Source organism: Vitis vinifera, chromosome 19, assembly GCF_030704535.1.
Source record: "Vitis vinifera cultivar Pinot Noir 40024 chromosome 19, ASM3070453v1".
Lineage (NCBI taxonomy): Eukaryota > Viridiplantae > Streptophyta > Magnoliopsida > Vitales > Vitaceae > Vitis > Vitis vinifera.
Genome location: NC_081823.1, coordinates 20856006 through 20928094, shown reverse-complemented (window position 1 = coordinate 20928094; position 72089 = coordinate 20856006). Strand labels below are relative to the sequence as shown.

The 72089-nt window shown below is 34.9% G+C and overlaps 4 protein-coding genes and 2 long non-coding RNA genes across 8 annotated transcripts; 3 read left to right on the top strand and 3 right to left on the bottom strand.

The window, feature by feature from the left end:
• Positions 1 to 17981: 17981 nt before the first annotated feature.
• Positions 17982 to 18479, bottom strand: LOC104877722 (ATP-dependent Clp protease proteolytic subunit-related protein 1, chloroplastic-like). The gene has a single exon (XM_010646517.1). It carries the CDS (start codon positions 18477 to 18479, stop codon positions 17982 to 17984), a length of 498 nt encoding a protein of 165 aa, XP_010644819.1.
• Positions 18480 to 18593: 114 nt separating this feature from the next.
• Positions 18594 to 19160, bottom strand: LOC104877723 (protein GRAVITROPIC IN THE LIGHT 1-like). The gene has a single exon (XM_010646518.1). It carries the CDS (start codon positions 19158 to 19160, stop codon positions 18594 to 18596), a length of 567 nt encoding a protein of 188 aa, XP_010644820.1.
• Positions 19161 to 28332: 9172 nt separating this feature from the next.
• Positions 28333 to 70467, top strand: LOC100245600 (probable glutathione S-transferase). Of its 3 annotated transcripts, none has more exons than XM_003634728.4 (2): positions 28333 to 28816; positions 29104 to 29629. In XM_003634728.4, exons 1-2 carry the CDS (start codon positions 28502 to 28504, stop codon positions 29446 to 29448), a joined length of 660 nt encoding a protein of 219 aa, XP_003634776.1. In that variant the 5' UTR covers positions 28333 to 28501; the 3' UTR covers positions 29449 to 29629. The 3 variants fall into 3 exon arrangements, with proteins under 3 accessions (XP_003634776.1, XP_059591646.1, XP_002262767.1); XM_059735663.1 differs by lacking the exon at positions 29104 to 29629 and adding an exon at positions 69964 to 70467 and having other exon boundaries at positions 28365 to 28816; XM_002262731.5 differs by lacking the exons at positions 28333 to 28816; positions 29104 to 29629 and adding exons at positions 68766 to 69280; positions 69964 to 70467.
• Positions 39112 to 40681, top strand: LOC104877724 (uncharacterized). The gene is made up of 5 exons (XM_059735471.1): positions 39112 to 39480; positions 39568 to 39714; positions 39808 to 39933; positions 40024 to 40347; positions 40538 to 40681. The coding sequence occupies exons 1-5, from the start codon at positions 39112 to 39114 to the stop codon at positions 40679 to 40681; spliced, it is 1110 nt and encodes a 369-aa protein (XP_059591454.1).
• LOC109121840 (uncharacterized) lies at positions 41740 to 42146 on the top strand. Its single transcript, XR_002029104.2, has 2 exons — positions 41740 to 41835; positions 41934 to 42146. It is a non-coding gene; the product is annotated as an uncharacterized LOC109121840 (long non-coding RNA).
• Positions 54221 to 55206, bottom strand: LOC104877717 (uncharacterized). The gene is made up of 3 exons (XR_784706.3): positions 55146 to 55206; positions 54690 to 54797; positions 54221 to 54290 (listed from the first exon to the last, which is right to left on the bottom strand). It is a non-coding gene; the product is annotated as an uncharacterized LOC104877717 (long non-coding RNA).
• Positions 70468 to 72089: the final 1622 nt, after the last annotated feature.

The following is a 72089-nucleotide window of genomic DNA, read 5'->3' as shown; positions in this document are numbered from 1 at the left end:
CAACATTTCAAAGATGTATGTTGAGTATTTTCAGTGATATGGTGAAGCGAATTATGGAGGTTTTCATGGATGACATCACCGTATATGGAGGTACATTCGAGGAATGCTTAGTCAATTTGGAAGCGGTTCTTCACAGATGCATTGAAAAAGACCTGGTGCTCAACTGGGAGAAATGTCATTTTATGGTACGTCAAGGAATTGTCCTTGGCCATATCATCTCTAAAAAAGGCATTGAAGTTGATAAAGCAAAGGTGGAGTTTATTGTCAAATTACCATCCCCAACAAATGTAAAAGGAGTAAGGCAGTTCCTTGGCCATGCAGGGTTCTATAGGAGGTTTATAAAAGGTTTTTCAAGTCTTTCAAAACCTCTTTGTGAGCTGTTAGCTAAGGATGCTAAGTTTATATGGGATGAAAGATGTCAAAACAGCTTTGATCAGCTGAAGAAATTTTTAACAACAACTCCAATAGTGAGGGCCCCTAACTGGCAACTACCCTTTGAACTGATGTGTGACGCCGGTGACTTTGTTATAGGAGCTGTGCTTGGCCAAAGAGAAGATGGGAAGCCCTATGTGATCTACTATGCAAGCAAAACACTAAACGAAGCTCAAAGGAACTACACAACTATAGAGAAAGAATTGTTAGCTGTGGTATTTGCTTTGGACAAATTTTGTGCTTATTTAGTGGGGTCTTTCATCATTGTCTTCACTGACCATTCAGCTTTGAAGTATTTATTGACAAAGCAAGATGCAAAAGCAAGGTTGATTAGATGGATTCTTTTGTTACAAGAATTCGATCTCCGAATCAAAGATAAGAAAGGAGTGGAGAATGTGGTAGCTGACCACCTTTCAAGGTTAGTTATAACACATAATTCCCATCCCTTGCCTATTAATGATGATTTTCCTGAAGAATCACTTATGTTCCTAGTGAAAACTCCTTGGTATGCTCATATTGCTAATTATTTAGTAACTGGTGAAATTCCAAGTGAGTGGAATGCACAGGACAGGAAGCACTTATTTGCAAAAATTCATGCTTATTATTGGGAAGAGCCCTTTCTTTTTAAGTATTGTGCAGATCAGATCATAAGGAAGTGTGTCCCTGAAGATGAGCAGCAAGGGATTCTATCTCATTGTCATGAGAATGCATGTGAAAGCCACTTTGCCTCTCAGAAAACAGCCATGAAGGTATTGCAATCAGGGTTTACTTGGCCATCTCTTTTCAAAGATGCTCACATCATGTGTAGGAGTTGTGATAGATGCCAAAGGCTTGGAAAGCTAACAAAAAGAAATCAAATGCCTATGAACCCCATTCTAATAGTTGAGTTATTTGATGTATGGGGCATTGACTTCATGGGACCTTTCCCAATGTCTTTTGGTAATTCTTATATCTTGGTGGGGGTGGATTATGTTTCTAAATGGGTTGAGGCAATCCCCTGTAAACAAAATGATCACAGGGTGGTTCTCAAGTTTCTTAAAGAGAACATTTTCTCGAGATTTGGGGTGCCCAAAGCCATAATCAGTGATGGAGGTGCTCATTTTTGCAACAAACCTTTTGAAGCTCTATTATCCAAGTATGAAGTGAAGCATAAGGTAGCCACACCTTATCATCCTCAGACTTCCGGGCAAGTTGAGCTAGCTAACAGGGAAATAAAGAACATATTGATGAAAGTGGTGAATTCCAGCAGAAAAGATTGGTCTATTAGGCTTCATGATTCATTGTGGGCATATAGAACAGCTTATAAGACTATTCTTGGCATGTCTCCCTATCGTCTTGTCTATGGCAAAGCATGCCATCTCCCTGTGGAAGTTGAATACAAAGCTTGGTGGGCAATAAAGAAGCTGAACATGGACTTGATCAGAGCCGGAGAAAAGAGATATCTAGACCTTAATGAGATGGAGGAATTGAGAAATAATGCTTATATCAATTCCAAATTTGCAAAACAGAGGATGAAGAAGTGGCATGATCAACTAATCTCCAACAAGGAATTTCAGAAAGGACAAATAGTTTTCCTGGAAAGCTCAAGTCAAGGTGGATAGGCCCGTTCATTATTCACCAAGTATATGCCAATGGAGTGGTGGAATTATTGAATTCCAGTGGCAAAGACACCTTTAAAGTCAATGGATATCGTCTCAAGCCATTCTTGGAGCCATTCAAACCAGAAAAGGCAGAAATCAACCTCCTTGAGCCACAAAAAGCCTAAGCAAATAAGGGTTTGGTGGACGTGGTTTTACCACAGTCCAAAATTTTTGTAAATTTTGTAAATTTCAAAGTTTTTTCCATACTTTTGATTTTAGTTTTGATCTTAAAATTATGTTTTTATATGTGATTTAATCTTATTGAATGATCGCAGGTGGAAGAAAATCCATAGAAATTGAAAGGAAGTCAATCGGAGCGAAATCGGCGCAAAAACAGAGAAAACAGAGCAAAAACAGAGCAAAAACAAGGCTCTGCGAGATTTCGCAGCCTCTGCGAAATCAGCACTTTGCTGCGAAATCGTTTCGCAGCCTAAACGAAGTTGCTGCGAAATCAACATGTCTCTGCGGAAGCGGCCATCCGTTGCAAAATCATTTCGCAGCTCCATTTTCTCCTCTACGAAAATTTTCGAAGTTGCGAACCCAAGTTTGGCACACGAGTGCCACTTCACAGCATAGGAGCCCCCAATTCGCAGCTGCGAAACGGCTGTGAAGCGATAAAGCGTGAAAATCCCTGATTTCACAACCAAAGTTCCATTCTGCAGGGTATTTCGCAATTGCGAAAGCGATTTTGGCACACGTGTGCCACTTTGCAGCACAGTGACACTCAATTCGTAGCTGCGAAACGGATTGCGAAGTGGCTGCGAAAATGACTTTTTGCTGCGAAATTGGCCTTTTCTGCGAAACTCAAAATGACCCTTAATCTTTCCTTATTTTTATATATACCGGTCATTTGAGCTGCGAAAGGGTTTCAAAAATAGAGCGCTCCATTCTCGCAGACTGTTCATCTCCTTCCTCGAGCCCGACACCGCACAAACCTCCGTTCATCTTCTCCGGTCATCAATTCCGACCAAATTTCGGCAATCCGAAATGGCACGAACCAGAGGGGCCAAGTCTTCCTCTCCTTCAACCCGCAAGAAAGTCCAGCGAGAGGAGCCCATTCCAGGTCCCATTTCTGAGCCTCCGCGGCCAAAAGCAGTTTCTCCTCCGGTGAAGCCCGCGCCGCCAAAGCCTCCGGCGAGGCGTTATCTCACCAGGTCAGGGGGTCGGCCACTGCAAAAGAGATCCAGGATTGAAAGCTTAGAGCCCATTGATTTAACGGAGCAGTCCCCAGAACCCTCGCCGGTTCCATCTCCAGTTCCATCTCCGGTGCCATCTCCGGCGCCGCCAGCAGAGCCTGAGGAGCCTCAGCCGCCAATTCCCGAGCCCCAAAATCCATCTGAGATAGCCCCTGAAGCAGTAATCAGGCGGCCGATGTTGACTCAGCCTCCAATTGAGGGGAATTTGGACTGTAGAGCTCGGCCATTCCACTCCGAGCTGTGCTTTGACATAGCTACATTCCAATTGCGGCCGGAGCTTGCGGATTCTTACCACCTGCTGCGAAGATACCACATAGAGCACTTGCTGACTCCAAGAGACTTTTTCTACCCTAGGGTAGCCATGGATTTTTATCAGTCCATGACTACTAAACAAGTCAGGGATCCAACTCTAATTCATTTTACTATTGATGGGAGGCATGGCATTTTAGGAGCTCGCCATATAGCTGAGGCCTTGCAAATCCCCTATGAGCCGACTCATTTTGAGGATTTTAGAGTGTGGACCAGTCCCACTGAGCTGGAAATGGTGCATATCCTATCCAGAGGAGCCTCCACACGACCACATCTGTTGAGGGGGGAGCTTCCTCCAATCATGTTTCTTATTGATGCATTTTTGTGTCATAATCTCTACCCACTGCAGCATTGGACTCAAAGGAGAGGAGTTCTTTTGGAGGCTCTTTTCAAAATTTCTGAGGGTTATTTCTTTGGCCCTCACCATCTGATTATGGCTGCCCTTCTCTATTTCGAAGAGCAGGTGCATAAAAAGAAGTTACAGAGAGTGGATGCCATTCCTCTTCTCTTTCCAAGGCTGCTGTGCCAAATTCTGGAGCACCTGGGGTATCCTTCTGATCCTCAGTTGGAGCGCAAGCGCATTTTCCGAGAGCTATTTACTCTCGACAAATGGAACAACATGACAGCCTATAGAGTTGACCAGCCAGAGCGCCCACAGCCAGCTGCTAGGAGAGCATCCCCACGACACATACCTGAGGGTATACCTATTGCTGCTCCTACCATTCCCAAAGCTCCACCAGTTACTCCAGCTTCATCTCAGCCATCCACCTCAGCTGAACCAAGGATGGCCATTCCTATTTCTGAATACAGAGAGTTATGCCGTTCATTGGAGACCCTCACAGCATCTCAGAGCAGCCTTGCTCATGAGATGGCAGCCATTCGAGCATGCCAAGACTAGATGTTGGCCACCCAGGCTCAGCACACTACCATCTTAAGGCAGCTCCAGCATCATTTTGATCTGCCACCAGCTGCTGAACCCTCCACCTCTACCACAGCAGTGCCACACTCTCATCCCACAGAGCCTCAGGCTCCATCTGGAGCAGCTACTGAAGAGGCAGACCCATCTGCCTAGCCCCAGCACCACCCACTCATCAGATCATTATATATATATCTATTGCATATGTCTTTTATGTATTTCGTTTTTTAGTTTTTAAGAATTCCCATTATTTTGGTACCATATATGAGATTGCTTGTATTGCCTTCTTTTTCATTGTACTCAAATGGATTCAAAGTAATACAAGTCAATATTTTTTGTTTAACCTTTAGCATTAATTTATTCTTATTTCCTTTTCTCACAGCTTTTATTCTTTTTGAAACATGTGGTTTCTCCAATCAGTATTCGAAATTGATATCACTCAGGAGGTACCACTTCCTCCCTTTAATTGCAATCACCCATGTCACATTGAGGACAATGCTCAGTTCGGTTGGGGGGGAGAAATGAGAAAGGAAGGAAGTATGATAAGTTGAAGGAAGTATGCTAAATCTTTTTGGTAATGCAATTAGGTTGGTAATCAGTTGTAGTTTTTGCTTTTTACTCTTTTTATTCTATTCTCCGTGGATTTTGAGGAAAAATTTTCAAATTAAAACAGGAGAAATTGAATTGTTGCTTTTCACTTGACTTAGAGTATGGATTATGCTTACTAAAGTGGTTCAATTGTTGAAGCTTCTATTGAAATCAAATTTAGTTCTTCCACTTTAACCTATTCACACACTGTGCACAATAGATTCCGATTATAAGATGAAAAACTATTTCCCTCTTGACTTAGAAAAATTTTGGGACTTGGTACCTTTGACCTCAATTGATAAAGTTGAGACACCTTATGAAAGGCCAATGAGCCTTTGAAATAAATAAAAAAAAAATGTTTGCTTGCCTTGAAACCCGAGCAAGGTCTGAGGGGTATATGGTGAAAATCTTTAAAGCCTAGTGCCCTAAGCCTTAATTGGTTGGGAGTCACCGACCTCAATGCTCGTTACAAGGGTGGATAGGTGGAGTTAGCATATGGTAGGTGCATGGGTATTAAAAATTCATTCTCAAAAGTCCGGGGAAAAATCCGAGGAGTTAGTGGTTGAAAGATCCTTAAAGCTTGATGCCCTAAACTTTAATTGGTTGGGAGTCATCGATGGACCCCCGTTATATGGACAATTCAGAAAGAATACCCCATTAAGCCTCCTTAAAAAAAAAAAAAAAAAAAAAAATATGTGTTCTTTTCTTTTTTATTTTGGTCAGTTTGCTAAGTGTTGAAAAGAGATAGGTTGGGGGGAGAGATTAGTTTAACATATTATTTTTGGAAGCTAAGGAACCAATACACATAGATTTTTGAGGAAGAATAAAGTTTGGTTCTTTGAAAGTGGAAATGATTTTAAAACTTCAGTTTGCATAATGCATTCCCTTAATTGATAGTGTTTAGCATAGTTTGTTATAACTCTTGTTGAAATTTGGGTTTGTATTTCTTTAATGTTCCATGTGAGAGTTAGATCATCATGCCACTTGAAAATTGTTTTTTTTTTATCAGCATGATGTTGTAAATTATAGTACTTTTTATTTTTATTTTTCTCTCCTTTATTGCTAAGGGACTAGCAATATGTCGGTTGGGGGGAGTGATTACTACTCAAAAAGTGCTATTTGATAGCTTGTAATTAATCCTTTTAAACACTTTTGAGTAGTAGTTTTGGTCTTTTAACTCAATTGGCATGATAAGGACCCTTGCAATCAATTTTAATCACTTTGTGTAAGTTTTGGTGTTTTTGTTAGTAATTTGATCACCAAAGCAATCCAAGATTGAGGAGAGTTCTTTGGAATCTTGGGCAAAGCAATTGGAAGCTCAGAAACGTGAAGAACTAAAGCTTTGAAGCCCTTTTCCAAGAGTTGATCCGGAATGCAAGGAGAAAAAGTAAAGAGAATCTGCCATGAAGCATATTCTTGATGACAGTCGTGGCAGCCACTTTTGGAGCACTTTCTGAAGTCCAATTGATGCATTCTATATACCATTTCAAAGCTCATGAAGTCAACAATCCAATGCTTCAAACGGTGTGCAATTCAGAGTTGAAACGAAGAAGTTACAGCCATTGCAAGTCAATCACTCTAAGCTGAAGGAAGCATTTTGCAAAGTGTTGCGAAATCACCCTTTTGTTGCGAAGTGATTTCGCAGCCTTTTTGTACAGTGTGGTGGATTTCCTCCTGAAGTTGCCCGATATATGCGACAAGATGGAAGCTGAGAACCTCAAGATGGAAGCCAACTTCGCAGCCCTGCGAGAATAGCCTTTTGTTGCGAAGTGATTTCGCAGCCCTTTTTGAATGTCTGCGAAATCTCGCAGACATCATTTTCTCTTGCGAAATGGTTCGTAGTGCTACCCGATGTTTGCTACCGACATTGGGAGATATTTTCCATCAGATTTTTGTTGTCTAAATCCCAAAATACTCCTTGTAAGCCACCAATTACAAGTTTCCTTAGCTTTTAAGTTAGTAAAAAGAGAAAATATCCATGTAATAATTAGTTTTATATTATGTTCATATAAATACCTCTCGGGAGCCTGTTCTCAGGGAGGAACCTTTTTGTAAAAGTTTGAAAGCAAGTAAAGTTCAGGCCCTTTGTTTTGCCTTACCTTCTCACTTTGTATTTTTCATCTTTTTCTAAGTTATGAACTCTCTGAGGAATTTTCCCCAGAGAATGAATAACTAAATCTTTAGTTCCTTGGAGCTAAGGTTGCCGAGGAAGGTTCCAAGTGCAAGAATGCAAAGCTTTGTGGTTTCAGTCATTAATGAAGAGTAAGTGAAATCCTTTAGTGATTTCTATGTTTTTAGTTAACTTAAAACACCTTAGAGTCACCTGGGCCAACACTTGGTAAGGCAAGTGATTTCCAACCATGGAAATGCACTAGTTTACCCCTTGCGAGCCTCTGGGAGGTGACTTTAGGGTAGGATTTTCTGGAATTGCCAACACTTGGTAAGCTTTTGGACTCCAAGGAGACATCCATTAGTTATCTCTTGTGAGCTTGAGAAGGGAAGTCCAAGGTTAAAGATCACCTTGAATGGTTAAGGCTTAGTGAGAGGCTTGAACCATTGCAAGTTGCATCAGTGAGAGAATTAAAGTTGAAATCTAATCAAAGGATGTATCTGTACAATATCGGTTAGAGAATTGACTATATGTTGAATCTCTAACGCGAGGAAATGAACCATCTGACCGGAGCTATGTCTTTTGCATGAGGAACCACCCCAGTGAACCTGACTCTCCAAGGAATGTTTTTCTTCCTAAGTTATTCCCATTACTTGTTTTGTTAGTTAGTTTAAATCTAAATCTTTACCAATCAAAGTTTGTGTTTTATTTCTTAAGCTAACCTTGAAATGAAACAAGACCAATTCTCTTTGAATTGGTATTGATAACTTGCTAATCCTTCCCAGTGAACGATCCTAGAGCCGCTATACTATAGTAGCTTTTTCTTTGCTACCCTAGTATATGGTGTAATAGGTTATAAATTTTGTTGATTACTCCCTCATCCAAGGAGCACCAGCTAGACGTGAATCAGCTGAGACACCAATTGGGCATGAATCACGAAGCTCAATGGGTTAGCAACGGTCTGTATGTCAAAATGGAATAACAAGGCATATGGTTAGCCGAAATGATTGCCACTCATCCTACGACCATGGTCTCAAACATAATATTTCTTCAAGTGATCTACATTAGTTGGCTCCAAGAATCGGTTTCCATCTAGATTCATCAACCATGCAACGCCCTTTGGGGTCAGCTCCCTAATGAAATAAGATCTGCTCCAATTGGGTCTGAACTTCCCTCTGGGATCTCTAATCAATCATCTGATGACCTTTAAAACCAAGTCACCTCTCTATAGCGGTCTAAGCTTGACCCGACTTTTGAATGCACGAGCCATCTTTCTCTGATAGGCACAAACATGGTCTACTACCCTTAATCTCCTCTCATCTAGGAGATTAAGTTGGTTCAATCGAGTCTAGGCTCAATCCGCCTCTAAAATCTACTGCTCTAATGCTACCCTTAATGAACCCATCTCTATCTCAACTGGTAGTACTGCCTCCATACCATACACCAAGGAGTAAAGTGTGGCTCCTATAGAGGTGCGAAAAGAAGTCCAATAAGCCCATAATGCAAATGGAGGCTTCTATGACCAATCCTGAGAAGTCTCAATCATCCTCTGTAAGATCCTCTTAATATTCTTATTCGCAACCTCTATCGTTCCGTTAATCTACGGCCTATACGTAGACGATCTATGATGCTGGATACTGTATCTCTGTAATAAAGTGTCAACATTTGCTCTGAAATGTACTCCTACGTTCGAAATCAGCTCATGAGAGACTCCATAGCGACAAATAATGTGTGATCTAATGAAACTAGCGACCCCAAATGATATCAATCTAGCATATGAAGTAGCCTCCACCCACTTGGTGAAGTAATCAATGGCGACCAAGATGAACTCATGACCATTGGAAGACTTTAGCGACATCTCCCCAATAATGGCTATACCCCATACTGAAAACGGTCATGGTGAAGTCAGTGCATGTAACTCTGAAAGGGGTACGTGAATAAGGTCTCCATGAATCTGGCACTCTAGACATCTTTGAACAAACTAACAATAATCTGTCTCCATAGTCAACCAAAAATACCCGGTCCTCATGATCTTATAAGCTAACATATGTCCTCCCTTATGTGGTCCACAAACTCCCGCATGAACCTCTCTTACCACTCGATCGGCAGAGGTGCGATCTAAGCACAATAGTAACATCCCATCAGTTGATCATCTGTATAGTGTCTCCCCACAGATCACAAATCGGGTGGCTAACTGTCTCAATGTTCTCTGATTCTTGGTTGTGGCGACCTCAGGATATATGTCAAGTCTCAAAAACTGATATATGTCATGGTACCAAGGCAAACCATCATCCAACTCTGCCTCATCAATCAAGCAACAATAGGCAGGAACTAATCTCGACTCAATTAGTAAAGACAAACAATAGTATCAACAGGAATATCAATCAGGGAAGCTAAAATAGCTAAGGCATCAACAAACTGGTTCTACGCTCTAGGCAAATGTGTATAACTCAAATCAGAAAATCTCCCAACCAACAGCTTTTAGTATGCATGGTAAGGCTTAAGCTTCACGTCTCTAGTATTCCAATGTCCTTGAATCTGTCTTAATACCATATTAGATTCGTCAAATACCTCCATCTGTCTAATCCCAAGCTCAAGAGTTGTCTCTTATCCCAAGATACAAGCCTCATACTCAACAATATTGTTCGTGGCAGGATGTCGATCAGAAAATGCTAAATGAGAAAATCTAGGAATGTGGTCACCATGATAGGATATCAGTAGAACACCTATCTTGTATCCACAATGGTTGGCCGCACCATCAAAGTACATGCACCAACCTGACAAACTAGTCACTACAGCAATATCCTCATCTGGAAAGTCATCATCAATTGGTCTATCCTCAAATGTCAGTAATGAGGCTAAGTGATCGACAACAATGCTCCCCTTAATAGACTTCTGAGAAACATACTGGATATCGAACTCTGTCAAAAGTACGAGTCATCTCATCAGTCTACCAGTCAATGCAGGTCTGTTAAATAAATATCTCAACAGATCTAGGCGGGATGTCAAATGCACTGAACACTCTGTCATGTAATGTCTCAATCTCCTGGTAGCCCAAACTAGTGCTAAGCATAGGCATTCAATCATAACATATTTCATCTCATACTCCAACATCCTCTTACTCAGATAGTAAATAGCTCGCTCCTTCCCTAAGTCATCAAACTGGGCTAACATACATCCCAAGGCCATGTCTGAAACTGACAAATATTGAAGAAGTGGACGTCCTAGCATGGGAGGCACTAAAATAGGAGGAGAAAGCAAATACTCCTTAATCTTCTTAAATGCAAGTGGACAATCATCATTCCAAATTGTTGGCTGGTTCTACCTCAATAGACAAAAGATGGGCTCACATATGTCTATCAATCTGGCTATGAAACGATTGATGTACTGTAACCTTCCCAAAAAACCCTTGATTTCTTTCTTAGTCCTCGGCACAAGCATGTCAAGTATGGCTTTGATCTTATCTGGGTCAACCTCTATGCCTCGCTCACTGACCATATGCCCCAACAATTTCCCAGAAGTCACCCCAAAGGTGCACTTCTTGGGATTCAGCCTCAATCTGAATTTTCAAATCCTCTCAAAAAATCTCTCTAGAGCTGCTAGGTGATTTGCTCTGCCTCAAGATTTCACAATTATATCATCTACATAAATTTCAACATCCCTATGCATCATGTCATGAAACAAACTAGTAACGGGTCTTTGATAAGTAGCTCCTGCATTCTTCAACCCAAATGGCATAATCCTATAATAGTAGGTACCCCACTTAGTAATAAATGTTGTCTTCTCCATATCCTCTGGAGCCATCAAAATCTGATTATACCTTGAAAACTCATCCATGAAAGACAACATCAAATGGTCTGCAGTGCTATTAACTAACAAATCAATATGTGGAAGAGGAAAGTCATCTTTAGGGCTGGCTTTATTAAGGTCTTTGAAGTCAACACAAACTCTAACTTTGTCGTTCTTTTTAGGAATAGGGACGACGTTAACCAACCATTTTGGATACTCAACTACTGATATAAATCTAACACTAAGTTGTTTTTCAATCTCCTTTTTCACTTGTAGACTCCAATGTGGGTGTAATAGCCTCAATTTCTGTTTAACCAGTTTGGCATGTGGCAGGATAGGTAAATGGTGTTGGACTGTAAAGGGATGAGACCAGACATGTCCTCATAAGACCATGCAAAGACATCCAAGTATGACTTGAGTAAATGAATAAGTTTATTCATCTCATCTGTAGATAGGGATGAACCAATCTTTGGCTCTATAGGCTGGTCCTTTGTGCCAAAATCAATAGTCTCAACATCCCTTGTAGCAGGTGAAACTCTCTCATCTATGGGATCTGATTCATGATCAAAAGAGTCTCTATCTGAATCGGGTTGTGCAATCTCATCATCTATATCAAATATTTGTGGAATAGGTGAGTGGGGTGCAGATATAGAGATACTATCACAAGAGACAGGCGAATACTTAAAAATACTCAAATCCATAAATGAAGCAATAGAAACATCATTGGAGCGGGAGACAAATCCCAATAAAACATCAAAAGAAAATGCGGGTCCACAAGGTCAGACACTCCCTCAATTAGGCTAACGGTGCCCTGAAACAAACTATTATCATCCTCTAAAAGCTTTGGAACAAGAATAGTCTAGGTCTCCTTAACAACCTTAGTGCTAGACACCCCAAACATATCAAATGGTAAAACAAACTGAAGCTGAACAATGCTGGTAATCTAACTCACGGTCATCATCTCCATCTCATCTCGGTACTCATCACAAGGAACAACTCCATCAATCATCTCAGTGGGATCAATGACCACTCCATCATTAGTGACCTCTTCTAGGAAGCATAAGGACAACAAACTAGCTTGATCTGGAGATGGAAGAGCAATCACCATAGAAACAGAAGTGCTAGGAGCCCCATCACTCAACTGTAACTGGTGAAATAGATGTTGAAACTCAATCTCTCTATCTGTATGAAGCACATTATCAATCTCCTCTAGACGAGGTCGAATCTCTAATCCTCTGACAAAGTTGTCGGCCAAGCTCATCCTATAGAGTCGAATAGGATAATCAAATGGTGTGTGAGACAATCGGGTCCTCACTCTCTCCATGCGTAGTCGCGTCATGTATTAGTAATCAGCCTCAATAGGAATGAACCCAAGTCCAAATATCGTATCATGGTCAATGGCAGCTATAAACTCACTAGGTCCCTGCTGATGTAGTCCTAACCCCATGCTAGGTAGAAAAAACATTCCCCTCATCATGTCAAGAACTATTATGCTATTGTGCTGATCAAATGACATAGCTACAAAATCTCTACAAAAATCCTCAATCTCAAGAGTCTATATCTCATCAAAAGTAAACCTAGTAAAAAATAGGTCATCCTCACTATGACTGATCTAAAGTACTGGCTCAGAAAAGGAAAACATATCTCTAGTAGATTGTACCGTGATGACCTGCCCATCATGAATGAACTTCACCTTATGATGAAGGAAAGAAGGGATAGCTCCAGCTTTATGAATCCAAGGTTGGCCTAGTAGCAGATTAAAGGATGTAGAAATCCTCAAAACCTGGGACAAAGTAGAAAATGTGGCTGGACCAATCTGTAAATCAATCACCAAGGTACCCATAACCTCCCTCTTAGTGTTGTCATACACCCTGACTGTCTTAGCAGAAGGACCAAAATCTGAAGGTGCGAAACCAAGGCCTATAGGAGTGGCTAAAAGGCAAACGTTTAAGGCTGAGCCATTGTCCAACAGGACAGATGGAACTCTATGGTCTGAACAACCAACTGTGATATATAGTGGGCGTACGTGGTCTAAACCCTCAGGTGGCAAATTGTTATCTGAGAACACAATGCAAGTGACCCTGCCAGTCGTCATGATATGAATCAACCCCTCTAGAGTGGTGGTAGTCTCTACCCTAATCTAACTTAAGGCTCAAATCAAAACATCTCTATGAGTACTAGATGATGCTAATAAACTCCAAATAGAAATACGAGCCTGAGTGCTCTATAATTGTCTCAAACCCTTATCATCTTCTCTAATAACCTCCTCATGAGAGGTTGCACCCTCAAATAGCCTGACTGCTAGTGGTGGTGGCGGAGCTATCTTCCCATTACGAGTCACAATCTGTATATCTCTCCCCTTTGAATCATCATCATTTGGCCACAAAGTGAATGAGACAAAGGTATCTTGGCGTTTGATAACCAAAGGTGTAGAATGAGTCAACTGGAACGATGACCCATCTGGGATCAAACTGAACGGTGTGGAAACCTGAAGACCCAATGAAATCCCATCAACCTCGCAACTATTATGCAAAACAATCGGCTCGGGTAATCCATCATCCCAAATCAACATATGTATACTAGCATCTTCTATAAGGTCTATGTGATGAATATCTCCTGAAGGTGTAGGCATTGCATGTTTAGAATGGGTAGAAAGAGAGTTAGTGGTTACACTTGGTTGTTCCAAGTTAACCAAACCCTGGTCTATTAAATCCTGGATAGCATGTCTCAGAGCGCTACAGTGGTTTGTGTCATGCCCTAGTCCCTGATGATAAGAATAGTGTAAGTCTAATTTGAAGCGAGGTGACACTGGCTGAGGTACTAGCTTGGGTGCTAACGGAGTCAATAATCCACCCTTCATGAGCTTCTAAAAAGCTCGACTCAAGGCATACCCAACTAAGCAAACTAACATGATGGCTTCTATACATAAGTAGTGGTCTGCAGAGCTCGAGGCCGAGTGTATGGGATGGGAGGTCTCTCTATGTCATGTGCAACAAAAACAAGCTGTGAGATTGGATGTAGATAAGTAGGATTCATGGGTCTTGAAGGAACTGGTGGCCTATACTGCACATGAGGTGATGGTGGGTAGTAGAATCCAAAATGTTGTCCAACTATCTAATAGCGTCTAGGAGGTCTCATCCCTGCTAAGCTGATAGCACCAACATTTCCTGATCTCTGTTCTCCTAAAGGCTTCTTCTCCTTAGAGTTAGTAGGGGAAGACTTGGGTCACAATCCTCTAGCAATGCCCTCCTCTATACCATACAAAGTCTATACCAAAGATCCAAAATCCATATGGGGAAATCCCATCAAATGTCTAGCAAATCTAGGCTATAAGCACCTCAAAATCATATTAATATACTCATTCTCTGAAGGACGATCAATAATATGTGAAATCTTCTCCCTCCAGCAGGAGATAAATGAAGTGACCGACTCCTCTGACCTATGTCTCAAAGCCTCTAACTCTCTCCTTGAAACATCAATGACAGTGTTAAATGCAAACTGTCTCAAAAACTCTTGGGCCAAATCATCCCAAGTCCAGTGGCGTGATACATCCAATGAAGCAAACCAACATTGTGTTGCACCACTCAGGGACATGGGGAAAAACATAACCATCTGGGCCTCATCCAGTCCATGGACCCTCATAACCGTACTGTAATGCCTCAAATGGATGTAAGGACAGCCTAGGCCTGTGTATTTCTCAATCTTAGACATCTTAAACTTGGTTGGTAAACTGGCCACCGGTGATCCATTAAAATCCTCTCAAGTAATAGCTTCGTCTAAAGTCCTCATCTGCCTCATCCTCTACTCATGTCTATCCATACGAGCATGTGGGTCCTTTGAGATCGGGGTAGGCACTATGATTAGAAGGTAGGCAACCTCAATCTGACTATGCAAAGTAAATGGTATAGGCTATAGGGCTAACTGACTGGGTGGAGGGGGTAATGGAATAGTGGGATCATACTGCACACTCTCCTGAACTGGAACTTGTTAGGTCTGCTGTCCATCCATCCTCTAACCAAGACTAGTTATGGCCTCCTAGATCGAAGCCATAGTAGTAGCGAATTGATCAACTATAACCACCTACGAATCCATATCTGTCTGATCTAACTAATCTAACACTCTGATCAATCTATCTCTAACTCTGATCCAAGAAGCTGAACCTAGATCGAACGTATCAATACTCCTACAATAGTAGAAATACTATATAAGATACAGTGTAAGGGAAGCTCTACAAGGAATGTCTATCAACTATGCAGGAAAGTAACTAGAAAGTATTTAAATCGATATCCAATTCTGAGCAAACATATAAGAGACTACTGCGAAGGTAATTAAACCTATCACTATTGACCCAACTCTGAAGGCCCATAAATGCACCCACATGTAGGAAGGAAATCTTAATGGGAGGATCTAAGGCTTAACCTACAAGGTCAAGGTGGCTCTAAAAAAAGAGAGATGAACTTTAAAGGATCCCTAGCAGAAACGATCATACCCTCTAGTGGTACGCAACCCTCTACACACCTCCGAAGAGACGAGGCGCTTCCATGCAAGGTGGTCATTACCTCCACACATGCACTACCTCGACACCCTAGGGGGGTTTCCTATAGTGAAAGCTCTCGCAACTCTCAGCACTCAGTAGTCAACTAAAGTGCACAATGAATGGTGTGGGTGCATCTGAAAAACCTATGAAGCTAAAATAGAAAAATAAACACACTAGTCACACAAATATCCATGAAACCTAGCTTTGGGCTATACAGGTCTTCAAGGATCGGAATCTAATCAGCATCAATGTGTCGACCTCCCCTAGAATGCTCTTAAACATCAATATAGCCCGTCGCTAGACCCTACTCCTAACTACTAGCTCGGCTAGAGAAACAAGTACACACAAGGCCTTACATTTGCAAATGTAAGAACCGAAAAAAAATGACCGAAACTAGAGGGTTGGAGGTAAGGGGATAGATGTGCGACCTACATAGACAAGCAACATGCAAACATAAAGGAGAAGAGCAGTCATGCAACAAGCAATCAAGTAGAGTGCAAATATATCATCCATGGCCACACACAAGCTAAATGAGAATATAACAATCAAAATGAATAGCAATAAGGATAACATGCTCAAATATGATCAAGATAATCAACACTAAGACAAATAAAAGATACAACAAAGTGAACATACATATCAAAGTGAGAAAGATAATCATGGCTAGAGCAAAATCAATATGCTAAGACAAGCAAGAGGATCAATCAATATCATCACCATGTCAATGTCCTAAATGGATATAGCGATCAAGCATGGGAAATCATCACATCAAAATCCTCAATGTGCTATGATCACTCAAGCATAGAGAAGCACAAAGGGAAGGTATCCATCAACCAACCAATCAAATGCCACATTTGCTTCATCTTAAGTTCAAGTTTGACCCTCTAAACAATCCCCAACGTAGTCGCCATTTTGTGAACCCCCTATTTTCGTACAATGCGTTCCCACTCGATGGCGCACCTTGTCTTTTTATTTATTTAGTGAAAATATATGATTTTCAGAAAAAAAAAAAAAAAAAAAAAACTTGGAGTCACCACTTATTTTTGTTTTATGTTTTTAAGGGAAAAGAAAATAAGAAAGAAAACCTTAAGTGTGACTTCTTATTTGGAAAAGACGGTCTGTAAAAAACCAAACCTGGGTTCGGGGGGTTAGGTTACTTATTGGGAAGGTACAATAAAGACCGTAACACCCCTCTAAGCCCCTAAAAATGGGTATCTACTAAAAAGGTGAAACAAGAATGACAATTAACTAGGAGATCAATGGATACCAAAATGATCATAAATCAAAAGCGAGTCATGATAATGAAATAATAACAAAGTGAGAGTGATAGCATACCTTGGCAGCAGGTAGTAAAGCGCTATCATGAAACAGGGTTAGTACACAATAATAAAATTATCACATGCATATCAAAGAGTAAGACAAAGATCAAGCAATATTCATTAAGTATAGCAGTTGACAATCAGAAGAGAAAACTCATATATAGGGCCCCCACCAAAACCCAATAGATTTTGCATGAATTAATCCCACAAATTCCTTTGTTTTGGAATTATGAAAATCAAATTCATGCTTATTTAAAAAATCAAGGAAAACGAAAAATTATTTTAAAATCAAAGAAAATTTGTGAAAGTACTTTCCAGAAAGAAAATGTAGCAAGTTTATTTTAAAATGGGATTTTTAGTGACTTAAAACCCTAATGAATGATGAAAAGGGGTAGAATTAAAAAATATTTGAAAATTGGAGTGAAATTAAAAATTATTTGAAAGAAAACTAGAGTTTTGAAAATTGAAATCTTAAAAATTAAATTCAAAAATTGGAATTTTAATAAAATATTTGAAAATGGGAGTTTTGAAAATTGGAATTTTGAAAATGGAAGTTTTAAAAATTAAATTTGATAATTGGAATTTCGAAAAATTATTTGAAAATGGAAATTTGAAAATTAAATTTAAGAATTGAGATTTTGAAAAATTATTTGAAAACAAAAGTTTTGAAAATTAAATTTGAAAATTGGAATTTTGAAAAATTATTTGATAATGGAATTTTTAAAAGATCAATTTTTAAACATAAAAAGATGAATTAGGAGGGTGACACGTGACCCAGGGAGTTGTATTGGAAGGTAGCCATGCATGGCCAATCACTTCAACGTATATTTTACATACAATATCAAATTTAAATTAAGCTTGCGAGACCCTCATTCCAAATTTCATTTCTCCACATGTTCATCCTTATTCTCAACTTTATTTGTTATCTCAAATACAATAGCAGCAAACTCATTTTCCATCAACCCACTCCATATAAGGCCTTAGGTCCAATCTCACATCATGTAAAGACATTTCCTTAAGGAAATCTGAATTTGACCCAACATAATTCTTCATTTTTCGATACATCATAGCCCAACTGAACTCATTTTTTTCCCTTAAAAGCTTCCTAGGAAGCAAATTTGACTAAGCCGAATCATCTATAAGGATCAAATGATAATGTTGAAACATCTCTGCCTTCCATGATACATGCTTACACTCATACTATATTTTGAAGGACCCCTGTCATTCACTCCTGATAGACTCCACATCCCTCCATTATCCAAACAATTATGAGAAGATGAGATGTTTTCCTCTGTAACTCTTTCTGACAGCTGGCTAATGGGATTATCTTCTGTCATGAACATGTCCATTTGTGAAGGTGTAAGGCCATAAAAATATTGGGGAACATTTTTATAGTTTTCCATCAATCCATATTGGAGATTTCCCTCTCTGAACTGTTTAGGTATGTGGTCAAATGAAACCTTTGCAGATGGAAATCTGAACCCTCTCCGAACTGTGCTTCTTCCAAGTTTGGGAGTAGAGAAGAGCTTTGTGCAGTGAAGGAAAGAGGATTTGACGGCACCACCGATGGAACCAACGTCGTGAGCATCCACGGTGGAGGGTGAGATAGGAAAAGAGAGATGTGAGAGTAGAAAGGTGGCCATGGCGGTTTCACTCTCTACAGTTTTGGATCGCTACTCGCCATTTAGTGGAATGAGAAAGAGAATCAGAAATTGAGGCATTTACGACATCCAGGAAAGAGACGACGTTGTCGCCGTCTACGGCCATATCTGATTGGAACACCTGAACGATGACGAGAGGTTGCCATCCATATAGAACGTTTCGTGGTCGAAGCCCTGGAAGATTTTTTGACACACGTAGGACTCCAAAGCGTACTTCACATGGTGAGATCCCACCACGGAAATGGTGGTGTCCATAGTAGTGTTGGTCACTATCGTGGCCGTTTTTATGGATCTAACTATAGCTGCGATGTCCCAGTGAGCTGAGCGCATGAGCAAGAGCAGCCATGTCATGAAGGACTTTGACGCCTCCTTTACTACACCCATCGTCCCTTCGAATAAGTCCGGTGTCGGCAATGCTGCAACTTGACCTTGATTACAGCTAACTTTCTTCTTTAACTGAAACCTTCCTTTCTTGACACTGTTGGTGAGGCTTGTGGTGCTCTTGAGCTTCTCCTTCAAGTTCTTAACCTCCACTTCTCTGGCCTTCACTGCCCTCTTCAGCGCTGACACCGTCTCGAACACCTCACTCATCAGCAATTTCATCTCCATCTCCATCACCCTCTCTGCTCTTTGTTCCCGTTCTCTATATTTCGCTTTTGGCATGACCTAGACGTCCACTAGTTGTAGCTAAATGCTAGAAAATGTTGGGTGGAGGTGCAAAGCTCAGGTGAGAGAGTGGCAACAATGGAAAGAGAAATGGTAGCTTTGTTACTGCCATGTGAAGTGGGAAGAGAGAGCTTGAGAGAGAAAATATAGGAAAATGAATATGGGTCATCCGAATTCATATGGTCTGAAAAGAAGATAAAGAAAGCTAAGGGCAGAAGAAATGAGGTTGAGGTTGGAGAAATGGGAGGTGGTTGTGCGGGCTACCCAAGCTATGACTGTGACATGTTGGGAAGGATGAAGGTGGGTGGGTGTTGATGGCTAGGTGGGTTAGGTAATGGGTATGGTGCCGGCCTAGGAGTGAGTAGAATGGAGTTCAAAAGGGTTTCAAATGGAAATATTGCAAGCATTTCATATAGGATCTCAAAACAGGGCCAAGGAAATAGATTAGAAATCAAGCATAAAAAAGCATGCAAACAAACTCAAATCCAACAAGAATATGCAAAATTTTCCAATGCTCATATTCAGGTACCAAAGTAGAATCTTAATATGCGTAAAAATAATAGAACCATGTAAAAAAAAAAAAAAAGAACAGGTAGGTTATAGAAAACATACCTGTGTTATTCCCTTTGCAACCTCTTTTCTCTACTCTTTCCTTTTCTCTGTACTTTTTTCCTTCTTTCCAAAATCCCTCCAAACACTCTCTACCATCAGCGTCCACCAGCTCTTAGCTCACCATCAACTCCTTTGTTTATCCTCCCTCTTCTTAGCTTTCTCTGTTTTTCTCTAAAAAAAAATCATCATCTCTTTTCTTCCAAGATACCTTGTTTTTCCTCCATTTTCCTAACTTTCTCTATTTTTTTCTATATAAAAAAAATGTCCTCTTTTTTCTTCTCAACTACTGCCCCTCAAATGCTACCCCCTTCATCCACGTCTCTCTCTGTTAATTCCTCATATATCACCTCCTTGAATCAATCGACCCCACTTGCTTCTCCGTCAATCCTTTAGATATCACCTTTTTCTACTTGCTCAGTTTTCCTTCTCCTATAAGCTTCTACCCGTTCCCATGTTCACCGCTCAACAAGTCTCCATCTTCAACCACTACAATGGTAAGGTGGTCATATGTCCTATGTAGCCTGCCTATGGAAGTCATCCCCCACTTCCAAATGAAATGTTGTCTAGCTTTCCCCGGGGTGGCAAGAAAATATCCATGAAATGCTATTAATAGAAGCAATAAAAAAAAATAGCACTTGGTTTGCAAAAGGGGTCTACACCTTCCAAAATGTCTCTCACATAAAATCCAAAAAAAAAAAAAATATAGTGATAGAAATAGTCACAATGGACCACTAATGAGAGCTCAAATACAATTCAAAAAATGGTCATACGTGCACAATAGGGCATTAAAGGATATAGGAAGACAATCCTTGATGGAATATGCTAAGAGGACAAAATAGAGGGTTTACAAATAGCACATGCATTTTTATGTGCATAACACATGCATTTTTATGTGCATAACACATGTTCATCTTCTAGTAATTCTCATTACAATTTATTATTTAGAAGTGAAAATTTTAGATGAAAATCTATATGACTATGAAATAAATGCATAATACATAATAATAATAATGAAAAATAAATAAATTAGGAAAACAACACACTATGCACATGCACTTTAACGTGCATAGCACATGCATTTTTACATGCATAAGACATGTTTATCTTCTAGTAATTCTCATTGCAATTCTAATGGTATGACATGGTTTGTGAATGTTTAGATCCACCAATCTTTTTATGTGCCAAATTGTTTTAAAAAAATAGAATTTTTGAAAAACAAAGTGAAATCTTTGGGTACGACCCACGTGCAAAAACTGAAAGTTATGGTGTTCAAGTTACTGGGAAAGCTTTATGAGAGTCATTAAATTAGGACTCTAGACTAAGATGGCTTATTTGTTGGACGTGAGTATGAAGATAAAAGACCATCAAAATTTTAAGCCATCATTGTAAATAAAAATAATAATAATAGTCAGTTGGATGAGCTTGAAAATATAGACAAATGAGTTTCTTATCATCAGCAAGTACTCTCTTGAGAGGAAAACATATAATAGGTCATTCCTGCTAATATCATACTCTTTGGTTGTTAAAGCAGATGGGTGGCTTTTGGCCTTGTCGAATGGAGTTCCATGCTCTTCTCCTAGTTATCGTCCAACGTGAAATGGTTGGAATGCCTCTATAAATTCCTTGGCTATGACGAACCTATAAGGCACATTTTTTAGTGTCTAATACAACTCCTGATCTTTCCTAGATGTTACCTACAATGAATTAAGTTTTTAGAAAAGCTAATTGTGCATCTTAAAATATAAAGCTCATCTTATAGCTTGTTTTTTTTTTTCTGAAGAAAGAAAATACCAAAAACTACAAAGCTAGATTTACACTCACTTCTTGGAGGAAGTCTACCACACCCTTCTTTCGAGGACATTTGAAGCCCATGGACTCAAAAAATTCAAGCATGCTTTCACAAGGTCCCTGATAAACAATCTGGCTATTAGAGAGGAGAATGATGTCATGAAAAAGATCATAAGACTTAGGTGGTGGTTAAAGAAGAGAGATCACAGTATTCCCATTGAGAATGTGGATGGTTTGCCTAAGAGAATTCAAGATTTGATAAGTTGTTAAGTCTCGCTTGTTAGGTATTGGATACCTTATCCATTTGAAAACCTATTTAAAGGCTTGTAGTTGATAACAAGTCTTGGAGCACCTCTTTCAATTTCCAAAGGCTTTTGAACATAGAAGGCTACACAACTCCTATGAGATTTTCTCTTTCTAATTAGATTTTTATTTAAAAGATCTTTTATTTCTTCTTTACAATACTCAAGTAATTGAGCATTCATTTGAATTGGTCTTGCCTTAGCGGGAATTTGATTTTCATCAAACCCTTCAATATAAGACAAAGAGACTTTATGTTGCTTTCTATTTCAAAAAACATTGGGGATAGAAGAACATAAATCTATTTCAATTTGATTTTTAATCTTTTTAATTCTTGTTTGAATATCTTTTTGTAAAGGATTTTCTTTCATTCTTTTATAATGTATTTCTTTACTTATGAAATTTGATATATTGTTTTTTCTTTTGAATTAGATTTACTTCACAATCTTAAAGTGTATTTAATTCTTTGATTTTTATTGAAGTAGAAATTGAACTAGTAAGAACTCCTATGCACAACTCCAAGAAACTAATATGCCTTGTTTTCTCCAATGACAAACAACTTTACATGTTTTTTTTAGGGATAAAGAACAATATTGGAGCAATATACCCTACTCCCCATGCATGAGCATTTTCACGTGCATGTGTGCACTTTTATGCCACTCAATAGTTTCTTTGTGGCTTGAGTGTTGTGAGATAAAGTTTTCAAATTATATTTATCCCAATCTTCCAACTCTTAAATTATTGAATAAAAAATTAATTTATTTTTCTATATTTTATTCCTTTTACAATTAAAGTTTTAATTAAAGAATAACAATTTTAATTTTAAACATTATCTAATAAAATTAATTTAAAAATTAAAACAAAAAATATTTATTTTGTAAATAATTATTTAATAAATTAAAATTAATAATAAATTTATTTTTTTATAAACTTAATTTCCACATAAAATTGATAATAGTATTTTTATTTATTTTTTATAATCCGAAAGTGAAAGAACAAAAAATAATAGGTAAAGTTTAACAATTAACATATTTATTATTTATTTTATAAATAAAAAGTAATATAAAACTAAATTAATTTTTATTTATAGTTTTAATTAATTGAATTAATTTAAAGATAAAATTGGAGATAAAGAGCAAATTATATTTTTTTTTAAATCAATATCTAACGTAATATAAAATAGTATTTTTTTTAATAGAAAATGTTAAACATAATTTATATTTTTATAAATATTAATATTGATAAATATCTCAATAATTATAATTATTTTTATATATTGAATTTAGTAAATAAAAAATTAATTAATTTTATAATAATTATATTATTGTATAAATGTTATGCGTTTTCTTATTTTTAATTATATTTTTAATTAATAATACAATGTTACGCCACTTAAAAATCGAGATAAACACTAAAATATTTTTCTAATTAATATGAGATGATAAATATAATTTATACTTTTATAAATATTGTAATTATAAATAATATATCAATAATAATTAACATAAAATCAATTAATTTTACAATGAATATATTTATAATAATTTTATAATTAAAATATATTATTAATTAAAATATTATTAAAAATGAGAAAAATGGAAAATTTAATTTTTGAAAATTGTCTCTTAAAGAGACGATTTCCCCATGATTTTATTTCATCATGAATTTTTTCCCTTAAGAAATCATTTCTTCAAGACACGATTTTAGCCTATAAATTTTTTAAAGAACTTTTAGAGATCGTCTCTTTAGGAGAAGATTTTTATCTATAATTTTTTTTTAAAAGAAAATAAATCGTTTCTTCAAAATAAGATTTTTGTCTATAATTTTTTTTTTAAATGAAATAAACCGTCTCTTCAAAAGACAATTTTTACTTTTCTCTTTTTTAGTTGACAAAAATAACATGATTTTAATCTATAATTTTTTTAAAGAAATTTTAGAGATGAGAAGATTTTTATCCATAATTTTTTTTTCTAAAAGGAAATAAATGGTCTTTTCAAAAGATAGTTTTTATTGTTCTCTTTTTTAATTGGAAAAAATTACGATAGATTTAGAAATATTTTTTCTACTACGATAGTTTAATAATTATTTTTTTAATCTAATGTACTTTTATAAAAAATTGTTTACTTGTCGGCTAAAAGGATATAGGTTCTATTTTCCATGGTAAGGAAGGGACTTTAGGATTCTATGGTAAGAATTATTTTTGTTTACTTCCCACGATAGATATATATATATTAACTACTTTCTTGCCCAATACAAGATCAAAAAAGAGTTTTCCATTGCCATCTCTTTTCATTCTCTTAATTTTTTCACTTGCATTCTAAGAGTTTTCTATTGTCATTTCATTTCATTCTCTTAATCTTTTCACTTTACCTACATTTCATGATCACTTTTGTGAGATTCGATACCCAACTCACCGGTTCTTTTTAAAGCTACAACCATACCCCTACACTTAGGGAACCACCATTTTATTTATGCAGATTTTGTTGCGGTCATTGTCATAAAAAAAATAAAATATGATTCAAATATGTATTTTGTTTTCTTTTCTCATCTTTTAAAGAAAAATTAGATTTAAATTTTTTCTTCATAAATTGATTACTCCAAAATGAAAGGATGGTTGTGGACCCTACATTTTTACGTGCATTCCCACTCGACAGCGTGATTCGCTTTTTTATTTGTTTAGTGAAAAATTGATTTTTTTTTTAAAAAAAAAAAAACTTGGAGTCACCACTTAATTTATATATTTTTTAAAAAAAGGAAAAACAAAATAAGAAAAAAAAACCCTAAGTGTGGCTCCTAAAAGAAAAATAGGTATGTGGGAAACCAAAGTCGGGTTTGGGGGTCAGGTTACTTATTGGGAAGGTACGGTGGTGAGCCGTAGCACCCCTTTAAGCCCATATACATGCGGCCTCTACTAAACAAATCAAGGAAATTGTGGCAATTAATTAGTTAATTATGGATACCAAAAAAAATAATCAATGTACAAATCATGATGAAAATCAATATATACAAAAATAATCATGAAATCTAATTATAAGAATACATGAAATGAATAATAAGATAATTGTGCAAAAATAATTTATTGAACTAAAAAAAGGGGTATTAAAAAAATGGTTTTCAAGAAATTTCAAAAGATTTTGTAAAAAATGATTTTAAATTAATAATTTCAATTTATTTTCAATTAATGATTTGATTCAATTTCACTTGTATTTAATTTTCCAAAAAAAAAAGTTATTTGTACTTATTGTATAAAAAAAATTATTACGAAATTTTAATTTGGCAACAAATATTATTTTACTTGCTTTTTTTAGAAAATAATGAAATTTTACAATTTTATTCACAAAAGTATTTTGATTCATTTTCATTTAAAAAAAAGTGATTTTTACAAATTATTTAAAACGACATAACTTTATTTGCAAAAGAAATTTTAATTAACAAGAAAAACAAATATTTAAATCCTCTATTTTTTAAAAACACTTTTAATCCCATTTTAATTAAGGAAAAAAATTCATTTAAAAAAAATACTCTTAGACAATTTGATTGAAAAGTAATTTTTGGGACAATTTTATTTACAATACAATTTTTGGACAATTTTTATTAAACAAAGAAATTTTTGGACAATGTTATTAAAAACAATTTTTCGAATTCTATTAAAAACATTTTTTTTGGATTTTTTTAAATTTTTATAAATAATAAAAAAATTATTAAAAATAATATTTTAAAATTATTATTTTATCAAAACATATTTATTGAATTCTTCCTCTTCCTCTCATTTAAATAAAATTTCTAATTTATTCGATGTTTAATTCTGTACACACTCAATCAATATATACAAACGAATATTTACAAGAACTAATAAAAATAAAATCAAATAAAAGTAAAAAATAAAATGTATCCAAATAAACTTTGCGAGAGAATTTTGGGGGAAAAAGAAAAATAAATAAATAAATAAAATGGAGGGGAAAATGGCGGTTGTTCTAGGGAAACAGGGAGAGATGGCGGTCATTCTAGGGAAATGGGGGGAAAAGATGGGAGGGAGGGACCAAAGGGAATTTTGGGGGAAGAGAGAGAAGAGTGGGAGGGAAAAAATGAAAATAAAATAAAATAAAATAAAAAGGGAGAGATGGCGGTCGTTCTAGGGAAATGAGGGGAAAAGATGGGGGGTGGGGGGGACCAAAGGGAATTTTGGGGAAGAGAGAGAAGAGTAGGAGAGAAAAAAGAAAATAAAAAGGGAGATAGGGAAACGGGGGAAAAGATGTAGTGGGGAGCAAGGAGGAAAATGTCGCGATATTTCGGCGATATATCGTCGAAATATCGTGTGTCGAAGGGTAGCGACACGATTTTTCTTGCAGAAATATCGGCCAGTCGATTTTTCGGGATAAATCTCGAGAAATCGGCGATTTATCGCGATATATCGGCGATTTTGGTGAGAAATCGGCGATTTTTCCTCGATATATCGTCTGGTCAACGCGGGTCAACGAAGTCAACGCGCTACAGTGAAAGTCAAATATGCTACAGTGTCCCCGCTACAGTGCACCTCCCCAAACAAATTGCCAAATTGCTTCCGAGGGGATTTGAACCCCAAACCTTTTAGCCTTCTTGCCATCTGGGCTAACTCGCCCTTATGATATATATTGCATTAAACATATATATACTTAAAGTCCTTATATAAAGAAAATGTTAAAAGAATATTTTAAAGAGCAAATTAATTATAATTATTTTATAATTAAAAGCAAAATTTTCTTTTAATTAATTACCAAAAATATAAAAATTATATAATTTTCTTCATAATGTTTTTAATATCATTAATAATTAATTAAATATTTAAAAATTATATATATATATATATATATATTATAATTTATTTTATATTGTTTAATACAATTGAATTAAATGGATCATATTTTAATATTAATATATATTTTAAAATTAGACATATTGTAATCAAATATCATATGTAATTTAATAATAAATGTACACTTATAAAATTCATATTTTTATCGATGCATACAATATTATTATCAAATATGATAAATCATGTTATACATATATCAAAATTTTCAATAAAATAACTTTAAAATGTCTATTATACTTCTAATTATATTATTATGAGGTTTTCTTTACATTTTCATGAGTTTTTAACAATTTTAAGCACCAATATTTTTTTCCAAAATATATCTCCGATATATCCGATATATCCGTAAAATCGAAATACCGATATATCCGTGATTACCGATATTTTCATCCTTGGTGGGGAGGAAGTCGGCAACGATGAGGGTAGTTGGAGGAGAAAAAGGTATAGAGAGGAGAGAGGAAAAATTATTCATATAAAAATATAATATAATAATAATAATAACAACAAATAAAATGAATAAATAAAATAAAATAAATAATTTACAAAATAATGAAAACTAAAAATTAAAGGAGGAGTGAGTCAAAAAAGCACATGTAATTGGAATTTAAAATTAAGCTTAAAATTAATGTAAAATAAATTTTGAATAAATTTTGAGGTCTACAATAACATAAAAATGAAATTAATAAAAAATAAATCTACAAAATTCCAAATCCCCACATGTTGCTACTATTTTTACCCCATAAGTCATACCATTCTTAACAAAATTAAATTCCATAAAGTATTATTAATTAATATTCAAAAATAAAAATAAGTGGCACTAAAAATCATAAAATTTAAATTAGAAATAAATTTACTATAAATTTAAAAAATTTAACTTTATAAAAAAAAAGGCCAAAATAACTTTCAATTCTAATAAAAAATTTTAATCAAGATTCTAAAACATAATTCACATTCATCTAAACACCCATTAGAATTAATGATTTCAATTAATTTTTAAAAAGAGAAAATTAAAATGTGATACTCCTTCATGATTAAAATTCCAAAAATCAATAAATTAATTTCACGAATGGAAGGCATATTTCAATGACAAATCTTCAAATCCAAAGATACACTAACTTCAAAGAATTTTAACATTTTCTAACAACTAAATATAATTAGAAATTATACTTACTATCCTATTACTATTTTTTTTTTATCTATTATATAATTAATTGTTATAAAATTTTTATTATGTTAATAAATTATAATATTTAAATATTTAAAAATATATTAGATTTCAAATTAATTTAAAAAGAAATAAAATAATTAATTTTATAGATATTTTTCATACTTAAAAATAAAGTAGATTTAGAATTTAAAAACAAGTTTAGAGCTTAGATAAAAATACAAACATCACAGAAATTTTAAGAAGTTATAATAAACATAAAGTTTAAAATAGTTTGACTAGTCCGCCTAAAAGGATGCAAGAGTGGACCAGCGTACTTAATTGACTTGGGCTGACGACAGCAATGACGTGGAATGATCAAAGCAATGACCTCTCTGGAAGCATTATATTTTTTAAAAAATACATATGGGAGTTCTGGAGTGAGAAACGAAACTAAGATAAGAACATAATAAGGAAGGAAAATGAACGCCGAGATAAGCAATGAGCATCACCACCTCCTAGAAAGTTCCAAGGTTTTAACCCACTCCCTGGGATTTGCTATAAACACTTGACAATTTCCCTTGTGTTGTTCATCAATACTTGAATAACTGAGTTTGAATCTTATCGATCACAGTAATAGCAATGGCAGACGAGATTATCTTGTTGGATTTCTCGTCTAGCATGTTTGGTATGAGGGTCAGAGTTGCCCTGGCAGAGAAGGGCCTCAAGTATGAATATAAAGGGGAGGACTTGTGGAACAAGAGCCCTCTGCTGCTTGAGATGAACCCAGTTCATAAGAAAATCCCGGTTCTGATCCACAATGGAAAGCCCATTTGTGAGTCTCTGATAATAGTTCAGTATATTGATGAGGTTTGGAAGGATAAATCTCCATTGTTGCCTAGTGACCCATACCAGAGAGCTCAGGCCAGGTTCTGGGCGGACTACGTAGACAAGAAGGTATGTCTTTGCTGTTGATTTAAAGCATTTTCTTTTCTTTTTTTTTTGTTTGATAATGGTGCGGGATTTGTCCAAAATGCTGGGTTTCTTCTTCTTCACACATTCCCTTCTGATATTTTTCTTCCACCGGCCCTTCATTTTGATCCTAGCTAGTGTATGAGATTTCTATGCTGAAGGTTCCTTAATAAACGTGTTCAACTATACAGAAAGTTGAAACTTGATGAAATGCTCCAAAAAAAAAAAAAAAAAAAACCCTTTTCTCTCTTTGACTCCATTATTTTCAACAGCTCGCTGAACTTGGAAAGAAGATATGTTCAACCAAAGGAGAAGAGCAGGAAACAGCCAAGAAGGAATTCATAGAGTGCCTTAAGCTATTGGAAGGAGAGCTTGGAGAGAAGCCTTACTTCGGCGGTGAAAAAATTGGGTTTGTGGATGTGGCTCTGGTGCCCTTCTCTTGCTGGTTTTACGCATATGAGAGCTTTGGCAACTTCAGCATAGAGGCGGAGTGCCCCAAGTTGATAGCTTGGACCAAGAGGTGCATGGAAAAGGAGAGCGTGTCGTCTTCTCTTGAAGACCCGCACAAGGTCCATGGATATGTTGTGGGGATAAGAAAGAAGTATGGTATAGAGTAAAAGGGAAACATCATGGGCTATTAAGCAGTGTAGTTTAGTTAATATTATATAATATATATGAGTGTTTGGCTGTTTGCTTAAGTTTTTTCTTTGAAATTGTATCGTTGATGAGGGTTGGTGGGTTTGCTGACCATTCCATCGTTTCATGTCACATAAACAAGTATTAAAACAAGTTGGATAAGACATGCCTCTTGCCTGGAACCTGACAACCTGTTGTACATCCATTGGAAAAAAAAAAAGGTACATAGCGTTAAAACCAAATAATAATGAAATTGATCTTAAAACTAAACCTACTTTTTTTTAATGCCTGATAGGACAAAGAACATACATATTGTCTTAATTACTATCAAATGACTTGTGTACACTGTACACAACGTTCATAAAATGTACCTTTTTTCCTATAGAATGAATGATGAGTCATATACCTATTCATAAATGATATACCATAATGTGTCATGCTTAACTAGTACTACATGAGTAAAGTTAAAGCAACTTGCTCATGCTTTATGCTTGTTCCATAATTAGAGTCACTTGAACATGTAACTTATAAATAAACAACGGATATGTATAATAAGTGAAGTGAAACATTTATACAATGTAAATTTGATGCGCTTATGTTTTAAGATGATGTACTTATTTTTCAATAAGATGAACCTATTTTTTCAAAGGATGTACCTAAGGTTCTAGAATGAGAAATGAGATGTGTGAAGGCCTCAAAAGCATTCCGAGGCCTATAAAAGTGAAAGTGCATGATAAGAATAAGCCAAACAAGTCACCTATACAATGAAAATAATATGTACCAATTATTTTTTAAGGAAGTGTACTTATTTGCAATATGATGTATTTATTTTTTTTAAGGATATACCCAAAGTTCTATGATGCCAAAGGCCTCAAATGCATCTCAAGGCTTATAAAAGTGAAAACTCAAGCTCAAAATTCGCCAAATAAGTTAGTTATACAATTTAAATGCAATGTATTTATTTTTCAGAAGATGTACATATTTTTCAAGACGATGTACCTATTTTTCCAAGGGATATACCTAAAGTTCTAGGATATAGAATGGGGTGCGGGAAGACCTTAAATGTACATCGAGGCCTATAAAAATGAAAGCTCATGTCCAAAATAGGGCAAATGAGTCGAGTATAATGTACTTATTTTTTTTAAGAAGATGTGCTTATTTTTCAATACGATGTATCCATTTTTTAAATTGATGTACGTAGGGTTCTAGGACGTAGAATGGGATATGTGAAAGCGTCAAATGTATCCCAGGCCCATAAAAGTGAAAGCCCTTGTCCAATATAGCTTATGTCAGTAAATGCAACCTAGGCCTACAAAAATGGAAGATCATGTCCAAATTAGTGTAAATGAGTCACATACATAATATATATATGGTGTACTTATTTTTAAAACAATTCTAAAAAATAATTTTTAAAAATAGTTTTTGAAATTTGTTTTTTGATATTTTGTAAACCAAAAATTTGTTTTGAAACCTACAATATTTTTAAGTTGTTTTCTATATTTTAAAATATATTTTAATAATAAATTTTATATGTAATGTTTTATTTTTAATCACTCTTCATGTTTGTATGCTTACTTTTTAAGTAGTCATAAAAAACCAATTGAAGACCACTAAAATATATTTTCAGAAAATACCATATTTTTGTTTTTAAAATCAAAAACTATTTTTTGTTTTTTAATTGTTACATTTGTTTTCTTGTTTGTTTTTTTTTAAAATAGAAAATTATTTTCGAAAATAATTACCAAATAGAATCTTAATCTTTGTCTTTATCTTTTAAAAGTAAGGATTGAAATATCAGTAAATATGGATATATCGATACTTGGATTTTATGGATATATCAGAAATATCGGAGAAATATCGATGGATATTTTTCATCAAATATCGGTGAGACAAAAATTATCCAAAATTGATGGGAATGCTTAGAAAAATCCAAAGAATGATAAAATAAGCAAGAATATACATGTTAAAGTTATTTTATAAGTGTAATTAACATAAATATGGTCAAAGAAAAAAATATCGGTAAACAGTTTACAATACTTGGATTTTAAGAATAGAAAATATGAAATTTGGAATTGTACACTTAGAAAGTTAGAATTGAGTTAAGAAATATTTGATTTTATTAAATGAAAACAATTTACACATAAACATAATACATATGACATTGCAATGGTCCTTAATACCAAAATGAAGATCGATGTGGTTCCATCATATTGTTATTGTTAGATGAAGGGAGTCCATCTTGTTGAAGACAATATTTATACCAGGACATGGAGTTTCGATAGTATTGATTGTATGTATGAACATGTCATGCATAAATTTCTTGTGTCCTATCGACAACCTGTCCATGGATGGGAAATCCAAGGTTTTCCCATATGCTCGTTTGAAATCCTTGTTGTTGTAGCTGATGTGGAAGATAGTATGGCATTTGTGTGGAAGAAGGATAGTTATACCTTTCATACTCTTCATCAGCGGAACTTGAAACATTTTGAGGAAGCTGACCATAACTCATTGCATAAGGGGCATAAATGTTGGCTTCGTTTGATGAATCACTGAATTGAGTCTCTACACTCATCGACTCAAAACTGGCCGACAATGAGTCCTCGTTGTATGGCATCATCCTTCGTTGTCTTCTTCTATATGGCTTTCCAATGGCTCCAACACCTGAACCGGCTCTTCTAGAGTTGTGGTCTTCATCTTGAGTACAATGTGTGAAATAATCTTCACAAGTAAATGTCGATGGTTATCCACTTCGTTGTTGTTGTCTAACATCCCCTTCATCATTTCCAAGGTCGCTACCATCATTGGTCCTCTCTCCTCTTGAACCATCATAACCGGAAGCGGAAGTACCAGTAGACTATGTCTACTATTATGTTCAACACTCATGGAGTCAAAAGAAGGTCAAGAAGTGACTGTCGGCTAAGAAATTCCTTGTCGAAATGAATCTCTCGTGTCTTGGCTAAAACTATCAGTATGAACTTCTTCGGATAACACCCGATCAACATCAACACTTGCTTCTCAAACATGTGCGACAATTCGTGGGTCGGGATTTCCATCTTCATCATCTAAATGAAGAAGTCTAACCCATTGAAACAATTGGTTATCTTCTTCTTCACCAACCTCAGTTGCAATGTCAAGTAAATCGAGGTAATCTTTCTCTGCAACTTTGTCATGTTCTGCTTCCATGTCACATATCTTTAGTTTCATGTTATAATAAAAAAAAAACTAATTATTAGAGCATCGGGTAAGCAAGCCGATTTCTTTGTTTTGTATGAATTAAGGCAAACATGCTCCAATTTCTTTCACAAGTTGAAGATGATGCAGTTTGCGATAAAACCTTAATGGTCAACCTTCTTAATGTAGGAGTGTGATTTCCATACATGAACCACCATTCAGCTACAACCAAATAAATGATATCAATACTTATATTGGAAAGCTACAATAATATGCTAATGAAATGAATTATTAATTCACAAATAATACTCACCGGGAACCATTTCTGACCTCAAAGCAATCGCTGCTCGATCACCAAATCCTCTTTTTGCATCTCAGAATAGTATAATCTACATATTAAATAATTGAAAATGAAAAAGTTGAGTAAATGAAATTCAATTATTTAATTTATATTATAACTCTAATAATTTACCTCATTTCCAAATTGACTAAGACCTTCTGATGTAGGATCTAATTTCGTAAAGACTTCATGAACAGCTTGAGGTAGATCAGGATCAGTACCAACTCCACGTTTATATTGAAATCTTGGATTAAGAAAGAATGCTAGAATAGCAAAGTAGAAATGTAAAATTAGAATGTTATGAAAGACACATATTAAATACCAATAACTTTCGAAGATGAATAATACTTACCTACTGCATGAAGAGGATGTTTAAGAGTTCTATCCCAACGATCTGCAATTATTTCTAATATTCATTCTTTAGCATTAAGTCGAATGAGGTTCTCTTTCATAACTCGAATCAATTTGTACACAAATGACATTGTAGGAACAACTTCTGAATCGACAATGCGAAGAACCCTCATATATTGACACTAGCTCTCCCACTCTTTCCCAGTACGCATGGTCAAACATAAGTGATTCAACTTCTTTACCGATTAATGTGCTACTTAAGTTGTGTTGTGCCCATTCATCACTGATAAACACTTTCTTCAAGTTTGCTTTCTTTTTCAAAAGACTGTTGAGGGCCATATAATTGGTTGCAAATCTTGTTGCTCTAGGACGAACTATGTCTCCACCACACACCTTCCGCATCTGCACAAGCAACCAACTATGGTTATAAATGAAGTCGGTTATCTTTCAAGCCTTTGTAATCACATCTGCAACACTCGTCCTTTTATCGATGTCTTCGAACATTAAGTCGATGCAATGTGTTGCACACGGAGTCCAATAAAGATTGTATTTCTTCATTAACAACTTCCCCGCCTTCACGAATGCCGACCCATTATCTGTAACTATTTGTACCACATTTTGTTTCCCAACTTCCTTGATCACATCCTTCAACAAACCATATATGTATTTGTTGTCCTTTATATTATTTGATGCATCAATAGATTTGAGGAAGATTGTGCTACCTTTTGAATATACCATGAAATTAATTATGCTTAATTTCGTAGGCCCAGTCCATCCGTCGCACATAATCGTGCATCCATAAGTCTTCTACTTTTCTCTTTGAATATTGACATAAGCTTCCTTGTCTTTGTACTCCATATCCAAATACTTGTGTTTGATTTCATAAGGAGATGGTGGTTCTATACCCATACCTACCATCCATATATAATTAAAGCATATAAGAACATTTGTGGCAATCATACTATATAAATAGTAATGATATTGTTAAAATGAATACAACTTTTAAAATTATAGTAATTACCTGCTTGTTGTGCACCAACAATCATGTTCTTGAAGTTGTGAGAGTTTGCTTTATTGGGCGGAACACTCTCATATATGAAGAACTTACCGATCAAACGTCCCATGGTTTCCTTAATGGCACCACCTTTGAAAAGATTTTTCATATTTTTCTGTCTTACTGCTGAAGATTTGTACAATGAGGGTGCATCAGGCAGTGATGGATCTGAATATCGAACACTTTGCGATTTTCGCATTTGCCTTGTTGTTGGATTGGTTAGATGTGAAGACTCACCTATTATAATTATTAAAATTAAACATATATGTTAATTTAATATTATTGATAAAGTTGATAAGAAACAGTAATAATTCAAATTAATATTATACATGTTTTCCTTTTGCCTTTTACAAAATGTTCTTCTTGCATGTTGTCAATTCCATTCAGCAGCTTTTGATGCTCAAACTGCCTCTCTATAAGCATGCCGCTCATCAGGGTGCATGTCAGCCGGATACATATACACATCATCATCTCCATCATCATCATCACCACCAAGGTTCTCCTCATCGTCCTCATCAGTTACATGTCTATGTCTTCTTCCCATTGTGTCTCGCAGTTCAGATCGAATCTCTTCTATATCTGCAGCTTTCTTCGCTTTTGCCTTTTTTTTTTTTTGTTCTAGAAGTCATCTTATTTCTTGTTTCACTTCTAGAGGCACGTTAGGACACTTTTTTGTATTTGAAATAGGGTCTGTATGTGATAGGTGAAATTTAAAACGAGTAATCCCACCACTCTTTATTGCCAACCCACAGTAATTGCATACTGTTCCATTTTTGTTTCCTTCCATAGGTGTACAATATTTCCAACAAGGATCTCGTTGTTACCACTTTCACTAGCCATTTTCTGAAATTGAATTATGAAACTAATATCAAATTTAAAATTATTAAAGATAAAACATGTAAGAAATTTAATATTCATGAAATTGATAAGAACTAATAAAAATTGAATTATGCATATATGAAATAGATAAACATTACAATAAAATTTCAATATGAATTAAATTTAAATTAAATTAAATTAAATTTGCATATTCATGAAATTGATAAGAATCATTACTAATAAAAATTAAAATTAAAATTGAATTATGCATATATGAAATAGATAAACATTACAATTACATTTCCATATGAATTAAATTTAAATTGAATTAAATTAAAATTGCATATTCATGAATTTGATAAGAATCATTATTAAAATTGAATTATGCATGAATTAAATTTCCATATGAAACTAAATATGCATATATGTCAAATCAATTTCCATTCCATATGAAATTTAATGTTAAAATGACAAAATTTCAAATTAGATAATATCAATTAAACTATATATAACAAATAAAATTGAATTATGCATAATAAAAATAAATTTTATGAAAGGTAAGACATACCTTAATTAGCCTTGACTTGGAGTTAATCCCCTTCACCACCAAATTTTCAAAATTTTAAAATTTTGCTAGATCATATAAGAATTTTGATGTATGAAATGCAATGGAATGTGGGTATTTATAGGAATTTTTTTGGTCAAAATAGTCGTTGGATGGTCAAATAGCCGTTATAAATTAATTTTAACCGTTTGATCAAAATTTGGTTAAAATTTCACCATTAGATACTCATATAACCATTGGAAACACTTCATAGCCCTTGGATAAAGTGAAGATTGATTTTCCACCATTGGATCACAAATCTGACCGTTGGAAGCCTTTACAAATACACGGGTGAAATCTGGGCCATCAAATCCTCAAAAATTCAAATATGCCCGTCGGATCAAATTCCTTAAAGTTGCAAAAAATCGCCGATTTTTTCAAATAATCGGTGATTAATCCTGATTTTCTCAAATAATCAGCGATTAATCCCGATTTTCTCGGCAAAATATCGTCGATTTTTTCAAATAATCGGAGCTATATCGATAAAATCGCCGATTTTTTGGGGTTGTCCTCTGGCTTCTCCGCGCGTGCCTCCACTTGCGATTTATCTCCGATTTATCGGTGAAGCACCGATATTTCGCCAATATATCGGTGATTTTATCGATTTTTTGGCGATATTCTCGGGGATCGTTTCGAGGACGACTAATATCCAATATTTCTCCGAAATATCGACGATATTTCCCGATTTTTCAATCCCTGTTTAAAAGAAAAGAACTATAAAAATATTTTTAAATTAAAAGAAAATTAATATAAAATATTTAATATAATTTTTTATGAAAAAATATATATCTATTTTATTTTAATATAAACAAAAAATTATAAATTTTAATCAAACCATAAAGCTAGAACCATAGTGAAACTAGAACCATATTTAATGATTCTGGTTTTACGATGGAGGAGATATGTAAGAGGTGAGATCACCCCGTATTTTTTATTATTTTTTTTATGATAGTGAAAATTTTTGCAAAAACAAAGTTGACATATCTTTCACATTTGAAAGTGTGTGTTTTTTTCTCATATGTTATTGCTCTCAGAGCGAGAGTTCTCCTAACAAAAATGTAAAATAAAAAATAGGAAAAGTCTACAATACCTCCTTCGGTACCATGCCTCCATTTTTTATCATCCATTGGATGAAAATGATTAAATCTCAGCCATCCAAAATGAAAAAGAAAAAAAAAATTCAAAAAAAATTCTCCCGGGTACCTTCCCCTCCCGTTCTCTCCCCCATTCGGCATCCTTTTCCCCTTTTTCCCCCCTAATTTGCTCTCTTGCTCTCTTCCCCTCCATCTCACGCATCCTCCATAAGCCAACTTCCTCAGCTCACCCGTTTCCCGCCCCTCCATAGCTGGGTGTCTCGCGCATCCTCCATAGCCGACTTCCTCAGCTCACCCATTTCCCGGTCTCATCTTTGTTTGCCGACTTCCTCATCTTTGTTTGCCGACTTCCTCCATAGCTTACCCATTTCCCGCTGTCATCTTTGTTTTCTCTCCCTTTTCCCGTTTTTCTCTCCACTGATTGTCCACAGCTGGGTGAAGACCACGGTCGGCTTCAACCGGGCCAACCTCTTCGAGGCCGACATCGCAGACCTTATCAAAGACGTCTCCACAGCTAGGTGGAGACCACCTTCGCCGTCAGCCGGGATCAAAGACGTCTTCACAGGTGGGTGGAGACCACCATCGCCGTGAACCGGGCCAACCTCCTCCAAGTCGACGTCTTGACCTCATCAAAGAAGTCTCCCTCAAGGACCGCGAGCTCAGGATTGTGGGCGAGGTCGGTGCCAAGATCCGAGTCTTAGACTTCATTTCTCCCGATGTCCAGGTCAGCTATTTTTTCTGCTAGATTTTTCTTCTCGAAGATTTTATGTAAATTTTCTGAATTTTTGCTTTCTCTCCCCCCTACCCCTGCATTTTGTCACACGGAGAATTTCTGTTCTTTTACACGGAGAATTTTAGTGGAATCTTCATAACCCTTGTGTTTTCTTCATATTTTATATTTTGTTTAAGAGGTGTAAGGGGGTGTTTTCAGGTTCTAAATTTAATGGTTTAAAAACCCGAATTGAAGACGTAGCTGGAAGAAGAAGAAGAGGACGTGTAGTACTAAGGAAAAGAAAGCTGAGAAGGACACAATTGTTTGTCACTCAAAAGGCGCTTGTATCCTAATTATTTGGTGAGTTCTATATAAAGGGAAAAAAATGTGAGTAGTAATTATGTGTTTTACAATATTGTGTCCATTATATTTCATGTTTTTTGTTAGATTTATGGATTGATTACATTATAGAAAAAGAGTGTGGTTAGATTATTGAACATTGAAAAAAATTTGTATGTTAATTTTGTCATCATTTTAAATGTAAAGATATTTAGGGAGGATGTTGTAGTTGTAATGGTATTTGTATTTTAATTGGCATTTGGTTGGTTGTAGTAAGATATAAAAATAAAATTTATTGAAATGTGAAAAAAAACTTATGTTGAGATAATGTGGTGGTGAAAGTATGTTTGATTTATTATATTTGAAATCATATTATAAAAATTGACTTAAATGCTTTGATTTAATTTTTAGAGCGAATGCGATGGTCTTGAAGTTGTTAGAAATCCAAAGAGGCCTATCGGCGCTTGGATACATTACTAGTAAGGGAAAATAGAAATATGTAAAATAATATGTTTTTTAATTTATTTTTTGTGGTTGTTATTGTTAAATTTGTTTGAAATTGTTTTGTAGTAACGATCAATTAGCCATGATGAAAAAGAAGGACAAAGGAGTGAAGATAAATGATGATGTAAGGAGTAATTTTGCTACGTCTAATATAATTACATTTTAAAATTAGAATTTAAATTATGTGACCAATTACTGTAGTTGAGGAAAAAATTAGGCAAGAAGTGGAATGCACTTTCAAAAGTAGAAAAAGAAAATTTCATGGCAAAGTCCAAAGAAAGATCAAAACAATATTCACTTCAAAAGGGTGTGGTTCCAAAGGTAATTTTTATTTGTAATGAATATTTAATTTCTTTACTTATGTATTTGTTGGAAATTATATTAATGTAAACATGTTTGATGTTTGTGTATCTTTTCAGTTATATCTTCAGACTTGATGCTCCCCCGAGCGAGTTATTAGAGTGATTGAAAATTTAGAACCAAAGCAAAAGGCAGCCATAGAAGAAATAGGATTTGGTAGCCTCTTGCAACTTCAATGTAGGAAAATTGATCATGGGTTATGTCTTTGGTTGATAAATAGTTTTAATCCGAACACTTATATGTTACAGGTGTATAATACTTGTATCAAATTATCCCCCATTGATGTTCAATTTATTATGGGATTGAGGGCAAGAGGGTTCAAGATTGGCATGAACAAAGATGTTGGTCATAAGAATGATTTATGTAAAAAATATTGTGATAAAAAAGGGCGATTGCCATTAGTGATGTTAGAAAATCAAATTAGGGAGGATAAAGAGGGTGGAAACGATTTTAAAGTTCGTTTTGTATTATTTGTGTTGGGTGCATTATTGTGCCCAACAATGAAGCTTTTTGTGAATCGCTCTTTCTTACATCTTGTGGAAGACATCGATTCAATAAAGAAGATGAATTGGGCAGAATTTGTGTTGTCCTATCTTGTGCACGGGATTGAAGAGTTTAAGAAGAAACAACAAAGTGGGGTTTGCGGTTGCTTATTGTTTTTAATGGTAATTAATTTACATCATAGTGAAATACGATTTTGTTTTAATATAATTTATGAACTAACTATATATCTATGTCAAATATACTCGTAGTTATTCTACCACGAGCATATATCGTTTGAAGAGAAATTCCTACCGCTATATACTCGACCTTCTCCTCGGATTACTGCTTGGGGAGATGATGAAGTATTGGACAGGAAACGAAGATTGAAAAAACTTGGTGGATATGCAAATGAGAATGTAAGTTATAGTTTTGAAAGTCGTTTACTATTGATTTAAGTTTTTAGTGATTTAAAATATGATATGTATTATATTTTGATGAATACATTGTAGCTCAAAATATGGGTGATAGAAAATGAGATAAGGGATTGCGTTGATGGAAATGCAACGACAATGGCGAGTGAGAATGAGGACGATGAGAAATTTGTATCCAATCTAAACAAAGATGTTATTAAACGAGTAAGTGTTTTACAATATATCGTGACTATCTATATTAGCATTGAACCTTTGTATTATGATGTTATTAATCACGTTCGTATATATCACTAGGTTGATGGTGGGAACTTAATGGAGATGGATAAAACCTTTCAACAATTAAAGACACATCTACTTGATATGGCTTATGGTGCAAGTAGTAGTAGTTGTGATCAAATTTTGGCTAAATTTGAGGAGAATTATACTACAGTGAAAGGTCTCTTCCTTAGGTCAAGCGGAAAACCTTTGAGAATGCACGAGGAAGGAACGAAGAATGACATGCTCTCATGCGAGAGAAGTTTGGAAGATACGAACAATATGAATGTGAATGAACATTATCTTCACACTTCGTCAAATGAGAAGTTATGCACCGAGGACTTGAATGAAAAGAATGAAGATGCATGTGCTACATCAATTGAAGTGCATATCATTCCAGACGAAAATGAAAATTTTTTACCACTTCCAATCAAAAGGAGTAGAAGAGATTATGGAAAGGTATGTATCATATAAAAGAAAAAATTATTTTCTTTACAACTACTTAACCATTACATAGTAAATAGATGTATATTACTGACATTTTCCATATTAGGAACCATTACGAGCACTATGTGGTTATCCTAATCATGTCATGAAAACACGTTCATCAAGGGAGAGGAAACCAAGTAAATTCAAGGTCTCCCCGTTTGTACAGAAATCAAGGAAGATGGTAAAACGTGACGCATCAGAGGTATAATACAAATAGTTTAATATCATTGTTCTTATTTTTTGATACTTAACATATATAGTTAATAATTATGTCTTGTATTCGAATTAGTCAATCCCCATGTCCATTCGTGAAGACGTGGTGGATATTCAATCATTCAATGTACTTCAATCTCTTGTCGCTGATTATGTTTTCAATAAAGCGTTGTCAAAAAGGTTTGTCGCGTCTAGAACATTCATAGATGTGTTGTTACAATTTTAGCCTTCATATGCTTCCAATTTACTGAAGTTTGTTTGAACATATTATTATTTTAGTGAGCTTCTTGTTGACTTTGGTCATGAACATGGAGTTCGTGGAGATTTTGCATGCTTACGTCCTAGACAAAATTTGATGGATGTTGTAAGTACCTACTTCATTTATATCAAATGCATCCTATATTAGTTAAATAAATTTATTGAAGTTATTGTTCAACAATAGGTAATAAATTTAGAAGCCTCAAAGCTAAATTATTTTGAAAGACAATTCATAGGCATACGAAGTATAAGATGCTATCTTCCCACGACATTTTCAGTAAGCTCATATTTCTCTTGTTGTTTACTTACATATTAAGTACAATATAGTAATGTTCGTATTATGTTTTCTTATTAGCAAATGATTTTGTGCGGGAGTCCTCATCCTGTTTTCGATAGAAAAACATCCATCGTGAGTAAGCACATTAGTGAATTGGATGATTGCGAGAAGGTTAGTAATTATTTCTAATGTTTAATTGCATATATGAAATTTAGAATAGATATTGTTTTCACCTATAATATAGTAGATTTTTTTTGCCCCAACTCATATATATTGTTTTTCTAACTTTACAGCTATTTATTCCAATGCATGACGAATGCCCTGGTCATTGGTATCTGTGCGTCATTGACTTCAAAAACTCTTATACCCAAATTTTGGACTCATTACGATCGAAGAATTGAGACAAGTTCCGGTTTTAGAGTGTCAAAACAGTGGTATGCTTTCATGTTTATATTTTTCTTCTATTCTATTTTTTCCTCTTCCATATTTATTAACACTTTCATAATAAATTAGGTTGAATTTTGTCAAACGTTCTTCAAATTGTATGACATAGGGAAAGATGTCTTCCAATTCTCCATTGATTGGGCTCCTTCGATTCCGACCCAAGAGAATGGGTTAGTATGAATACATAACTCACATTACTATTCTTTTCCTGAGGTATAATTAGACAAGCATTGAATAAGTTGTTTTGCTTTTCTTTTCTCTTTCTTAGGTGGGACTGTGGAGTGCATGTCATTAGACATATGCAGAGATTCAAAAATGGTGATCCGATGACGAGCTCCGACTTTTGTAATTCTATGAAAATACGTCGAGAAATAGCATGTGATTTAGTTTTACACGAGGGAAATAGAGAAAAACAAACCATTGTGGCTATTGTTTGTACAAAGACGTCGACACGAGCAATGAAAAAATTATTATTATGATATTTGTTATTTTTCAAATATTTATCATTTCCATATCCACATATCGTCATGTTTATTGGGAAGTTGTGAGCTTCGATGACCATACATTATTAATGATTAAGTCCATTTTATTTCAATATCCAAATACTCTTCTTTCAATATGGTCGTCAAAATGAAATTGTAATATATTGGTATCATTCATGTTCGACATGTGTGATTTTGTACGATCTTTAACCTAATCAGATCTGTAAATATTCATTTATCTATGCTAACAATATATAGTTAGTACATTACTACACTGGTTGACGAATGTCGTTCAGCCGGTAAGAACCAGTCCAACGATTTATCTATGTCCACTTTTCATAGGCATACGCATTATTCGTACCGGTTGAGAACATTCCTCATATTTTCAGTTGTGGAAAGTGGTTGATCGATGAAGAAATTGTCTCAACCGGTTGACGAATGATTTGACCAGTGGGAACCGGTTGAGAAATATAGCAAATTGGTTGAGGAATTTGCTCAATCGGTTCATGGTTTTTTAACCAGTGGCAACCGGGTGAAGATGGGCATCAACCGGTTGAGGAATTTGCTCAACCGGTTGCGTATATTTTTAACCAACATCAACCGGTCGATCACTTCTAGAACCGGTCGACCGACTTGGCACAACCGGTTGAGCAACTGGTTGAGCCATTTTTGACCAGTGGCTACCGGATGAGGAATTTCCTTGGCCGGTTGAGAAGTTTTCTCAACCGGTAGCCACTGGTCAAAAAAATCCTCAACCGATTGATGGCCATTTGCTCAACCGGTTTAGGAAATTCCTCAATCGGTTGAGGATTTGTTTAACCAGTAGCTACCGGTTGAGGAATTTTCTCAACCGGTTGAGGAATTTTCTCAACCGGTTGAGGAAAATCCTCATCCGGTAGCCACTGGTCTATAATGCCTCAACCGGTTGAGGAAATTCCTCAACCGGTTGCCTCCTGCAATGCTATTGTGCACAAAAAGGGTATGATATGAGTTGTACCAATAACTTTTCACTATGGAAACATTCGACAATGTACCATTAAGTTCAATTATAAGGTTTGAAATTGATGGAAACTGGCATTACAATTTACCTAACTACGATTTACCCATTTTGAGTAAAATCACTAAATTTACCTATTTCATGTGAATTACATCATATTGATTACTTTCCTATAGTTAACTCATAACCACCTAATTGTCAAACTTTAACCACAATTGAATTTAATTAAATCCGCATAATTAACCGTTTTTTTCGACATGATATAAATGAATCGGTTTCTCCATTTACCAATCATTTTATCCCTTGTTATCAATTAAATTATAAATGTAGAGGATATTGCATTCTATCAATCAACTTGACTCTTGATCAAAATTCAAACTTTTCATTAAATAGTTAAGTTAAAAGTACACATTAGTGGAAGTGATAATGTCAACTAATATAAATACTGATTTAATACCTACCATCCCTTACTCCGCTAAGGAATAAAAAAAAGGTTGCATATCCTTTTCATTTGGATATTTGTTTGGATCCCCACCTTCACATGGTGTTGACATACTTTGTTCATGTTGCTGAAATCCTGCTATTTGCACATGCACATTTCATTGTTTTTTTCAGCTATCCAATTCCATTCCAATTAATTAAACCTAATCATTAAATAATGCATAGCTGAAATTCATGTCAAAAGTGTTTCTTCATTCCCGATCTTACATTATTAAGTTCAACCCAATCTATGTACATGTCAGATGGGTCATTCGGCAACTGCTCCCTTAACATTCCCTGCATGTTTCAATAATTAAGTGTTGTCAATTATTATTGAATTATATGTTATCAATGTTTGGAAATTATATAACAAGCCTATTGTACATACATGTAAGGTTGCAAAAATGTCAATTGATGAATTTGTTGAAGGCATCATTTCCCTTTGAATGTCACATTGGGAAGACAAATTAGTTTCCTCCTACGTACTCATAATGCCATCAAAACAATTATGTTAGTCATTTATGTTAGTACACCTACAAAAATTAATCTTAGGGGCAATTTTTATTGAATATGACATACCATATAACCCGGCTGAGCATTTTGAGGGATTGTAGCTTCTGGACACTTTCGAATTGTGTGACCCACTCTTTTACAACAACCGCATCGTCTTCCCTTTTGAACATTCATTGCCACTTTGCCTGGATTCCCTTTAGTCTTCACAATATTTGGATCACGAACTTGGTTAGTACCTATCGCTCCATCTGATGCTATTTTCTTCCCTTTCAAATTATAGTTATAGAGTTCCTCCATTCTCGCCGTCAAATTTTGTATTTCATTTTTGGCCTCTATAAATGAAGATGACGTATCTGACACAAAGTAGGAGAGCTTGTTGCACATCGAACTCAATGAACCATATCGTACAAACCGATCCATGTTGTTATTCGTCTCATTCACTGGTATTGATCTTGTATACACCTTTGCTAACTTTGTCCACCTCTTCATAATACATGACTGAGGAATCTCTTCCAAATGCTCCACCTTCATAACCACCACCATGTGGCAACATGGGATGCCAATTGACTCAAACATCATGTATGAGCATTTTAATGTTACAATATCCGGGCAAAATTGTACTTCCCAATTTAAGTTCGGGCGTCTAAACTTAGATAATGTGTATGCCCGCATTGAATGATCACTTACAACACCAACCACAAAGAATAACTCAGCATTTTTCATCTCCTCACGAAATTTAAGGAAAGATTCTTTTGTGTATACCGTCGCAGCATGATTTTCAAGTATGGCTAGTTTGGTTGAAAGCACGGGTGAAGAATTGTTCGACTCGAACTCTGCCTTTGCCTCGTTTTGCCGTATTCTCAGTATGGCTCTATCAAATTGTTGTACAAACTCATAGAGTCGCAAACGAATTTTTAAGAATCTATTTAGATATGCATTCATACTCTCATACCTTTGTGTGGTTCTCATCCCTCCAAAGAAATTTCCACGTAAATACGCCTCTGCCCATCTTTTACGTTTCCCATATATCTCGGTCACCCAACGATTCTCATTAAGTCCCAAATTTGCAACCATTTCATGCCAAACCTTTTCAAATTCTTCTTCATTCCCACGCATGAACATGCACCTTGCAAATATGCTTGAGAAGTCCTTAATATGCACATTCGTGAATGCATTTCGTTGCAAATGCCATGAACACAATCGATGACACGTATCGGGTAATACTTTTTTAATTGCCTTACGCATAGCTTTATCCCCATCAGTTACTACAGATATGGGTTTCTTATTCATCATTGCATCAAGAAATGTCTCCAACACCCATTCATATGTCCTAATACTTTCATCTATCAATAACGCACAACCAAATACAACAGTTTGATGGTGATGATTAACACCGACCAACACTATTAGAGGCTTTTTATAGGCATTTGTCCTATAGGTTGTGTCAAATGCTAGGACATCTCCAAAACACGCATAATCCATTCGAGCAGTTGAATCAGCCCAAAACAAATTTGCTAGTCGACTTTCTTCATCAATGTTGAATTTATAAAAAAATGAAGAATCCATTTCTGCCTTTCCACACAAATAAGCCAATGCCGCTTCTGCATCACCGTCTTTAATTTCACTTCTACGCATTGCATCAACGTGATTGTATATATCTTTTTGTGTGAAACCGACGTGCTCATGTCCCCCTGATTGTTTTACCATATAGTCCATAATTTGTGTGGTTTTAACACCTACTTTACACAAAACATCAACTTGTGCCTTATCTGGATTACTTATTGTTCGATGAGACCGAAGGAATTGTGTGTTGATAGCATCGACCAAATTATGATTATGATCTCCTATAAATTCCTTTACAATCCACTTTCCATCTTTCCTATTCAAGCCTACACGAAATGCAGCTTCACATCCAACCCTAGTCAATGATCATGGCTCACGATGTCGCTTGTCATTTTCAATAAACTTTGTCACTCGCTGTCCTTCTCTAGAACACACCCACTTTCGAGATATTATATCTCCATTCTTGTCTCACTTCAAATCATCTTTTCGAATACTAAATCCGGCTACTCTAGCTAACATGTTGTAAAATGTTTCAGCCTCATCTATGCGATCGAATTGCAATTTGTAGACTTCTTCATCTGAAATACCCTTCAACACCTTCTGTTTCAAACCGTTTCCACCCAGGTTGTAAGTGGCACCGATAAATACATTGTCATTGATGACGTCCTCCTCTTTCACTTCAAACTCCCGCTTGATTGTTTTCTCCTTCACCGATTGCATAATCTACATTACATAAATAAGGTAAAAAAATTCCCCAATAATACTTTAACAAATTATCATATCACTTTTGAATCAATTGATTGTATACTTGAAGATAAACCGAATTCGACAACGTCATCTATTCTCATTTTTGGAAAAAAATTTAGAATTTGATAAATTATAGAACCGGTGTACACTGCACACGTGATAATTTTCCCATGATTTTCCATTTAAAAGGTCATATGTTGCAAAATTGATACTACTCTGCTATACACAATCATAAGCAAAACTTTTTAAAATCATTAAATATCACTTAAAAATCATTATGTTGAGGAAATAACTTATGACAAATGCAAGTGCGACACCAATACCCTCAAAAGATGGCATTAGACAATGATCCACGTCTGACATCTATACAGAAACGCACCATAATTTAAATTGTCCTTAGACAACCAAGTGAAGTAATAGTTAAGTTCAACTTCGTAGACATGGTTCTGCTGTTGAGGCTAAGGTTGTAGTGCTTTTGGAGGTCCTTGTGCAATAACAATATTTCAGATTGTCCAACTTTTTTTTGGTAGCGGATGGTGTTGTTGGTCTTGATGAGCATAAAAAAACAATCGGTACATTTGTTTGTTTCCTCGTAACCCGAATCTACTCTCTTCCCTTGCTCTAAGCTATTATAATGTGGTTGAGCTACAAATTGACCGGATGCATTTTGGTGGTGTTCACAAAATTTGGCAGTGTCTACCGGTTGAGAAGATCTAGCGACCGGGCGTATTACGCCGGTCGACCGGTTGTGGATTTTTTAACCAGTATATACCGGATGAGGAATATCCTCAACCGGTTGAGAAAATTTCTCATCCGGTTGCCACTGGTCAAAAAAACATCAACCGGTTGATACCCATTTGCTCAACCGGTTGAGGTTTTTTTAAACCAATTGCTACCGGTTGATGAATTTTCTCAACCGGTTGAGGAAATTCCTCATCCGGTCTTCACTGTTTTAATATGTAAACCGATTAGCTAATTGTTTCTTTTCGTTGTTGATTTCATTAAGGCCTTCATTCCTTATCAGAACGTTATAATGTTGCCCTATTTAGGCATACTATGTTAACAAAATTTCCAACATTAATCTTAGTTGCCATCTTCAAGGAGTTTGCCAGTCACAATAATTAATACCTCTCATCCACTTTCTTTAAAAACATGGAAAATGACTTTTATATAATTCTATCTAAAAGCACGGAAGCTTTTGGGTACACCGCCAAACTTATTCCAAACTTACCCCATATTGGGAGTCAATAATACACATTTCTTAAGGTTGATTCTCTCTTTTTAAGTCATTTGAATATGTATTACCCTATAATTTTGATGATGTTGTGATTTTTACAGCCAACTTAACTCACTTATATTAACTAAATTAATCTCAACTGTTCAACAGATCACTGATGCATATTACTAACAATGTGCTTTAGACAATCAAAATCCAAACTCTTTAACATCAATACATACCATTTAAAAATCACTATTAGGTTTTGGAAATATTCGCCCATCCATTTCAAAGATGAAGGCATTAAGCTTAAAAAATGTATTATGGATTTGTTTACCTATTCTTTATTGAGTTAAAGATCATACCGTTAAAATGGAAGGTCCAAGTGTGATGCAGCTTGACCTGAAGATTTGTCTTCTGGATGTTTTTTGTGACTTGTTCTCCAACAAATAGCAGACCTCGTTCAGATGCTAAGGTTCTTACAATACTAAAACTCCCCCAAATATATACTAAGATATGTATGTGGTTGGTTGCTGGAGTTATTACATTTTTTAATAGGCTGCCACATGTTGAAAACCTACCACCACAATGGTACACTTAGTGGTTGATAGTTTGGATATTTGCATCAGTTTTTTAGGTACCATTAAATATAACATTTATATCAGTTGGGAAAGTCAGCCTAATGTGGATATTTTTTACACCCATTGCAAATGGATATGTGTATAACTTAACAAAATATAAAGGGGAGATATGGACTTAATTGATAATATTGACATTTGTTACTATTGTTTAGCCTATTTATTGTAACTATGTTTTGATACCGTTTCCTACTTACTATATTTTTTCATCAATTAACGGTATTTTTTTTTTAAATCATGCTTCCTAATATATCCTATATATGAGAAAGGTTAGTTAAGCAGACTTAATTACGTAAAATGAGATATGTTATGATATTCTACTTATGGAAATTTTAAATAAATTCAGATTCATTAATTTATGTCACTCACCATGGTATATCGTACTTATTCGAACAATTTTTCATACAACCATAATTAATTTTAATGCCCCTATGGTAGTATATGTTAGTTAATTACAATTTTAATCTAATAGGTCTGACTATATCTTAGTGAGTTCATTACACTATATTTTTCCATGAATTAACGTAATTTATTTTTAATTAATGCTTCATAATATATCGTAGACATGAGAAAGGTAGGTTAATTACACTTAATTACGTAAAATGAGATAAGTTATGATATTCTACTTATGGAAATTTTAAATAAATTCAGATTCATTAATTTATTTCACTCACCATGGTATATCGTACTTATTCGAACATTTTGTCATACAACCATAATTAATTTTGATGCCCCTATGGTAGTATATGTTAGTTAATTACAATTTTAATCTAATAGGTGTGACTATATCTTAGTGAGTTCATTATACTATATCGTACCTATCAAAAAGATTAGTTAATTTATATGATTTAATTAACTTAAGTTCTCATATTTTATTTTCCTTAATATAAATTTTGTGAAATTAACTTCAATTAATTTCTTTAAGGTACATCAAAATATTTATTCATTTAATCCATTATAGGTTTAATCAGTTCATATGGAAACTATTACATTAAAAGTGTAGCAAATATAATGTAAGACATTAAGTTAATTAAAATTTAATTACTTCATAAACTGGATGTCTTTCCACGAAGGTCGACCGATGTTCAAACCAGTTCTACCCCTCAACCCCTTTGTCTTCTACTCCATTCTTCTTCATCCTCGCGCGAGACCTGAACCCGTCCGTCTTCCACTTCAGTCTTGTTCATCCTCACGCAATACCTGAAGCCCATCTGAATACTCATGCCCCCAAAACGAGCACCGGTCGAAGCATCCTCACCCGGTCGAAAAGGGAAGAGCCCGGTGGTATCAAGGATGCGCGGGACCAACAAAAAGACCTCCGACCGACAACAAGCAAGCGAAAGCACCCACAACACCTTGGATGGAGCAAAACGCACCACCAACGGTAAACGTCCGGCCGTGGAAGCAAGTCTGGAGGTTCGTAAGAAGGCCACCTTTGATCGATCTACGTTCGCAACCCCTGACCTAGCCCAACGATTTCATCTTCACTTTGCGAATCGGACCGTAATCCCGGGTAGGAACATTGCTTTTGCAAAGCTCAGTTATTTCCATTTCGATGTGCTTTTCGCGAGAATGGGTTGGCTTCCGATTGTCTCCGTCAATGAGTTCGTTTATCCCAAGGTTGTCAAATGTTTCTACTCCAATATGACATTTGAAGACGAAGGACCCATTACTACCACGATTAACGGTGTACAGATCGTTTTTGATGTTGCTGCACTTTGTCGGATTTTAGAGATTCCAAACGAAGGGGTTTGTTTGTATGAAGCTAAGAAATGGCCAAAGGTGGAAGGTTTCAAACCTGTAGAAGCTTTACAGAGGCTATGTGGTTACTCGAGATCTGATAGACCAACTTCCCATTTGTTGACTGTGTTGAGTCGTATCCTACATCACATGATATCGTACATTTTCATCCCTAAAGGAGGGCACCGAGATGATGTATCTTTCTTGGAGGCTTTTTTGGTTGACAGCATTCTCACAGAAAGAAAGGTTAATATTGGTTACATAATTTTCCAACATATGAAAGCATGTTCAATCAGCGAAGATTCAGTTCTCCCCTATGGCATGTTTATCACAAAGATTGTCAAATACTTCAATGTCAATTTGCGCAATGAGACAGACGGGAAAAAACTCAAATCATTTGATACATATGATCGGGCTTCACTTCGCCGCATGCATTTTGTATGGAAGAAAGATGGTTCATGGGCAAGGAAGTCTTCCGTTCCCCCCTCAGAGGTTGATGTCTCTTCAGACAATGGGCCCTCCGAGGATGAAGAATATGAAGATGAGGATGTACAGGGAAGAACTCATGCAAAAGCAAATGTCACACAAATACCGTCAACAGGTGGTGTAAGAGCTAGGGCGTTAAGAAATCATCCTTCACTAATTGGACCGGACGACTCTGAGGCATCAGATAACCTCAATGCCCAGATTAAGTCCCTTGGTTCCCGCTTGGAGGAGATTGTATTAGCCAATGACCGACGTTTGACATCTCTGGAGAATCGCATTGATGGTTTACACGAGGAAGTGAAAGAGGGTATGCAAGTTATACGACGCCAACATGATGAGATGATGGTCTTCTTCCGATCCCACTTCCCGCTTCATGGACCAGACCATTAATGACCCCTTCTACATTTTGTACTAGTTTTATAGTTATTAAACTTTCATTCTGTTTTTGGACATTTGGCTAATATAAATGCCCTTTTGTTATTATGACTTCTCGTATTACTTATGGATGTTGTCATCGGCCATTCACATAAATGGCGTAAATGTATTCGCTCAATGAAAATGATGGTATATGGATTATGTATTTTCCTCTACATGTATATATTATACCTATCTTATTTTGTTTATAGCTCTTGATATATAGGTTATTTTCATCTCTTTAAAACTTTTTCTGTATATTTTAAATTGTTGGTAGACATCACATAATTTAGGTTCCCATTTGGGTGCCATGAATATTTTTGTCTTTTAAATATTGAGTCTGAAATCCCTAGTTTCGGATGGCAAAAGGAAGGTTATGACTATTTCCATCAAAAGCATAGAAGAATCATGCGTTAGGAAGGTTATACTCAGTATTGGTTCATCGTAAAACGTATGTATTCTCCTCCCTTTGTCTAATCTACTATAATGTGTACGAATATGGTCAGCCTACTATATTTTTTTTTAATAAAACTTGGGTATTTTCAACCGGTTGAGGCAATGCATCAACCGGTAGCAAGTCCCGCTATTGGTTTTGGGGGAAAAACAATGGCAGTGTCAACCGGTCGAGAAAGAGCATCAACCAGTCGCATGTTGGTTTGCAATCGGTAGCCACTGACCACTCACAGGTCAACCGGTTGAATACAACCGGTCGACCGGTTACTACTTAATACAATAGGGTGAGCTATGCTTGCATGCTTGCATGAATTATCGTACTGAGTTTTGGCCCTCTGCTTTCCATATTTAACCCATTCTTTATTTACTATTTTAAATACATTTTTATTTGAGGTGCATTTGGATGTCTTATGAAAACAAATATCTCCATTGTGTTTTGCATAGATTTGAAGTTCAAATTTCAATTCTAGAATGGTGCTATAAATGAAAATGAGATTGCTGGTAACAGGCCGATGGCATTGGATCAATTTTGACTTCCCCATTAAGGGCATTGTTTTAACTTTTAATTTTTAATCCTCACTTGTGAGCCATTGATTTCCATTGTTGTGAGCCTTTAAATTTCCATTACACATCCAACTGCATCTGTAGTGTTTACTTCTGTCCAACAATTTGTTTGTTGTTGATCCTATTTTTTTCTGTAAGTCTTCTTTGAACCAAATGACTTATTTGAGTCGATTTTATGTGGTTTGAGGCTATATCTAGGTTGTAAACTAATCTAGATTAGAGCAAATTAATTCCAATGGAAATGATGGAGCACTTAGAAGAGTGGGCTTTAGAGATTGGTTATAAGGCGGGTGGTCTTCTGTCTACTTACTTAGGTCTTCCTCTTAGTACCCCTTTTAAATCTATGGTGGCTTCAAATGGAGTGAAAGACAGGTTCCACAAAAGACTAGATAAAAGAAAAATACAATATATCTTTAAAGGAGAAAGGCTCACTCTAATTCAAAACCCTTTATTTAGTTGTTCTATCTATTTTGTGTCTTTATTTTGCATGCCAAGGACAATCAAATTGAGGTTGGAGTGGATTCAAAGGGATTTCCCTTCGGAAGGCAAGGGCTCTTGAAAGAAAATCACATTTACCAAGGTGAGCAATTGTTTCTTCAGAAACAATTGAAGGAGGCCTTGGGTATTAGGTGTCTCTCAACACTTATCAAAACACTACTTTGCAAATGAAGTTGAACACATGCAACTGTTAGGATCCACATTACCTCCTTATTTATAACCTATGGATACTAAATAAATTGCAAAATTTTGTCCAGCAGTTTCAGATGATGATGCAAGCTCCGAGTCTGGAATACACTGAGCACAAAGATTTGGACAAACAATGGCACTCTCCTTGGGGCTCCACTGTGGTTGATGATGTAGCTCCTGCATTTAAAACGATAGTGGAGGAGAATTATTTATCATCTTCAACATTTCATCTAGACGATACAAACGAGAATAGATTGCAATGGTGGACACAGAGAAAGAACCTTGATCACCACCGTCTTGGCAAATTGGTGAGGTAGGTTTTCACTCCCTTCTTACCCTAAGTTTGTATATCCATGTATGGAGTTACAAAGGTTCTTTAGTTTGCATTTGGGAATAGGGGCCAAGTACCCAATTCCCATCCATCAAAATTCATTTATAGAATTTACATCACTCATCTCTCATCTCTAATTGTTTTGGATTTTGACATGGTAGTTAAAGATCAAGAATTTCAACTGTTGCTATGTTAATGGTTGCTGAAAGTGCATAAACATTATAGCATTATGCACCACTAAATTATTTATTTTATCTTCTGGAAATTCATTTTTTTAATAGATTGTCAACATACCATGCCTTTTATATGCTAAGGACTTGGAAGATTTATGGTTGGGTCCCTGGAGATACTTGCTTTTGGGGGAATGTTTGGACTGTGAACGCCTGGATTTGATACACAAGAAGCTGGTGCATGATCTAAAATGTAAAAGTCAAATCGATGTAAATAAGAGCCTTCTTAAAATTATTGTTTGGAGTGCCAGATATTCCCATGGAAGAGAAGAATGTTTTTTGCAGCTATGTTTACACAAAGGCCGTTTTATTGGTAAAGTGGGATTTTATGATGAAAAAACAATGTGTAAGGTATTCTCTAACCACTATCTATTCCTTGGATTGAGTTATGACCCTACTTTTGTGTTACAGACATATGGGGCCATTGAAGTCCATGAAATATGGCTCTTTATTAAAAGCTATCTACAAGTCCATGAAATATGGCTTCTTTGTTTCTTGTCCCCTATGGAACTGCTATGAATTCATCCACCTCTTAGCCTGAATCTCATCAATTTATGCATACGTCAGTATGATGTAGTGGAATTTTTAGAACCTAGACCTTATCACTTTTTTTTTCCTTGTGGATGATTCTAATTAAGTAGCCTAGTTTCATCTCTTTCTTTACATTTCCAAGCTACTTCATCATTATTTGTTTTGCTATGCATCAACCGGTAGTAGTTTGTTTTGCTACCGGTAACATGTGCCCATTTGGGTTTTGGGGAAAAAATTTGGCAGTGTCAACCGGTCGAGGAACACCCTCAACCGGTCTCAAATTGGTTTGCAACCGGTTGCCATTGGCCATTTTGGGACGTGCATCAAGAAATGGCCAGTGTCTACCGGTTGCATTTAACCGGTCCACCGGTTAAGACTTACTACAAGCTTTTCCCAACTCTTTTCATTCCTGCTAGCAATAGATGGCAGAGGCAAGCTTGGTCATTTAAACGGTGATGTGAGCAAACCAGGAGCACCACAAAATGAGAGTCACTTCCACCAAATCTTTGTGTATGCCAATAAGCACCACAAAATGCCCGATCACATCCTAAACCTGCGAGAGAAGGAAAGATAAGGAATGATTGCATATCTAGAAGCACTTCAACATATCTCAAAGTATCTATGATCATCATTTTATTCCTCAAGCAATTAATTCTACTTCAAAAGAATATGAAAATATTTTGAGTTTAGAACAAAGGATACCCTTAAATATAAACTTGTTTATTCCACTTTTACAAAGATTACAATTTAAACCAAAGTTTAAAGTCCAAAACCTCGATTCAAACAACCCAAACTGTTGGTCAATATTTACATAATAATAGATAGTACCCTAGATACAAGCAGAATCCTTGCCTGATTTCAAGATAGAAATTGTAATATGGAAAGCAAACTCACAAATAGCCATCAAGACAACAAAACCAACAAAATAACAATAGTGTTGGTAAGTATTTACAGTGTTGTGGTACACCAATATCATTTCTGGAAGGCATCATTCCTCCACATGCATGGCATTGTAGGTGGACAGTGTTAGGGTTGCACAGGAATCCAGCATATTCAGCACCTGATGTTTGTAAATGAATTAGTTAAAATATATTACAAACAAAAAAATCAAGCAGCAAAACATCTCAGGACCAAATATTCACAATTCATAAGAAGCCATTGAATGAACCTTACACTTTGTCTATATCATTACTTAAAAAAGAATTTTCATGAGATTATCTAAATCATGCAAGTAACAGTCATCAATACATGATAGCAACTTCTTGCAGTAATACAACTAATAAATAATGCAACAGAACAACCAGTTCAGATTGATGGTAAGTAAATGTGTGCATGCCATATTGCAGTCGATCAAATCAATTAAGCATACAATTTCCGAACATATTATTCTGTAGATAGTTAATATTACCACATTGAGGGCATGGAAACTCCAATTCTTCACTTTCCTCATTTAGTCATGAATGTGCCCGTTTCCAACCAATCATGGAAATCTTGTGAATACAACTCGGTACCAGAAGTTGGTGGGAAAACTGATTTATTTATCTCACACCCGACCAGATATTGCATTTGCAGTCAACATAGTAAGTCAATTTTTGCACTCACACTATGAAGTACATCTTGAGGCAGTTAACACTTTTTAAATTCAATAATAATAATAATAATATTAATTTTAGTTCTTTTCATATATTAATTTGTCTTTTGTGATTTTTTTAATAAATAATTTTTTTTTTTTTTTTTTTTGCTTTCCAAGAATTTTTGTTGATTTTTTCATAAGGTCTATAACTTTAAATTAAACAAGCTTGAATATATATGTTTGTAATAATCTTATATTATATTAGTACTTAAACACAATTGTATGTCATTTTTTTATGTTTAATAATAAATTTTCAATATTAAAGTTAGAATCTATAAGAAAATCAACAAAAACAATATATCAATTTAGAAATTATGAAATCTAAAATTTATATAAAAAGGTAAAAAGAAAAAATTATTTATGAATATTAAATAAATGAGATTTAAAATAACATACTGGTTCTATGAAAATTTTAAAAATAACTAAGATATGAAAAAAAAAAAAAAAAAACATGTTAAGTGTAAATTGGTGATAATTTAAAATCGAGACAAGGAAAAGGACAAAAATCGATGCGTTGACCGCGTTGACCGTGCCGCTGCCGGTCGATCGGGTGACTTACCGGTCGACCGGTTCATTGGGGTGAGAATTTAAAGCGCCTCCCGCGCCTCAGTTTCTCACTCATTTCTTCTGGTGCTTCAAGCCTTGTGTCGTTCCAGCTCCCCTCAAGGGATTTTATACGCCATTACAGCCTTCTGAGACGTACGGATTGGATTGTGGAGTCTAGGGTTTTGGATTTTGGGACTCAGGGCTACGCATTTGGGCGATTTCCTCCTCAGTTGGCGCGTCAGAGCCTGCGTCAGTGTATTCCCGCTCTTGAGGCCTTTCAGGTGTGTGTGCATCCCTCTCTTCAGCCTCATCTCCTTCATCTCAGCCTTTCGGATGGCACCTAGGAGAGAGTCAGCTGCTTCCAGGGCTCAGGGCAAGCGCCCTGCTGAGCCATCTCAGCCAGATCAGTCCGAGGCTCGCCGAAAGGCGAGGTACGACACCGCTCTTTTCGCTTTTGTCGAAGACTACCAGAGATATAAACAAAAATTTGCCCAGAAGAAAGTTGTTCCAGGGAGAAGCATCAATTTCTCCCAGCTTAAGTACTTTGGATTTGAGGAGATTTTTGGACGGATGAGATGGCTGCCAGTGGTGACTATTTCGGAGTCTATCTTCCCGACTCTGATTCGCACTTTCTACTCACGGGTGACCTACGGGGTTGGAGGACCGATCACGTCGACTGTCAGAGGAGTTGAGATCACCTTGAGTCCGGAGAGCATTTGCCGGATTTTCGATATACCATCAGTTGGACTCAGGGTGTATGAGTCCAAGGTGTGGCCCACGGTGCCGGGATTTGAGCCCAGAGAGGCTATTCAGAGGCTGTGTGGACTTGCCGATGCCCAGGGGATGGGCAAACCCTCTGCACATAGCCTGACAGTGATTAGCCGTATCCTTCATCACATGGTGTGCACCATTCTGTTGCCACGGGGCGGACATCTAGACGAGGTAGCCTACCTCGAGGCTTTCATAGTGGATTCCATTTTGACAGGGAGACGGATTCATGTCGGGTACCTGATGATGATGCATATGATATCTTGCTGTGAGAGCAAGACCCGCGTCCTCCCCTATGGTCGCTTCCTCACGAGAGTATTCAAGGATGCCGGGGTTGATTTGAGCCGCGAGACAGATTTCGAGGCCCCAACCACGTATGACACATATGACGAGCAGTCTCTTGCCCGTATGAAGTTTGAGAAGGCCCCTGATGGCTCTTGGATCAGGAGAGCTGAGCGACCACCGCCACAGGACCAGGGGTAGGGACAGCTGCATCCTGTAGATGAGGAGGAGGCCGAGATTGGAGAGATGGAGGGTGGGCTAGACCCTCAGAGGGACTTTGAGCAGAGCATGCCTGAGTGCGACATTCCTCCTCCTGAGCCGATGATATCTAAGCCGGCATACACAGCTGGACCATCTGAGCCTTCTCACGCAGAGATACCATTTCAGGCACCTCACGCACCCGATCATGCACCTTGGATGGATTTATCCGCTCAGATCAGTTCTCTCGGGACTCGTATGGAGGAGCTTGCAGTCGTCAATGATACTCGTTTCCACTCTATGGAGGATCGCATAGATGAGTATCAGACCGGCTTCACCTCTCAGTTTGAGCATCTCGATCAGAGACTTGGGCATCTTCAGGAGCGTATGGATCACCAACATGAGGAGATGATGGCCTACCTTCGCTCAGTGTTTCCTCCACCTCCGCCTTGATATCTTCGAGACCCCCCCCCCCCCCCCCCTCCCCTTCGTTTGTTTTTTATGTTACCAAAGGGTCTAGGGGACATGAGGACACATGCATGACATTTCCATATCATTAGTCTTGTGTTGTGTATATGCGATATTATTATATATGATATGATATTTTCGGAATTCACATTGTCTCCTACTGAAATTTTGCATGTCATTTAAAATTTTTGCTTTAATTGATCCATGTTTGGATTGAGGGGGAGATTTCTTCTCTCCTAGATAAGGAAGGTTTGTCATCATCAAATAGGGGGAGATTGTTAGCCGAAGGGTGCCCCTAATCGGGTTTTGATGATAACAAACCATGGTTAAGTGATTAATTGTTTTAAATTCTCAGGTATAAACTCGAAAATTCATCAAAGGACTAAATGGATACATGATCGAGACGCTTCAAAGACTTGAGATCATAGGAAATAAATGTAGGATGATAGCACGAGTGCACTTAGGATGTTCATACCTTTTCATGCATCTTAGAAAACTCGGTTTATTCTTTAAAACTTGATTTTCTTTAAAACCAGATTTTTATCAAACATACCTTAGGAAAATTGATTATAAATTGGTATATTAATTCACCTAAAGACCTTGCCTAAGTAGTACAAAAGAAAGGAATTTTCAAAAGGAAGGTTTTTGGGGTAAAAATGCTCAACCGGTCGACTCTATGTATCAGCCGGTCGACCGGTTTATCATGTCCGGTCCATACCGGTCGAGGAGTGTCATAAACACACTCTCTCATCTAATGGTTTAGCCTGTCAGCAGCTAGTGTCAGCTGCACCATCAAGTCATCCATCCTGTCTTTCTTTCCCCTAAACTTGGAAGTATTACAGAGTTGAGAGTTTACATATTTTGAGAGCCTCGCTGTAAGTCACTATAAACTAATTCTTTTCTCCATAGCTATTGATCTAATACTCTGAAACCTAGACATATGACTCAGCCTCAAATCTAGATGTTTTAGGTCACCCCTCCATGGAGGGCAGGAAAATATTCTAGGTACATTATCCCAGGGCATAGTTGTGACCACACTGATCATTATGCGAGAAGTCGTATTAGAGTTGTCATTTGACATAAAGTGAGGATACTTTAGTATCAAAATTATTCATTTTTTTCGGCAATACCTGGCATTAGCACTTTCATTTTGTGAAATGGCATGATTTAAGACACTTTCTGGAGTCACTAATTGCAGAAGAGTTAAAAGTCCTTTGTCTCATGGTTTGGCATGGGAGGGTTAGGTTTCAACTTAGACACTTAAAAGAACCGTGTTGGTTTCCTGAATTTCAACAAGAAAACACATTATACGAACTCAAATAATGTGGCATAACACAACAAAGTAGTGTAAGTCCAGCAGAAAAAACAAGAAAAAAGGACATGAAAGCCATTTATGTATCTCTCCCATATCACTCACTGCACTGCACCTCTACTAACACTATCTCTTGTGGCCCTTGCTTTGCCTTTCCCTAGCAACAACTTAATGCCCACATTTTGGTAAAGTTTGTGAGTAGAGCTACTAATATTCTCAAAAACTTTTCATGGATTAGTAGTGAAGTTCTTCAGTACTTAATTTGTTGTATAAAATTTATATTTTAGTAAAATACCCGAACTTGTTTAATTGTGAAAATCCAAAATCAATCAAATTAATATATTAATACTAACGGGTCTTTCGTAAAACTTAAGACATTTCAGTAATTAATTTACTTTATCAAATTTAAGGTTTAATAAAGTTCAGATATCGAAGAATAAAAAAACATGGTACTAAGTTTTCTTTTTTTTAAAAATAAAATAAACAAATACATGTTAAATTAAAGTTCTCTATTCACAACAACCTAGGACACATATTCTAGATATTTCTGTTTTTAGTAAAAAATCTCATCTCTTGCAAAACCACAAACCTGATGCAACAGCAACATTATTGAAAATAACAAAAAAGCAATGGTTATTAAATCAGAAATGAAAAGGAAAATATTAAGGTTCACATGATCTGTAATTAACAGAGAGGGGTTTATGCTCATTCCTATATATACCTAAATCCACATGGATCAAAGTTAGGCCAGACGTTGTCATACTGAAAATAAATGTAAAGATAAAGAACTACGACCATAGAGTTTGTTTGGAAATGAAAGAATGGCAACTTCCCTTTTCTTGATGATTGGAGGAACAATGGTCATTTCTGCATTTTTTGATTCTCTGATAGTTACCAACCGGTCGACAAAATGCATCAACCGGTACCAAGTTGTTTTGCTACCGGTAGCAACTGATCAGTTTGGGTGGTGCATGCAGAAATGACCAGTGTCTACCGGTCGAGTGCACAGATCAACCGGTTGACATTTACCGGTCGACCGGTTAAATATTGATACACTCGGGTGCGATATGCTTGCCTGCTTGCATAAATTATCGTACTAAGTTTTAGCCCTCTTGTTCCTTATTAACGCCATTCCTGATTTACTATTTTAAATACATTTTTTGCACAATTAGATCATCTCAAATTAATTTGTGTAACTTGTGAATTTATGGTATGGAAGTTCCTTAAAGGAGACTTCAGATTCACCTCCCCTTGTTGCTGCTGCGTCTATTGGGCTCATGGGCCTCGTTGGTGTAAATGTGGACAAATTTGTGGAATTTTTGGGAATGTTGTAGAAATTTGGTATGTGGGGTGTTGACGAATCTTTGGGCTTTTATTCCAATAAATGCATGAGATTGATTTTGATCCATGATTATATAAAGAGGGATCCAAGCATAGCATTGGTTATGGTTTTCAACTAATCAAGATATTTATAGAAAGAGATGTATAAATTTTCTTGTCGTATTTTATAAATTTGGTAACTTCATTTTTTGGAACTGGTGCCACTCGGCTTGTGTATATAGTACAAAGACCTTTGCATGCCTGAAGTTAAAATTGAATAGATTCATATTAGTCCACTTAGAACACTATCAGCAACATGGGTACTAATAATATCAAATCAGCAATTTCTCCAGTAACAGAGAATGGCAATGTGTGTGTGTGTGTGTTTGTGTGTGTGTGAGAGAGAGAGAGAGAGATAGAGAGAGAGGACACCTCATTAATGTCACACTGCTTATCAGCTTCAATATAAATACAACCCTTTACATGATCAACTAAAAAAACAGATATTATCTGCAGCTTAGTTCCTAGTGACTGCAAGTCAACGTAATTATTCATAAGACAGAAAGCTGAAAGCCTCTCCCGTCCAACCTACAGCCAAGATATTCTTCAGGTCAACTCAACAAATGAAAGGAGCGTAAAAGGGGAGGGATTGCTCAAGGCATTCCAAATTCAGATCTCAAATTATTAAACATTGTACCATGCACTTGACTTTCCAGATCGTTGGATCCTTAATAGAAGGGATAAGCGAGTTTCTGTTTCACTGATCTTTTCGTCTCATAATCATCTTCAGCATAGGTAACAAATTTAGAACCATCCTTGTAACATTCTTCTACCATCTTTTCAAGATCTTCCTCACTCAGCTCCTTTTCATTGGGAAAAAATGGAAGGTTATGGGCTTTTCCAGCTTCGTTCTTAACTTTTTGGCCTGTATTGAATTAATCCGCTTCAAAATCTGTTCCCAAAGACGGAAAAACAGAATTATCAATCTATATAACACATTGATAGGATGAAGTAATGCAAGATAAATTATCAATCTTAACTTTTAGCCCTGTATTGAATTCATCCTCCAAAAAATATGTTCCCAAAGACGAAAAAACAGAATTATCAATCTATATAACACATTGGTAGGATGAAGTAATGCAAGATAAACCAAAATTATCCCCTACCGTAACAACGAAACATGATGCCTAAACATCACCACATCCACTAATTTTTATTTTTTATATAAGTAATAAATTTTCTTACCAAATGCGTAAAAAGAGAGCAAGAGTATCAGCACATCCATTAATATAATCAATGGACTCTTACCAAATGCGTAAAATATGCTTGTGTATAAAAATTCAGACTAGCCAGCTACAATTTACATCTTCCATGGGTTTTCATTTTTCCTCGACCAGTACTCGACCGGACGCCATAAGCCAGTCGACCGATCCATCAACAGGTTGACCGGTTGATCTAATCCTCGACCGGTTGAGTTTTTTTGGCCTCGAAAAACCTATTTTCTAATTCCTTTCTTTTCTAAAACTTATGGAAGGTCTTTAGGTGAGTTAATATGCGAATTTTGAATCAATTTGCCTAAGGTCTATTTGATAAAACTCGGGTTTTAAAGAAAATCAAGTTTTAAATAAAAAACCGAGTTTTCTAAGGTGCATGAAAAGGTATGAACATCCTAAGTGCACTCATGCTATCATCTTACATTCATTTCCTATGATGTCAAGTATTCCAATCGTCTCGATATTGTATCCATTTGGTCCTTTGATGAATTTCGTAGTTAATACTTGAGATTCTTAAACATTAAACCAATTAGTTACTTAACCATAGTTTGTTATCATCGAAACCCGATTAGGAGAACCCTTGGGCTAACAAGCTCCCTCTATTTGATGATGACAAACCTTGGTTATCTAGGATAGAAAGAAATCTCCCCCTCAAACCAATCATGGATCAATCAAATGATAAGCAATGTAAAACACGAAGAATCAATTGATAAAAATATCATATCATATCATATATATATGGAAATCTCACATGTACAATAAGATAGATATGACATTGATAACAATGACATGCATGAGAGACTAATAGATCCTATAGATCGTACATCCTATAAATATCTCCCCCTTTGGCAACATAAAAAAGAAACGAAGGGGGATCCCAAACACACTCATGGCTGAGGAGGTGGTGGTGGAAACACAGAACGTATGTAAGCCATCATCTCCTCGTCAACGTTATTATCTTTGTAAAAAAGGGGAAAAAAATAATAATTTGATATTATTATTGTAACATGTACAAAATTAAATAAAATGAAGTTATTAAATAAATTAATTTAAACTATAAATATTATAAAAATAATAAATTGGATTTAGATTAGGTTTGGGTTGTTCGAATTTTTATTTGTATTTCACCTTAATTAAGTTTGGGGAAAAAAAATTGTACCCTAAGATTATAAATAATTGTCGAACCTTATCCAAAAAAAGGTTGGCTTAAGTCATGACAACTTGCCTAAATTGCACCTCCTAATTCCGATTATCCAAAAAAGACTTGATGGCCTATTGAAGAAAAAGGATCAAATCTCAATAACCCCTTAAATGAGGATTCAACATAAGATCAACATTTTTTAAACAAGTAAATTTTGGAACGACTTTGTGGGATTGAAAGAAACTAACAAAAACCAACAAAGGTACAAAAACTGATACATATGGTGGTAGCATAAGGTTATATAATTCATTAGTTACTTCAAATGCAATTATTATGATCTGTGCGAACGGTCATTTATTATTTTATTCATGTTCGTTATGTCCATGTTGAATTGTGTTATTTAACTAAAAATTGCATCAAATGCATTGGAAGCCTATGTCTATACATGATAAGATTTGGTTTTTTAAGGATCACAAGGTTCGTTTGGTGTTTGATGTCAGCTTGTCTGTGGGTAAGCCTATGTCTTGATCTATGTTGTTGGGAATAGTAACAAAGAGAAGTCATATGTCATGATCTAATCGCCATATCACATACCTAAATGAAAACAAAATGAATTTTATTAACCGGTCGACCGGTTAACTTCTGCCGGATGCGTACTTTTCTCAACCGGTAGCCACTGGCCCTTTTGGTTGCTGGATTCTCAAATGGACAGTGGCTACCGGTTGAGAAAAGTAAGAAACCGGTAGAAGATAACCGGTCGACCGATTAACATTTCCTTGTATAAGTTGTAATTTGTTTGGATTCCCCTATAGATTTGTGTATTGATAGGCCATTTGGTATTTTGCTACATGTAATTGCTCTTTCTTTGAAGGGACATCATTGTGGTAAACGAACATCCATATAAACCAACCTTTAGTTGCGTGCAAGCGGGTATATATTTTATGTGAAGGTGCGTTAATAATAAAGGTCGAATTGAATATAAATAATTTAAACTATAAATATTATAAAAATATTAAATTGGATTTTGAATCCTCACATTCTTCGTACCCTCCCAATTCTCCAAAAATACTAAAAAATTCAAAAATATTAAAAAATTCACAAGGGTACGAAGAATGTGAGGAATCCTCACATTCTTCGTACCCTCCCAATTCTCCACTTCTTTGGATTTTTTAAAAATATTTGGGGCATCATATGGCTTGGATGTTGTTTAAGTTGGTTCGTTACACTTAGAAGGTGGTCAAATGACATCCGAAAAAATCGAAATCCAAAAATACTAAAAAATTCACAAGGGTACGAAGAATGTGAGGAATCCTCACATTCTTCGTACCCTCCCAATTCTCCACTTATTTGGACTTTTTAAAAATATTTGGGGCATCATATGGCTTGGATGTTGTTTAAGTTGGTCCGTTACACTTAGAAGGTGGTCAAATGACATCCAGAAAAATCGAAATCCAAAAATACTAAAAAATTCACAAGGGTATGAAGAATGTGAAGAATCCTCACATTCTTCGTACCCTCCTAATTCTCCACTTCTTTGGACTTTTTAAAAATATTTGGGGCATCATATGGCTTGGATGTTGTTTAAATAGGTCCGTTACACTTAGAAGGTGGTCAAATGACATCCGGAAAAATCGAAATCAAAAAATACTAAAAAATTCACAAGGGTACGAAGAATGTGAGGAATCCTCACATTCTTCGTACCTTCCCAATTCTCCACTTCTTTGGACTTTTTAAAAATATTTGGGGCATCATATGGCTTGGATGTTGTTTAAATAGGTCCGTTACACTTAGAAGGTGGTCAAATGACATCCGGAAAAATCGAAATCCAAAAATACTAAAAAATTCACAAGGGTACGAAGAATGTGAGGAATCCTCACATTCTTCGTACCCTCCCAATTCTCCACTTATTTGGACTTTTTAAAAATATTTGGGGCATCATATGGCTTGTATGTTGTTTAAGTTGGTCCGTTACACTTAGAAGGTGGTCAAATGACATCCGGAAAAATCGAAATCCAAAAATACTAAAAAATTCACAAGGGTATGAAGAATGTGAGGAATCCTCACATTCTTCGTACCCTCCCAATTCTCCACTTCTTTGGACTTTTTAAAAATATTTGGGGCATCATATGGCTTGGATGTTGTTTAAGTTGGTCCGTTACACTTAGAAGGTGGTCAAATGACATCCGAAAAAATCGAAATACAAAAATACTAAAAAATTCACAAGGGTACGAAAAATGTGAGGAATCCTCACATTCTTCGTACCCTCCCAATTCTCCACTTCTTTGGACTTTTTAAAAATATTTGGGGCATCATATGGCTTGGATGTTGTTTAAGTTGGTCCGTTACACTTAGAAGGTGGTCAAATGACATCCGGAAAAATCGAAATCAAAAAATACTAAAAAATTCACAAGGGTACGAAGAATGTGAGGAATCCTCACATTCTTCGTACCCTCCCAATTCTCCACTTCTTTGGACTTTTTAAAAATATTTGTGGCATCATATGGCTTGGATGTTGTTTAAGTTGGTCCGTTACACTTAGAAGGTGGTCAAATGACATCCGGAAAAATCGAAATCCAAAAATACTAAAAAATTCACAAGGGTACGAAGAATGTGAGGAATCCTCACATTCTTCGTACCCTCCCAATTCTCCACTTCTTTGGACTTTTTAAAAATATTTGGGGCATCATATGGCTTGGATGTTGTTTAAATAGGTCCGTTACACTTAGAAGGTGGTCAAATGACATCCGGAAAAATCGAAATCCAAAAATACTAAAAAATTCACAAGGGTACGAAGAATGTGAGGAATACTCACATTCTTCGTACCCTCTCAATTCTCCACTTCTTTGGACTTTTTAAAAATTTTTGGGGCATCATATGGCTTGGATGTTGTTTAAGTAGGTTCGTTACACTTAGAAGGTGGTCAAATGACATCCGGAAAAATCGAATTCCAAAAATACTAAAAAATTCACAAGGGTACGAAGAATGTGAGGAATTCTCATATGCTTCGTACCCTCCAGATTCTCCCCTTGTTTGAAGTTTTTAAACTTTTTTGGATTTAATATGGCTTGGATATTGTTTAAATCAGTTCATTATACTTAGGAGGTGGTCAAATGATTTCCAGAAAAATCCAAATCTAAACATACTCAAAAAATTCTGTACATTTTGAGGGTGTGAAATGGATCGTAAAATTCAAAGTGGAAGTTTACCGAAAAAATATGTGAGGGGTTTGGATTTCCATATTGTTAGTAATTATACCTTTTTTGTATTTTCAATATTTCAACCAATTTTTTTTGAAAAGCTAAGAAATCTCAATTAATAATTAGTACACAACTAATTTAATTTTAATTTGATATATATTTTATAAAATTTAGTTCTAGTTTTCCTATTTTTTTAAGTTCATAAACCAATTATATTGCTTTTCACACTTCAAATATTAGTCAAATTTTTTTCAACAAATTATTTGATGTTAAAATAAAATAAATTTACTTTTCCTTAATTTCTAAATTATATCACCAAATTCTTTATAATTTTTTTTATTTTAAATTTAATTTTTATGTGGGGTTTAATCACTTTATAGTACAAAAATAAATAAACTGTAATTTATTTTTTCAAAATTTTCTTTATTTATTATTTGATGTTAAAATAAATTAAATTTACTTTTCCTTAATTTCTAAATTATATCACCAAATTCTTTATAATTTTTTTTATTTTAAATTTAATTTTTATGTGGGGTTTAATCACTTTATAGTACAAAAATAAATAAACTGTAATTTATTTTTTCAAAATTTTCTTTATTTATTATTTGATGTTAAAATAAATTAAATTTACTTTTCCTTAATTTCTAAATTATATCACCAAATTCTTTATAATTTTTTTTATTTTAAATTTAATTTTTATGTGGGGTTTAATCACTTTATAGTACAAAAATAAATAAACTGTAATTTATTTTTTCAAAATTTTCTTTATTTATTATTTGATGTTAAAATAAATTAAATTTACTTTTCCTTAATTTCTAAATTATATCACCAAATTCTTTATAATTTTTTTTATTTTAAATTTAATTTTTATGTGGGGTTTAATCACTTTATAGTACAAAAATAAATAAACTGTAATTTATTTTTTCAAAATTTTATTTATTTATTATTTGATGTTAAAATAAATTAAATTTACTTTTCCTTAATTTCTAAATTATATCACCAAATTCTTTATAATTTTTTTTTATTTTAAATTTAATTTTTATGTGGGGTTTAATCACTTTATAGTACAAAAATAAATAAACTGTAATTTATTTTTTCAAAATTTTCTTTATTTATTATTTGATGTTAAAATAAAATAAATTTACTTTTCCTTAATTTCTAAATTATATCACCAAATTCTTTATAATTTTTTTTATTTTAAATTTAATTTTTATGTGGGGTTTAATCACTTTATAGTACAAAAATAAATAAACTGTAATTTATTTTTTCAAAATTTTCTTTATTTATTATTTGATGTTAAAATAAAATAAATTTACTTTTCCTTAATTTCTAAATTATATCACCAAATTCTTTATAATTTTTTTTATTTTAAATTTAATTTTTATGTGGGGTTTAATCACTTTATAGTACAAAAATAAATAAACTGTAATTTATTTTTTCAAAATTTTCTTTATTTATTATTTGATGTTAAAATAAATTAAATTTACTTTTCCTTAATTTCTAAATTATATCACCAAATTCTTTATAATTTTTTTTATTTTAAATTTAATTTTTATGTGGGGTTTAATCACTTTATAGTACAAAAATAAATAAACTGTAATTTATTTTTTCAAAATTTTCTTTATTTATTATTTGATGTTAAAATAAATTAAATTTACTTTTCCTTAATTTCTAAATTATATCACCAAATTCTTTATAATTTTTTTTATTTTAAATTTAATTTTTATGTGGGGTTTAATCACTTTATAGTACAAAAATAAATAAACTGTAATTTATTTTTTCAAAATTTTCTTTATTTATTATTTGATGTTAAAATAAAATAAATTTACTTTTCCTTAATTTCTAAATTATATCACCAAATTCTTTATAATTTTTTTTATTTTAAATTTAATTTTTATGTGGGGTTTAATCACTTTATAGTACAAAAATAAATAAACTGTAATTTATTTTTTCAAAATTTTCTTTATTTATTATTTGATGTTAAAATAAATTAAATTTACTTTTCCTTAATTTCTAAATTATATCACCAAATTCTTTATAATTTTTTTATTTATTTTAAATTTAATTTTTATGTGGGGTTTAATCACTATGTAGTACAAAAATAAATAAACTGTAATTTATTTTTTCAAAATTTTCTTTATTTTTCTGTTTCATAAAAAAAAATTCCTAAACAAAATAATTACATTAAACAAATTTATAATTGGTTAATGTAATAAATGTAACAATGTGTGTTGCATGAAATTATTTCCCATGGCAACCGGTTGGGTGACTTGAAGAACAGGTTTTGTTTTTTTTTTCTTTTTTAAATGCCATGTGTCTCTACCCTATTAGCCCAAAAAAAGTTGGTATGGTACCGAAAAGTGCTTTTCGGTACCGTAGCAAGACCCTAAAAAATAACATAAATATATTTCATGGAGTGGACCAGTGTGTACTTAGTTGACCAGGACTGACGACAGCAATGACGTGGAATGATCAAAGCAATGACCTCTCGTGGAAGCAACCAGAGCATTGGATGCTCCATAACCAAACTTTACTTCACTCGCAAACTTGTGGCACAAGCTCATTAGTTTTAGTTCTATTATTTACTAGTAAAATTAAAATTTAATAAGTTTTTAAAAATAAATAAATGTGCTGATTTTTTTTTAATGCAGATATTATATATATAAAAGCTAAATTGCTTTCTATTTGATAATATTTTTGGATTTAAATATGATATTAATTTTAAAATTAAATTATTTTTGTACAAATGATAAAAATACAGGAATATGTCAACCGACAGTTTTAATTTTTTTTTTTAAAAAAGTGATTACATTAAAATGAGATTTGATAAATAAATTCTAGACTGATAAAAACCATATAGAAAAACTTAAAATATTGGAATTCTGGAATTCTGGAGAAAGAAAGAAAACTGAGATAATGATATAATATGGAAGGAAAGTGCATGCTGAGATAAGGAATGAGCATCACCACCTCCTAGAAATTTCCAAGGTTTTAACCCACTCTCTGAGATTTGCTATAAATACTTGACAATTTCCCTTGGGTTGTTCATCAATACTTGAGTCTGAATCTTATTGATCACAGTAGGAGCAATGGCAGACGAGATTATCTTGTTGGATTTCTGGCCTAGCATGTTTGGTATGAGGGTCAGACTTGCCCTGTCAGAGAAGGGCCTCAAGTATGAATATAAAGAGGAGGACCTTAGGAACAAGAGCCCTCTGCTTCTTGAGATGAATCCAGTTCATAAGAAAATCCCGGTTCTGATCCACAATGGAAAGCCCATTTGTGAGTCTCTGTTAATAGTTCAGTATATTGATGAGGTTTGGCACGATAAATCTCCGCTTTTGCCTAGTGACCCATACCAGAGAGCCCAGGCCAGGTTCTGGGCGGACTACGTAGACAAGAAGGTATGTCTTTGCTGTTGATTTAAAGCCTTTTTTTTCCATTGATTCATGGCGATTGGCTCAGATTTTGATAATGATGAGGGATTTGTCCAAAATGCTGGGTTCTTCTTCACACATTCTCTTCTGACATTAAGTTTTGTGGGCCTTGGGGTCTCAAACTAGAACTTTACTGATTCTCTTTGCTGCGTGTGCAACAAGACTCCACTTTGCATTTCTGATGTGGGTTTTCAGTTCTTTGTTATATATGGGTTTTCATTTCTTTGTTCTGCTGAATCTGAAGTCCGTTCTTTCCACCCAAAAAAGCAGATCTCAAGAATGCCTTTTCCCTCAAGAAAGGGGATCCAAAAACCAGTTTTTACAGCACAGTGTTTGGTTTTTTTTTGTTATCCTGATGTTCAACATTTTGCAGAGCAGTTCTTTTAATACATGTTTTGTTGCTTTGATCTCTTTCTTCTCATTTTCTAAAACCCACATTGAGGGGAAAAGCTTTAGCAAATGATACATTCTTTCAACTGATTCTGATATTTTTCTGCCACCGGCCCTTCATTTAATATGTTCCTAGTATATGAGATTTCTATGCTGAAGGGTCCTTAATAAACTTGTCCAACTATACAGAAAGTTGAAACTTGATGAAATGCTCCAAAAAAATAACCCTTTTCTCTCTTTGACTTTATTGTTTTCCACAGCTCTATGAACTTGGAAGGAAGATATGGTCAACCAAAGGAGAAGAGCAGGAAACAGCCAAGAAGGAATTCATAGAGTGCCTCAAGCTTCTGGAAGGAGAGCTTGGAGAGAAGCCTTACTTCGGCGGTGAAAAAATTGGGTTTGTGGATGTGGCTCTGGTGACCTTCTCTTGCTGGTTTCATGCATATGAGAGCTTTGGAAACTTCAGCATAGAGGCGGAGTGTCCCAAGTTGATAGCTTGGACCAAGAGGTGCATGGAAAAGGAGAGCGTGTCGTCTTCTCTGGAAGACCCACACAAGGTCCATGGCTTTGTTATGGGGATGAGAAAGAAGCTTGGCATAGAATAACTATTTTGTAGTGTTGCTGTGGTAATATTAGATATATGTGAGTGTTTGGCTGTTTGCTTAAGTTTTTGCTTTGAAATTGTATGGTTACTATTTGCAGTTGAAACCCCTTTTGGAGGGTTGGTGGGTTTGCTGGAAAGAAATGTTTTGAATTTGTTTTCATTTGTTTTGGACTGGACTAGAGAGGTGTTCTTTGTATTCCATCATTTCGTGTCATAAACAAGTATTAACACAAGTTGGATAAGGCATGCCTCTGGCCCTTTATGGTAACGTACAAAGATATCATGGGCCTACAAAGATATCATGGGCTACAGAATAGGTTAGGGCCCGCTTTTTAAATCACTTTTTTTAACTAATATGTTTGGCAAAAGATGTTCTTCAATAATTTAATTCATCTTCCTTGTCGGTCATTTTAAGTAACAAGAAAATGAAAAAGAAATAAGAGAAAAGTTCAATCACGTTCCATAATGTTTGTTTTTGAAAATTGCTTTTATGTTAAACAAACAAAAATAATTTTTTAAAATTTTATAAAATTTTATAAAATAAGGATGTTTGACAAGTTATTTTGAAATTGGTTTTTCTTTTAAAAAAAAATAATTTTTCTATGTTGATTTTGTAAAAATATTCTAAATTTAATTAATAGAAATTTAATTGAGGTCTTATAAAAAATGAAATTAGTTTTAAATTATAAATAAATTAAAAATAGTATAATATATCAGCGTGGACCTATTTTTTTTACGTGCGTCCTCACTCGACGATGAGACTCGTTTTTTATTTATTTGGTGAAAAATATGATTTTTAGAAAAAGATTTGAAGTCCTCATTGATTTTTGTTTTATTTTTCAAGGGAAAGACAAAATAAAAAATAAAAACCCTAAATATGATTTCTGAAGGAAAAATAGGTTTGTGAAAAATCGAGTTTGGGTTTGGGGATCAAGTTACTTATTAGGAAGGTATGGTAATGAGTTATAACACCCCTCTAAGCTCGTTTATGTACGACCTCTACTAAATGAATTAAGGAAATTGTGACAATTAATTAATTAATTATAGATACCAAGAAAAATAATCATGTAAATGAGTATGTACAAGTCAAGGTGAAAATTAATATACACAAAAATAATGATGAAATCTAATTACAAGAATACACAAAATAAATAACAAAAGAATTATGCAAAAATAATTTATTGAACTAAATAAAAAATATTAAAAAAATAGTTTTCAAGAAATTTCGAAGGATTTTATTAAAAATGATTTTTAATTAATGATTTTAATTTTTTTTATTTACAAAAAAGAAGTTTCAATTTATTTTCAATTAATGATTTGATTCAATTTCATTTGTATTTAATTTTTTTTAAAAAAAAAGTTATTTGCACTTATTATATCAAAAGAATTTATTACAAAATTTCAATTTGGTAATAAAAATGATTTTTACTTGCTTTTACAAAAAAAATTACAATTTTATTTACGAAAGTATTTCACTTTGTTTTAATTTGAGAAAAGTGACTTATACAAATTATTAAAAAGAATATAACTTTATTTGCAAAAGAATTTTTAATTAAAAATTAATTTTTGGGACAACTTTATTTACAAAATAATGTTTGGACAATTTTTATTAAACAAATAAATTTTTGGACAATTATTATTAAAAATAATTTTTCAAATTCTATTAAAAACAATTTTTTTGGATTTTTCTAAAAGCATTTTTTTGAATTTTTATTAATAAAAAAAACTTTCTTTTATTAAAAAGAATATTTTAAAATTATTATTTTATTAGAATATATTTAC

Excerpts from the sequence above, each read along its gene's own strand:
- LOC104877723 (XM_010646518.1), bottom strand. The coding sequence starts at position 19,160 with ATGCCAAAAGCGAAATATAGAGAACGGGAACAAAGAGCAGAGAGGGTG.
- LOC104877724 (XM_059735471.1), top strand. The coding sequence starts at position 39,112 with ATGGGATTGAGGGCAAGAGGGTTCAAGATTGGCATGAACAAAGATGTT. Across the intron at positions 39,715-39,807 it reads GTGGATATGCAAATGAGAAT|CTCAAAATATGGGTGATAGA; the intron begins GTAAGTTATAGT and ends AATACATTGTAG. Across the intron at positions 39,934-40,023 it reads ACAAAGATGTTATTAAACGA|GTTGATGGTGGGAACTTAAT; the intron begins GTAAGTGTTTTA and ends ATATATCACTAG.
- LOC100245600 (XM_059735663.1), top strand. The coding sequence starts at position 28,502 with ATGGCAGACGAGATTATCTTGTTGGATTTCTCGTCTAGCATGTTTGGT. Across the intron at positions 28,817-69,963 it reads CGGACTACGTAGACAAGAAG|CTCTATGAACTTGGAAGGAA; the intron begins GTATGTCTTTGC and ends TGTTTTCCACAG.
- LOC104877722 (XM_010646517.1), bottom strand. The coding sequence starts at position 18,479 with ATGGCCACCTTTCTACTCTCACATCTCTCTTTTCCTATCTCACCCTCC.